Below are 72,089 nucleotides of genomic sequence, written 5' to 3'. Positions count from 1 at the left end.
TGTCCCTGTTTTAATTTCTGGGACACACAAGGTCCAAGTTCACTAGCCAGCTCAGGATACAGGGTAATATTTCTCATTTGCTTTCTTCTCTTGGGAAAAAAAAAATTCAACGGATTTAAAGAGGGTAGCAGACACACACATTGCTGTCTGTATAGTAATTAGTCTTCTTGCTTGTACATTTCAAACTCCAGTAATATCTTTACACTTGAACATGATTCCTGCTGTGACATTTTCCTGCGGAGATGCAAGATAAGACACTGATGCTCATGTTGCATTTGGGAGGAAGTTGTTACCACAGAACTTGCAGGAAGATACAGGAAAATGTTCCACATTTGCATGATTTATTCCCAAAGCCCATGATAACAAAATGTTCTTGGTAATTTTGAGTTCATATTAATTCTCTGCCATTCAGAGAAAGGACAATTAAAATTTACTTAGAGGGAATATTTTTCCATTAGGATGTTTCATTATTTAAGAAGAAAATAGAAGCCCAGGCAGTTATGTATAAGGCTCAGAACAATGTGGCATTTCAGATAAATTACATTTGGACAAAGACGAACGTGTTTGGGCTTGGAAGGCCAATGGATTCTAGCTGGTACCATAGTTGCATAATTATAAGCCAAGTTGACAGGCATTGCTAAGAAGAAGGATGAACCCCAAGAAATCTGCCAAATAGCCTGGAGAAAAATTTTCCATGTTGGGCTAATTATTGTTCCTTTTGGAAATAAGGCTTTGCAGTTTCATATCAGTGGAGCAGGCCCACATGTATTGCTGGGTGGTTAAAGGATGAGGGAGGCAGTAGACGGGGTGAATAGGGATTAATGGGCACCCCAAAGAGTACAGATGCTGCCTGCAGATTATTTTTAAGGCAAAGGAAGGACAGCCTGGGCCAGACTTGGGTGACCACATACTTCATATCTCAAGCATACTGGACGTCAATGTGCAGCCATCAAACTTAAGTCCTTCTTAGGGGTTGCATTTTCCACATACAGTTTTGGTTTGATAACTTTCTTTCACACAGCCTCATGGCAACTTCTCAAGATGCCCACCTTCGGTATCAAAGCCCTTTGCCTAGACAGCATGGATGATCTTAGCTTTCCTGCCATTGCCGTCAGGGTGCCTTTAGTTAGCCCTTTTCTGCCTTGACTTCCTCCCCACATGGCAAACAGATGCCATAGTGACTGTCTCCTGACTGTCTTTCCTGCAGCTCCTGGAATCCAATATACCTCCCAAACCCTCATTTCACCCCCTTACATAGGAGGTATGTGGCTATGTTAGCCTTGCTTTTCAACTCCATCTCTTTTCCCCTTCCCAGGCTCCATGGCTGCTTCGTGCAGAGCCAGTGGAAAGAACCAGCAGAGCTCAGGTAGGGAGAGCACTATTTACTCACCAGCCTTAAGGAGTGGGTCAAGGAGGCCTATTCACTGTATCCATTTCATGGATGAAATGGGCGTAAGTAGTACTTTCCAGGAAAATTTTGAAAACAAAATGAGATGGTGTATAGGAAAACACCAAGAAAGTTGCTACTGATTGAACAAACATGAGTTAAGCAACATTCTATGTGCTGAATACTACACAGTATTTCCCGGTCCTCATTCTCATTATGCTCACAGTCCGCCATCTGGAATGTGGTTGGCAGTCAATTAATGTTAACAGAGAATGATGCCACCAAAAACCCTGCAAATATTTTCTTTATTCTGCACATTAAATTAAATGCTTGACAAATTCTTTACTCAACTGTATATAAGATCAACATTCATTTACATTTGTAAGTGGATTTCCTGCTGTGGTTTGGAACTTTTGAATGACATGAACTAAAGTAGATTCTTGTCTTAGTGAAAATATTCTTCCTCTTGCCATGCAGCATATATTAGAAGCAAATCTCGTGGATCCCATTCTTTGAGTGACGTCCAGCATGCTCAAGGTATAAAGTATGTGCTTATTCAATAGCTACCAGTACATTAAAAATTGGTATCCTTCTCCCTCATGAAATTTTACAAGTTAACTAACTGTTGGGTAGCTTGAACTTCAGAAGGAATAACTGATAAAATTTGTAAGACTTATAAGGTAAAATGAATTTTAATTGTAGATACACCACAGCTCTTTCTTTTAACTGTCCTACATTTTTTAAAAAGTCACCCTTTAGGCCATGCACGGTGACTCATGCCTGTAATCCCAGCACTCTGGAAGGTCAAAGCAGGTGGATTGTTTGAGCTCAGGAGTTGAGACCATCCTCAACAAGAGCAAGACCCTGTCTCTAAAAACAACCAGATGTTGTGGCAGGTGTCTGTCGCCCCAGCTACTTGGGAGGCTGAGGCAAGAGGATCACTTGAACCCAACAGTTTGAGGTTACTGTAACCTGCGACATCATGCCATTCTACTGAGGATAACAAAGTGACATTCTGTCTCAAAAATAAATTAATTAAATGAAAGTCAACATTTATTGGGCTTACTTGAGTAGCTCTGTGGTAGCAGGTATTATCATCTCCTCAGAGAAGCAAAATTGATAGCAAGATTGAGATATGAACTCTTCAGAAAAATAGTAAAATGAAACAGAAAGGAAGGAATAAAGACATACAATTTATCTCAAAGTATTTCTCGGAAGTCTGAAGTTCTAGGCCCCATCTTTTTAGTTGAATACTCCAGGTTTTATGCCTGCACTTGACAATTCCTCGTATTTCCATGTTGCCAGCCTGCTAAGGACCTGGCTTTGCATTCTCATGTTCTTTTGTTAGATTCTGGCTTGGGGGAAATAATGGGGAAAACACTGGACTTACCCTATAAGGTATATCAGCAGCACGTTTTTTGTGATGAACCTTAAGGCATCCTGAAACACCTGCATCTTTGGATACCTAAACCTCACTAATATATGTTTAGTTTTAGTTTTAAAGCCTTAACTTTAGAACTCAGATTGAGCTTTATTTTCACATGAGATGCTCATTAGAGTCAAATGTGACTTATTTTATTCCTGGGAAGTTGTTGTTTTTAATTCAATTCCAGAACTTGACATTCATCTTTGTTAACTTTCAACCTCGTTCATCTCATTGTGAATGCAGACAGAATAGTGAATGGAGAATTAGTAGTACAGGTGAGTGTATGTTCTTATTTATAATAAACTTTCATTTCTTTTTTCTAAGAATATGTCTTCTTCTATATGACAGCAAGATAGCTAGATGCAGGGTTAGAAAAGAAAATGCAGATTTGGATATTTTTCTGCACAGAACTACAGAGAAAGCAAAACTGGTATAATCTAGCAGTGGCCAAGTTAAACAGTGTTGTTCCCAAACCAACACTCATGATTTAACTTGATTTAAATAAAAAGAAGCAAATTTAGTTGTTTATAGAAGTCACAAATGTAGAAAGAACATCACATTACCATTTATTTTAAAAAAGATTAATACTTTTAAAAATGCATGAGACCCGGTGGTCTAGTACAAAACTGAAAGAGAATGAACCTAACACAATCTAAAAAGTAGGCCTCACTAGGAATAAAATTATTTGTTGGTATTTTAGCTGCTAACCAGGACAAAAGTCAACACTCTTTAGAGCAGTGGTTCTCAACCTGTGGGTCGCAACACACAAGAACTGTATTAAAGGGTTGCGGCATTAGAAAGGTTGAAAACCACTGCTTTAGAGGAAGATAACATAATGTAGAGTCTTATCCACAATGCTCAGCATACAATTAAAAAGGTCAGATTCTACATGACAAGAAGCAAAAAATGTATCCAGTAATCCCTAAGACAGTCAATAGAAACAGACCTACAGATGATTCAGAGTTGGCAGGCAAGAGCTTCAGAAAACTAGATAGAAGAAATGAACATTTTTAAAGAAGATAAAGTGAATATAAAATGGACTATTTCAACATAGAAATGTGATCTATAATCAAGTGAATGTTCTAAAATCAAAAAATATAGTATTTGAAATAAGGCACCTGTTGAATGGGTTTAACTGAAAAAAAAATGCACGCAACAGACAACAGATTAGTGAGTCTGTGGTGAATTCAAAGAAAAGGTCAATGTACATGAAGAGCAAAGAATCAAACAAATAAACAACAACAAAATAAGCAAAAAGGAAACGTCAGACGTTGTCAATAGGTCTAATGTATATGCAATTGGAAAGCAAGGAATAATGGAATAAAGACATACAGAAATAAGATTTGAAGAAATAAGAACCAAGATTTTTTGCAAATATAATGACAGATATTACCCATAAATTAAGAACCTCAATTAAGACCAAGCCAAATAACTACAAAAACCACCACATCCAGGTATATTATAATCAAACTCATGAACTTCAAAGACAAAGAGAAAATATAAATAGTTCAAGAAATAAAGAAGTACTTCTTTCAATGTGACAATAAAAATAATGGATAACAGCTAAAAAAGAAACAGAAACATTAAATAAAATATTTAAGGTGATAAAAGGAAAAAAATTCTATAAACTCGGCATGTTATTTCAGAAAAGTTATCCCCAAAAGCAATCTTCAAAAATTATCAAATAAAGATACTTTCAGTCATGGATAATGAGAATTTATCACTAGGGGATCTGCCTGTGTATAAAAAATACTGAAGGAAAATAACCCAGAGGGAAGCAGAGATATGCAGGAATAACTAAAAAGCTCTTTAAGTAGTAAAGAGAAAATACTGAGTTTCGTAGCAAATGTTAGAGTAAAATTTAAAATAAAAACAACACCATCAAGCAAAAAAAAAAAAAGCCACAAAGGGAAGTGGTATTAAACCTCTGATAGCTTTAATCATAAATTCAGAATAGGGTAGAAGTAATACACTGTAATAAATATGTCTTGTAATTTCAAAGATAACCACCAAAGTTAATAAAAGGTAGAACAAAAAGCAAAGGGTTATAAAAATAAGCAAAAAATAAAAATTAAAAAAAAAAAGAATACACAATAAAGTCAGAAGGTATGATGAAAGAGGACTAAAGGAACGAAGGATGAATTTCCCCGTGTTCTCTATTCTCATGAGATTCTTACTACAGGTAATGTGATGTGATGTCCCGCAACTCTTTGATACCTTCCTTCTTATGGTCATATTTTTCATGAAGCCTCTCGTAGTCATCCCATTCCTCTTGCATAGGGACTGGTCTACAAATGAATATGGGGAAAAAAATAGACCCTGGAGGGGTATGTGTGTATTTGGTGAGATCTAATGAGTGGTCTACTCGTTAACTTTTCTTTGCACTGTAAAAGCTACTCCTCTTTTTTCCCTGGGTTTTGTTGGATCTTTATATAACATCTGGGACTGTAGTGGCCAGTCTATGTCCAACAGACAATGAAGAATGAAAAAAATCTAGCTCCTTGATGATCTTTTCAAGGCACTGAAGTACAAATAACAAAATAATCCAAATAATCTAAATAATCCAAAGATAACTTAAAAGCACATGCCATATTCTAATTTAATCCTAATTAATAATTATCTTAGTTACTTTAACTAGTAATACAAAAATATATTCACAGGGCAATATATATCTATAATACAAAAGTACACCCATTTAAACATGGACCATTCTCTTCTCCTCAATATTTTTCACTGGGGTGCCTTCTCACTCCTCTTTTCAGGGTAACCACTAGCCATTGTTGAACACGTAACCTTCTCGTCCCTTAACTTTGCATTTAACTACTAATATATCTTTACATTCACTTATATAATTTTCTTTTTACTAAATGGAATAATACATATACATGTCTTCAAAGTGACTCTTTCACTTGATTTTAAGGCCTTTGGATATTTCCAAGTCAATATGTACAAGTATGTATTTAAGTACATATACAAGCAATTGAGTAAGATAGACTCCTAGAAGATGACTTTTGCGCACCTGTTAAATTTTTAACCAATACTACCCAATCGCTATCTACATCGGCTTTAACAAGCACACGGTCACCCAAAGTGTATGAGAGAAAGAAATGTTATGTTTTCTGGAAAACATTTTTGGGACCGTGAAACCAAACAATTAAATAGTTTTGCAATAGGCGTCAGATGTTACATGTGCATGCCCTTTGACGTAGCAATTCCACTCTGAGAAATTAATCCTACAGAAATAATGACACAGATGGACAGGGATATATAATAAGGATGGCAGTTACAGCATTACTTACAATCTTCAGAAATTGGAGACCACTAAATGTCTGGCAAAAGGCAATTGGTCAAATGAATTATGATACCCGGAGACTATGTGCTGGGGAAAGAGATCTTTAATATGTCAAATAACCACCGAGCTCAGAAAATAAATGTTCAAAGATCATAAACCCTAAAATCTAATGCTCTTAGTTTGAGTTGCCTCTGGGCAGCTTCACAAACACCACTTTGGTAAGGGGTTCAGATCTAGCAAGGAGGCAATAACATGTATGATTTCAAGTTCATATTCTCGAATGTTTTATGGCAATTTTTATAAAAGACAAAAAATACGCAGTCTGTTTTTCTTCAGAACTTAAAAAATCAGTACCACAAGACACAGAAATTGGGAATAAAAATTAATTCGGATGAAGACTGAAAGTGATGGAAATTTAAAGTAGAAGCAAAAGCAAAAATATTTGATAGGACACATGAAATTGCGGCAGACACTTCTAGATCCACTCACTATATAGCCTCCTCTCATTTAGTGAAAGAACTTTGATTTTTTTTTTTTTTTTTTTTTTTTTTTTTACATGGGAAGCTTTTCTTTTTTTCTTTTTTTTTTTTTCTTTGTGGTTTTTGGCCGGGGCCAGGTTTGAACCCGCCACCTCTGGCATATGGGACCGGCGCCCTACTCCTTGAGCCACAGGCACCGCCCAACATGGGAAGCTTTTCAATCTATATTCCCAGTTCTGTCATGCCTCATGTTCTGGCTATATGACTGTGTTCTAGAAGACGATATATAAATAAAAAGTACAGTGTAGAAACTGGGCAGAGTAATAAAGAAGGCTGAACTATGTATGAGGTGATCCTTTCATCTTTTCCTCACCCACCTGCTACTGAACAGGAATACAAATTCTAAGAGTGGCTTGTCAACAGTCATCTTGGGTGATAAGGATTGTTAAGGATGAAAGGCAGGCTTCTGGAATCAAGGCATGGGGCTGAGTCTGGGTCTCTGACCATGCCAGGGTTCTGCCACCCCAGTCTCCGACTGCCCACCTAGATTGCTTTTAACTAGGGAAGAAATAAGCTTTTATCTTATGTAAGATAAAGGATGGCGGACACTATGACTTAATTTTTGGTAAAATGCCACATGTTCTATGCTATTATAAAACAAAATGTAAGTTTTGTTCTTTGATAAGAGCATAATAAAAAGTAAAACCCTGGAAAACCTAAATGAGAGAAAGAAATGTGCAGTGAAGCAATATTAATAATGAGTTATAATCTTCAAATAGAGAAAAGCTTAAAGCTTTATATAAAAGCATATTGCACAAATCAATAACAATGTTTGGAAAATCTTGGAGAAATGGGTAACCTGTTAGCAAAATGTAAAATACCCCATTTTACCCAAAATGAGAGAAAATTTGAGAACAATAACCACAGCCGAATTTGGTGGCAGGTTCAAGTGGTTTTACTGCTGAATTTAATTTAAATCAAACATCATGTAACTCTTCTGCTATTTCAGTAATTCTAGTCCACAGCGAAAGATGAAAGATCCCTACTGCACTAAAGTGTCGTGAAGATAGCGCCAAGAGACAATTAGATGCATTCCAATTATAAATACAGAAGCAAATATTTCAAATAAACTATTAGACGTCTGAACCCAGATATCCATTTATAAGATTATATAAATAATGAACTAATGAGATTCATTCCAGCAATACAAGGATTTCAGAAATAGGAACTTTATCAAGACATTGTAGTATATCGACTAACTAAAGAATATCGATAGATGTTGAAAGCTATTCAATAAAGTGTTGAACTATTGGGAAAAACAAAAAGGATAGTAGCAACAGAAAGAAGTTAAAACAAACAGATGCTACTTAGTAAAAATTGTAAATGGTATTTTAAAGGGTAAAATATTAAGGTCATTTCATATTAAAAACTGGAATCAGCTTCTATCATTACTCTTTTGGTCTTTTTGTTTTTTAAGTAGCAGCTAATGTCACATAAACTAAAAATGAAATATTCACAATAAATATTGGAGAAAAGAGACATGTTGATGACATCATTGTAAAGTTAAAAACTCTAAACTATGAAAATTAAGAGGATAATTTGATAAAGCCATCAACCAAAGATATAAAACCACTTTTCTTTATATTTACAATACTAAAAATGGAAATTAGAAAATAAATCCCATTCGGAATAGCAACAGAGACATAAATTCCTGAGAATTAATATAACTAGAACGTCTATGCAATGAAACCATAAAAATCTTGATAGGAGGACTTAAAAGAAGGCCCGAACAAAAAGAAAGAGGGAAGAATTTAATCAAGCAAAAATATTAATTCATGCCAAGTTGAGAATATAAACCATCAGTTTTCTCAGAATCCTAATACATTTTTTAGAAATTGGGGCCTGTCCAAAACCAATTAACAAAGATATACAGTTCCAATTGAACAAGGTAAATTAAATGCTAAGTGAAAAATTGCAGTTTCATCTCAGTTATTATACTACTATATGAATTTATTTTCTTAAAGTACTAAGGAAAGAGGACACTTCCTTTCCCCAGGGGGAAACTGATACCACTTCTTATAACAAATGTATCCGTGGTTGGATTAGCAAACCGGAGTCCCCTGTCAGCTAAGAAGGTGCACTGGGGCCTTGGAAGGTTTATTCACACATCAGAAATTATTGAGATCCTGGTTAAATCTGTATTCAGGGATCTCCTGTTCTAGCAAGGGGTATAGACAGTCAGCAAACATTCCAAGAGTGTCTGGCAAACCATCAACACAAAAGCAAGTTGCAGAATTAGTGCAGAGCAAGACTGGAGGGTCAGGTGATGGTTGATGAGTGAGATTTTTCTTCAGGACTACCCAGGTGTTTTCCAGTAAACAGACTGGAAAGAGGGGGGAAGGCAGAGTTCATCACAAGAACAAAAGCCAAGAAAGCAAGAGACAACAGGGTTTGGGGCCCATGAGTAAGGATGGTGCGAGGTTGAGCGGCAGGCAATGGTGGGAAGAGGCGCAGAGCAGACTGTAGCTGGAGGCAGAAAAAGACAAAGTGATCATCTTACTAATTTAGCTCAATTTCATACTAAATCTGGTGTAATCAAACAAAACCAAGGGCATGACCTGAAGTTTTTTCTTTTAAATAAAACATAATTTCTCTCCTTCATCCTGGGCTGTAGTTGTGTTCTTTCTTTCATAAGAAAGTGTGAGTAAATCTAAGTGGATTTCATAGAAGTATGGAGGTTTCATAGCGGGAGGGTAAAAGGCGGGACCACACCTATGGAGTGTATTGCAAGGGTACAAGTCAAATCTGTCAAGTGTAGAATATAAGTGTCTTAACACAATAACCAAGTAAATGAGGTGAAAGCTATGTTGATTGGTTTGATGTAACCATGTCAGATTGTATTAAAAAAAAATCAACACATTGTACTCCACATTTGCATAAATGTATTCATGATCTATGTGTATATGACTTAATAAAAAAAAATCATAAAAATAAATAAAACTTAAAATGGAGAATCAAGAACCCAGAAGGGACCCTATAGCATAGGAGGTTAGTGAGCATTTAATTGTTAACAAGTTCAGTTAAGTAACTTGACTGAGGTGTGAACTCTGTAACAGTTAATAGGCGGTGGAAGATGGGGGGAGGGATTTGAGTTTAGGACAGTCTGACCCAAGAAACGCTGCCCTCTTTCTACAGCCGTTTTTACTATTCTTCACCAGGCTCATTTCTACTTACCCATCAAAGACAAAACTCAGCCTAAGTATCCCTTCTAGAAGCTTCCTGGACCCCAGATCCTGATTTAGACAACCCCTGTGTCCTACCTCCTAATTTCAACTTAATTTTTTTGGTTACCACAATGCACTGTCCTACTCTATCCTACAGTATCTTTCCCTTCTTCTCCCTTCCTCACCCAATTCTTTCCTGTCCTGTCCCTTACTATGTGTACCGTGTTGTACTGATAACAACTAACTGCTGATTTACTCTTTGTGTCCCCTCATAGATTGTAAATGCCTTGATGGATGGAGCCCTGTGCTTTTAGACCTTATATCTTCAGCCTCAAGAATAATGTTTGGAACATCAGAACAGGTGGTCAGAGGGTATTTTGATGTACTGACAGATTGATGATGAACAAACAATGGGAGGCAGCCCTTTGTCAGCCGATGCATGAGTTGGTTCGGGGAAGGAACTGTAGATGTGGGAGTGATTTCAGGTAAAAACCATTTTAATGGTATTGAAGGGGTTCTGAAGACTTGAATTAATTTTTACTGTTTTCTTCTTAATGATTTTATTTTATATCTGTATAAAAACTATATAGTGTTTGAACAAGTGATTTGTGGATATAGAAGAAAAAAATACTATTTGGAAGTATTTTTGACGTTGACTACACATCAAATGTTTAGCACAGTACCAAAGTAGGACTAGGGGAGAGGAGTCAACCTCAACAATGTCTAAAGTGGCCACGTCAGAGCACACCACCATGAGATGGGCTCGAGATTCCTGGTCAAATGCACTTGACTTGAACCCTGACACCATGTAACCATGGCTGATAAATCATCTTCCTTCTCAATGATGGGAATTTTTTTCTTTTCTGGACACAGAATCTCACTCTGTCACCCTGGGTAGAGTGCTATGACATCATAGCTCACAGCAACCTCAAATTCTTGGGCTTGAGCAATTTCCTTGCCTCAGCCTCTCAAGTAGCTGGGACTACAGGCATGCACCATTACATCCAGCTAATTTTTCTATTTTTAGTAGAGACAGGGTCTCGCTCTTGCTTAGGCTCGTCTCAAACTCCTGAGCTCAAGCTATCCACCTGTCTCGGCCTCCCAGACTGCTGGGATTGCAGGTGTGAGCCACCACACTGGCTGTAATGAGAGTCCTAGTACTTGTTTCACAAAATTATTGTTAGTTATGACAAGATACCCTGGAGGTAGAGGGTATTCTTCCACAAAGTAGCCTCTCAATAGGGATAAGTGCTGCTCTCAGCCCCCACTTCAAATCTCAATGAAGAATACAGGTTCCCTGTGTCTTGTCAGTGACTATGCTTTACCCACTGGAAAGAGCTGGGATTTGGAGTTAGAGAAGCAGCCAGGATTTGAAACTCAGTCCCAAATTCTTAGAATAAACTCTCATTCTTTGCTTGGCTTAGCAACGGCCTTTCTCTCCAGTCCCATTTCTTACCAGACAATAATTCATAATACTTTCAAAATGCCCCACTGGGTCCAGTCCAAGCTCAGCAAAGCAGACAAAAGTTAAGATGAATCAACAGCTGGACCTCAGTGACTAATCAGAGCTGGTGCCACAGAATTGACATGCACGTGGGCAGAGTGGTCTGAACATGGAGCAGGGCAGGTCTGACTACACAGGGCAGGACGGTCCCCAAGCCCACATGGAGATGAGGGGCACATGGTGTTGATGGTCTGAGCTCAGGGGAGTCAGGGCCCACTCTGCCTGTTCTGCTGAATTTCACTGTGAAAGACGGAGCTTTTGTTTTTGGAAGGTGGCTCCCTGGAAGAGAGTGAGATTCAGGGTCTAGACCCAGAGACTAGGCCTTAACTGACATATTAATGGTAAAACAGACTTGGAACGAATGCTTGGCTTTGCATAGACCACACAGTAACAGGTCCTTGTTAAATATCATGCCTGCCATTAACTCAAACTTTGAGATACCCCTAGTCCTTGGAGCATGGGATACAAGGAGGAGGAAGACTTTGACAAAGTCAAGATCACACAACTGTTTTGGGGGGGGATGGTTGGAAAACACTGGCTGGAGTCAGAGAACGGAGCTGGTGTGCTCAGTCACAAAGGAACATCCTTCCCTGCTTCCTGCCATTTTTCTGAGTCTGGTGATCTAGTTGAAGAGCCACAGCAAAGGAAGAGCCTTCTTAGAGGAAGCCGAATCAGCTCTGAATCATTTGCTGTCATGGCCGGGAAATGGGAATGGGTCTTTTTATAAACCTCAGATTAATCCAAACTGCGGGGGAGGAACGGGACCCTTTACCAGGACCTGCTGGTTTGGGGTATGTTGAAAACATTCTTTAACTACAAGAGAAATAGAGAATTCCTGCAGCCCAAGTCCACCAGGGACAAACCTTTACTCCAACAAAGCAGGTTTATTGGCTTATTGCAATAAGGGAGGGCATACTGGGTGAACTGTTAAGTGCCTCCTGGTAAGATGGGCAGAGAGAGATTGTTTTTCAGAGGCTTGTGCTGTGTTAAATGATTCTTACAGGAAGCAGAATCAGCTCTGAATTGTTTGCTGTCACGAAGCATAACCTTTGCTGGAGAGGTGGGAGTTGCAGATCTGAGCTGGGGACATCTTTTGTAAGAAACCAGTAGTCTTCAAAGAAGAGGGTCATTATGCTATGCTGTCGCTGCAGTGTGACCTTTGGAGAAATTCTCTTCACTGTTCACTCTGCAGTTGGTTTTATCTGTATCTGTTATCACAGTCTGGTTAATGGCAGGCATGATATTTAATACTTCAGAGAAAAAGTGTAAAACGTCTCTGACATTTTTAGGAAATCAGGGCTGTAATCAATAGTGTTTTTAGCCCCATTGTGCTTGAGGTACATACAGAATAAACACAGAGGACAGCTGCCGGCCGGCTTGTGTTAGCTTGAATATCTTCCATCCAAGCAAGTCTGGCCCTAGTTATGGCCAGGAAATGGGAGTTAGAGCCTGGGCTGGAATGGCTTATTTTGCTAAACAGAGCTGAATCCAGATACTGATTTTTTTAAATTAAACCGGGAAAAAATTGCCAAAATTATTACTCCCAGCAAAACAATCTAACAAACAAGTTCAAGTGAAAAATTTAACGAATCTACTTTTTAGAACATCCAAATGCTCTCCTGCTTGATTTAGTCAAGCACATGGATTCTGCAAAAAAAGCTATACAGTTGGAAATGTCTAGAAGTGAATGACAGAAAGTGTACCAACGTACTTGTGGAACTCAAGAAACAGCCTGTATGCTCGGTCCCTCCCTTTCTCACGCTTCTATCTATACCTATTACGGACAAATATTTTCATATATCCTGCCAGGTACTAGAGAATGACACTGTCTGTGGCCCTGATTTTACAGAGTTACTGAGGTTCAGAAAATGTAAAGAAATTGACCAAGAAATACATCTGGTAACTGACTAAGCTGGGATTTCAAATCATGCCTGTCCAAATACAGTTGTACAAAGAAACTCATTGTAGGAAAGGAATCAAGACTTTGGACAATTCTCCACAACCATTAAAGGTGTCTCTTAAAGGCCTTTCCCCTCACACAGTCCCCTTTAAAATTTGTTCTTTCTCACCTCTGCACATCTACCTAAAGGCCCATTGTCCTTTTGTCATCCATATTCACTTGGAAGTCCAACGAAGACTTGTGAGAAGGAAGGACATTCTTTTTGCTCCAAGAAAAGAGCCATCCTCAGCTTTCTCTGGGTTCAAAGGGAAAATTAGGCTTCAGCTGAGAACTGGAAATTGACTGAGCTAAAATACGGTTTTCAGTAGTCACCTCTATATTTTCCTGGCTCTGAGCTGCTTTTCTTCTACTTACAAATGAGGGTTAGGGAAACTCACCTCCCAGGAGGAGCCTCAACCCTCGAGATTGATAAAAACTCAGTGCAGGTGGCACAGATTCTTCAAAGAGCGGCATCGTCAGACAACCCCATGGTTTTTTCAATTAGGTTACTTCAAATGCAGGTATCAATGTAGGGACGAAAAAACCATAACTTTGTGCTTAAGAGAACAGGTGGCTGCTGGCCTAGGAGACAAAGTGGGCTATCAGGTGGTTATTATTGGAAGGCACGCAATGTCTTATTTTCCTGTCCTAATAAGAGGTTTGAACACATCCATGAAATGAGAAACGGACTCAAAGTACTGCTTTTCAAGGCCTCCAGCCAAGGAAAGGACAATCTGGCATTTGCATCCGAGCTGAAGAAAACAGCGAGACAGTAATAGACGGCAGGTATGTTTCTTCCTTGTGACTTTCTGGGTTGGCTCTGAGGGAAAACCTGATGAAGAAATAAAATACAGGGGAGTGACTAAATACATGACTGATATTTTTCTTCGGGGTGTTCCATCTTCCTTCCTCTCATCCTGTAAGTGGCTGCTCAGATAGCCAGAGAGAGAACTTAATGACCTATGGAAACAGACATCTGCTTTCTTAGGCGATTCTTTAGCGGATCAAGTCACAGCAAACCTGAGAATTGAATAGCATTTTTCTGTAATCTAGAATTAAGGCTACTTAAAGCTAAAATTCTCTGGACAGGGATAGATGGGCAACAGATTTTTAAAAAAATTTTCTTAAATAGATGGAATAGATAATATCAGAGACACGTGAAGAATTTTGTTATTTATTTTTTGAGTATTTTTTATTTTTTAAATGAATACAAGTATTTTTGAGTATTTCATATTTTCAAATGAATATTAATAACATTTTTAGGTTACATGGTTCTCCCTTCCAGGATGTGAAGAATTTTAACAGTATGTATTTCTTGTATTTCTCAGGGTGGTCAGTATTCCTACACTTAAGCTAATTAATATATAAATCCCATTGTTATGCCACATTCTAGTCAAAATATCTCCAAGTTCTGTTAAAAAAAAAAAAAAGACTTCTTTTCTCAATATCTTGGGGAGATTTCAATTTTTAGTAGATGGTTGTCCGCTTAGCTTGCATGTAACTGGGAATTAGTTCTATTTGCGAGATCTAAACACTTAAAATTTTAACTCCTGCATAAAGCTCCCTACTTAAAATGTGAAGCAACACGTATGTGCCATATTTTCAATTCAAAAATAAAGGGCTCTTGGTTCACCTTTACATGACAATTGCACTCTGACGAATGTCATTTCATTTCTTAAACATGAGAAATGCTGCTTGTCTGACTTTTTCCCTCGTGCTTTCATCATTCAGGTGTAAAGGGGTAGAAACAGTTAATGCCACAAACACCATGAAACTTAAATTCATCAAAAATTTAGGGTAAACTTTAGAAGATGCTCACTTCCTTGTGTTACCAGAATTTCTTTCTTGAGTAGGTCTTTGGTCTCAGAGATTTGAACAATGAACCCATGAACCACAGATCAGTGGTAAGACGGGATTTAATAGACAGAAAGGAATACGGAAGGAGTAAAAAAACACCAGAGCTTCTGGGCAGAAGGACTAAAAAGCACGAGAGCATCTGGCAGACCCAAGTCGGAAGTCTCCCTGTGGGTCCTTTGTCTAGGGATGCAAGGTCTTAAGAATTACATTTGGCCAGGATTGCTAGATAGAAACACATTTTCAATGTTAATGAGTGTTATTGACAAATAAATGAATGCCATCCCTCCAGCTCAGGGCAAAAGATCAGCGCGTTCCCTTAATGAAATTGTCCAGGCCTAAGAAAAGTGGGTTCTCCTGTCCAGCCTTGAATGAGGGAACCCTGTACCCTCTGATCTTAGAATGATTATCCTGAAATAGAAAGCACTTCTCTGGTTACACTTTCTACTCTATTTTAAAACAAATCTGCTACTAAAACACTGTAGTTTTAACTGTGTAAGTCTTTCACCTCCTTGGGTTAAGTGTATTCCTAATATATTTTGGTGGTGTTTTTTATGCCATGGTAAATGGGATTGTTTTCTTAATTTCTTTCTTGGATAGTTCTTCGTGTGTAGAAATGCAACTGATTTTTGCATGTTGATTCTATATTCTGCAACTTTACTAAACTTGGTTACTAGTTCTAGTTTTGTTGTGAAGTAACTAGGGTGTTCTATATGTAAGGTCATGTCATCTGCAGAGAGAGATAATTTCACTCCTTCCTTTCCTATTTGGATGCCCTTTATTTCTTTTTCTTGCTTAATTGCTCTGGCTAGAACTTCCAACACTATGTTGAGTAGAAGGGGTGAGAGTGGACATTCTCGTCTGAGTATGAAGTTAGTTATGGGATTTTTTTATTATGTTCAAGTAATTTCTTTCTATTCCTACTTTTTAAAAAATTTTGTGCCTCAGATCAGGGGTGTTCAACCTGTGGCCCGCAGGCCACATGCTAATTTTGTAAGGACCCTTTTTTGCTTATCTGTGGTGTCAGATATCATGAAAAGCATGCATGGGCCTTTTATTTTTTATTTTTGCTAATCACCTTTCCTTAGTATTTGATTATTTAATATGTGGCCCAAAACAATTCTTCCAATGTGTGGCAGAGAAAAAAAGGTTGGAAATCTGCTTACATTCTACCCAAAGGATAGAATACTTTGCACAGTAATACCTTGTCTGCTGTGAATTATACCAGCCTCAATTAATAATAGCTATGAACTGGGCGGCACCTGTGGCTCAAGGAGTAGGGCGCCGGTCCCATATGCCAGAGGTGGCGGGTTCAAACCCAGCCCCGGCCAAAAAAATAAAAATAAAAATAATAGCTATGAACTGTAAACTAGCCAAACATCCCATTGGTTGATGAATGAATGAAAAAAATGTAGGGTAGGCATATAATACAGTCCCACTCACTAATCAAAAGCCAAAAAATACTGATGAATGCAACAGAGGACAGATTTCCACAACATTATGCTTAGTGAAGGCAGACACAGAAGATTACACACTGCCTGCTTCCATTCATGTGAAATTTCTAGAAAAGGCAAAACTCTATAGAGATATGAAACAGAACAGTCGTTGCTAGGCATTGATTAAAAATGGCCACGGGAAACTTTTTGGGGTGATAGATACACTCTATAAATTTGCACACAACCATACAAATTTACTAAAGCGCATCAAACTATATACTGAAAAGTGTGGGAGGGCGAATCCCAGTTGTCCTTCATAAGATGATATTTGCTGTTTCTCTTAATGTTAATCACTGATTGTGAAGAAATATGTAATCACTACAAATTCTCATCATGCTTCACCTTGTACCTATTTGCTTGCTATGTGACTGGGATAAAGTAACAACATACAACGAGCTGTCAAGTGTATGTGTGGGAAACGCATAGCAAAGGCATCTCAAGATAGGCATAGGGAACAGGATGTCCAGGGCAGTGGCAAAGGTTACTGACCCAGAGCCAGGCATGGGACTGTAACAAAGTTGCAGTCACACGCCCAGGAATGAGTAAGGGGCATATGCACTGGCTGCAAAACCACAGGCACAACTAAGTAATCACTTAGCTGGGCAGAAATAGCTAAGGCAGATGCCGCTCAGACCAGTAAGCAGCAAGTGTCCAGGCACCTGTTTCCCACACTAGACACATCCACACAGGAAACAGTCACATTTGCACAGCCTGCTACTTGGTTTCACATGTTTTATAACTTTTTCCCTGTAACATTTTCTATACACTTCTTTGTTTGAATACCAACAAATACTTGTTGGAACCTGGACAGAGCTTCACTGTTATACTCTCAACAGTGTCTCCCTCCCCCCACCCCCACCCTTGGTAGTACGATTGTTTTACACTGAGTATTTCACTTCTCTCTGCAGCATTCCCAGAAACCTAGAGGCTCCACCTCACAGGGGTTGCCTTAGAAAAGGGTCAGTTTTATAGTATAGAAATTATACCTTAATAAAGCTTGGTTAGAATTTGCTAACCTGAAGACCTGAAGTTACACTTCAAAGAGGCATACACAGAGACATTCGGTCATGGTGGTGGGTAGTTCTGATAGCCTTGCCTTCAGAGAGCAGCTGTCTCTATGAAGTCAAGCTTCTTTACCTTATATTACTCTTAACAGTATTTGTATTGTTGTCAACTTAATGGATTGGAAGTAGCTATTGGAAGTTGCACTCTTTCAAAAGATCTCTTTTGTCTATACTTCCTTGGTTATGGAATTGAGGGATATGTCCTAATATGTGAGACTCTTATTCTTCTAAGGATGGATTCTGGGCAGGTCAATACCCTGCCAAAGGAAACCACATAGGAGGACAAGAAAACACTCTGTGTGCTGTGATGTTTTTCCACTGGACTGTAACCAGATACATTATTTCAGATCATGAAAAAAAAATGTAATTCACAGAACAGAATAGATATGCTGTTGATAAGCATTGCACCTGTTTTGAAATGGTAGCTTTATTTCTTCTTGCCTAGCCATGTATTTTTAGGTGAGGACTTTCAGCAAGAAGGCTCAGGGGTTCCTTCTCAGAGGAGAGAGCAATGAATGAAGCTCTCAGGATCAGTATGGAGCTGCAGAGAGACTTCATCAGGGCTTTGTCAGAAAATATTTCACCACAATGAAAAAATAAACTGAATTCCCTGGGAAAAAGACTACACAGTGACAGTTCCAGAATTTATACATTATAATTACATGTTTCAGGAAAAGAAATCACTTCCGTCTTCAATCCCAGAGCTGCCAACGTGTCCCCAAATGTGAGGATGTCACCTGAGGATCCTATCAAAAGGCATATTACATCCAGCATGTTTGGGGGTGGGAGGATCCTAGACCACACTTTGAATAGCATAGAGGGGTTTGTAATTTTTTTTTTGCAGTTTTTGGCCAGGGCTGGGTTTGAACCTGCCACCTCCGGCATATGGGGCCGGTGCCCTACTCCTTTGAGCCACAGGCGCCGCCCAGGGGGTTGTAAATTTTGAAAGAAGAGCATAGACTTCATTTTAAAAGTAGTTCAGAAAGAATAATTTCCTTTTTCAGTAATATCTTTCTCATTTCTGATAAAGGTAGAGAATTTTGTAAAACTCAAGGAGCTGAAGAATAATTTGATTATTGTTTCTGAAGACTTTAGAAAGCAACAGCTGCTTTTTCTTAGCCGATGGACTAACCAAGGTCAAGTGATATTTCAGAGGCTTACACCAAATCATTGAACCATGGTGTCAGAGAAAGTAGTTGTGAGAAAAATTTCTACTGGAGAAACACTGTTTCTAAGATGATCAGATTTCTTTATCTTCTCTATTCTTTATTCTGTTTAACACTATTTGTATTGCTAAACAACAGGAAATTACTTATCCCTGAATCAATGGCTAATATTCATCCCTTAGTCAATACCTAATATTCCTAAAAGATAAGTTATCATAATTTAAAATTCTGTGTCATCACGTCAAAGAATTTTCTAAGCAGTGTGCTGCATCTCGTTAAATCCATTTAACCATTGCAACAATCCTATAAAGCAGGAATAATTATTATCTTTATTTCATAGATAAGGAGAATAATGCTGAAAGTAGCTTTTTTGGGTCATATTGCCTGTATACCTGACTTCTTCCACATTGCTTTTTTCTGAGCCACTAGACTCTAGCATAGGGCAGAGATTTTAAAACCTGTTTGTACATTAGTCAGCACAGTTTAAACCACCTAGTCTATGGTATGAAATTTACTTTTTTCATAATACTAGAGGCTGGGAAGTCCAAGATCAAGGTGCTAAGAGATTCAGTTCCTGGTGAGGGCTCTTTTCCTGGTTTGTGGATGGCCACCTTCTTGCTGCCTCCTCACAGAGCCAAGTGAACTCTTATGTCTCATATCTCTTCTTGTAAGGGCAACTAATCTCATTCTTGACACTACTCTTATGAAAGGATCACTTTCCCAAAGCCCCATACCTCCAAATACCATCGCATTGGGAATTTAGGCTTCAGAATGAACTTGGGGGATATAAACATTCAGTCCATAGCAATCACTTAAGGGGTTATGCAAGGTATTGGTATTTGGACCCAACAATACTACTGGATCTCTTATTGGTGTATAGGCAGAGATCTTTTTTAAATACTCCAGATGATTATTACGAACAGTGAAGATTGAAAGTGCCATAGATTAGGCGGCGCCTGTGGCTCAAGGAGTAGGGCGCTGGTCCCATATGCCGGAGGTAGCGGGTTCAAACCTAGCCCCGGCCAAAAACCACAAAAAAAAAAAAAAAAAAAAAAAAAAAAGAGTGCCATAGATCACTCTTTACAGAAATGGACAATGGCCTAAATTCAGTTAAGCAAGTCTTCTTGGATAAGGCCCAGGGCTAGGATTGGGTATACCATGAAGAATATGAGGAATAAAGACAGTGACCAGTTGAAACAGTCCTGCGCCTAGGAATACCTCCACACACACACTTAGTGGGCAGATAAATGCTCATTCTCAAGATCGAGCTTCACTTCAACTGTTTCTTCATCCACAGCATCTTCTGTGGGTCTTCTGACCCAAAGCACAGCTGGCTGAACCCTTCCCCATATCCAGTATTCCCACTATCCCTAACCCATTTCTGCTCTGGTTCCCACTCACTTTACAGCATCCCTTGTCAATAAGGAGCTACCGGAGGGCCCACAAACAACCTCCTCTCTTTCACCTCTTTTAGAATGCAGCTCCTACACACATGAACAGGACCTCAATTAATGTTTATGGAAAGAAGGAAAGGATTTAGGGTAGTAATACACATAAATGTTTTACCTCTTTTTCTACCTCTTTTATTTTACCTCATTTTACCTCATACAAGATTTCAAACAAAATAATCTATATAAAAGCACTTAGAAAACTGATATAGGCAATATATGTATAGTAACACCAGTAGCATTAATTAGCTTACATGAATGCTTCCCCTTCCCTCTCAAATCTAAATATACCATACAGGAATTAAATCTGAAAATGCACTAAATTATGGGGTGACTTCATGTTGTCAGAATGTCTATAAGGATCCCTAATTTTGGCCCTTGAGGAACTGGGTGAGAAGACTTTGTCATTAAGAAGTATATAAAGGGGTTCCCTTTATAGTTTATACCCATTTGGGTACCAGGAACAACAAAAAGCATCCCCTTTAATAGTAAGGCAAAAAAAAGAATACACTTATTTTAATTTAAAAGGACACTGTGGATTAGAGTGGCTTACACCTGTGATGCCAGGGAGGCTGAGGCAGAAAGAACATTTGTGGCCAGGAGTTCAAGACCAGCCTAGGCAATATAGTGAGCAAGACTTTGTCATCACAAAAAATTTCATAAAAAATTAGCCTAATATGGTCAGGCAGGCCTATAGCTCCAGCTACTCAGAAGGAGAAGGCAAGAAGATCTCTTAGCCTAGGAGTTTGAGGTTGCAGTGAGATATGATAAGATCATTGTATTCTAGCCTGGGTTATAGACTGAGACCTCATCTCCAAAAAAATTAAAAACAAACAAATAAATTAAAGGGACATTGTGACCAGTTGATTCCAGGTGTTTTCAAAATATCTCATTGACTCCTAAATGTACAAGACCTCTGATCTTACTTGGCACAGTGGCCCTGGAACAGCTCTTCACCAAAGCTGGAGGAGCTAGGCTCTCTTTCTCTCACTGGTGAATGGAAGACTCCAGACTGCAATGAAGCTGAGTGTGCACTTCCGTGCACCATGACATGTGATAGGAAATTGCAGATTTCACAACTCTTGTCCCTTTGGCTGGACCATGACAACAGCGGTGGATAACCCTGAGCAATGCTGACCACAGCCTTTTTTCCAGGAAGACCTACCTTGGCAAACAGTGACCATAGCAGAACCTTAGAGTTTTCTCCCCTTCAGTCAGGCCTGGCTAATAAGGGGTGAAACCTCCAGGATCACCCTGCTGATTTTCAAACAAGCAGTGTTTATAGTACAAAATTCCTCATCTTAAAAACTATAGGACAGATACTTGTACACCAATGTTCAGAACAGCACTATTCACAACTGCTGAAAGGTCACAACAACTCACATGTTCATCTATACTGAATGGACAGACAAAATGTAATGTCTACATACAATGGAATGTTGGAATACAGTTCTACTGCATGCTACAACATACACGAAACTTGATCACTTAGCATTTCTTGCTAAGCAAAATAAGCCAGGTCTAAGAGGACAAATGAGATACTTAGAGTAGCCACGCTCATAGACACAAAAAAAAATGGTGGTTGCCAAGGGTTGAAAGGAGGGAGGAATGGGGAGTTATTGTTTAATAGGGACCAAGTTTCCATTTGAGAAGATAAACAAATTCTGGAGATGGATGATGATGTTTACACAACAATATGAATGTACTTAATGACACTGAAATGTATACTTATGAATGATTAAAATGGTAACTTGTATGCTATGTTTATTTTAACACAATAAAAAAAATTCTACTTAGCACTTGGAGAGGCCGAGGAGGGTAGATTTCTTGAGCTCAGGAGTTTGAGACCCATTTGAGCAAGAGGGAGACCCAGTTCTCTACTAAAAATAAAAAAATTAGCTGGGCATCGTGGTACTCCCCAGCTACTCAGGAGGCTGAGACAAAAGGATCTCTTGAGCCCCAGGAGTTTGAGGTTGCTGTGAGCTATGACTAAGGTATTCTACCAAAGATGACAAAGCAAGGCTCTGCCTTAAAAAAATAAAAATCTAAAATGAGAAGGCAATCCTTTTTCCTGCCATAATAAATTGTATCAAAACCCCCAAACCCCGCAAAACCAAAAAGGCAACCATGAGGAGTTACTTGGTTATGCTAGTATATTATGGACAGATGATTCTACTAGGGTCGTTAGAGATAAAAAGTGGCCAAATAATTTTGAGGGATTTGGAAATGATTTTTTGCATGTGGCATTGACAAAAACAAGGAAAAATTTGTAGGGATGAAGCAAAAATACATGAATGCTATAAATACTAAAAGACTTTTCCTTCCTCATCAACATGGGCTAGTCAAGTACCTATTAGCTTCCCTAGGTCTGCACCGGGCCCACCTTCAGCAAGAACATGTGAAGAGCTTTCCTGGATCCATTTGCAATCCAAGAAAAACCAGGAAACTAACAGAAGTATTTGTGGAATAAATACAATAAAATAGTGTGACGTCTAATTTCACAGCTTCATCCCAGACACTCCACATTTTTCTCTTACATTTTTGCAGTATGTATATAGTGGAAAGAATACAGACTTGGGAACTATACTGTTGACCTTCTCCGTGTTGTAACTTTGAACTTCTCCATCTCAGGTTTCTCATTTGAAAATTGGGGAAAATGACACATGATGGAGTTTCTTTGAAGAATAAATGAGATAAGAGGAATGTCATGCAGAAGAGGCTGACACAGAGCACACGTTCGGTATATTCCATCTTGTCTTCTTTGCCTTCACAGTGAAGAGATCAGAGGTGCAGATATGAGATCAGAAGCCATAATATAGGGGAGTAGGTAAGAACGTGACTAATGACAAACGTCAGCTTTCGAGAATGAAACCCCAGCTCAGTAATCAGTCAGGTGTTTATCCGTGGGTGTATTTACCTAGTCTCTCACATTTTTTTCCTGCAAGGATATAATGTAGCACAGGAAATTATAAATGCACTTTTGTATGCATTTTTGATGAAAATTGTGAATTTGAATTTATCAGAATTTATATGTGTGTAAGGCATACTTCTGCAGTAAACTGCAAGCAGGAGGTACATCTGTGCCTGAACTCATGTGTTTTATGAACACCAACCATCAAACTCGAAAAAAACCCTGCAATTCAATCAAACTGCTAGTAGAAAATAGAAATTACCATTCTGTTCTTTCTAGGGAAAGTGGAAAACCATTGCTTCAGAAAGCAATCAAAGAGTATATAGGTTTACCAAAAAAAAAAAAAAAAAACAGAAAAATATTTTCTGGAGGTATGTTAGGAACCTAATTAATAAAAAGATGTGTGTTTAGATGTTGTAATAACGGTATATTATAGCTTTTATAGATAATTTTTATGATTTCTCATTCTAAGCAAATACACACATCTCTACATAATTCTGTATCTGTCATTTTATATTCTTTCTCTTAAATTGGGCACCACAACTGATTGCTGGAATTGCCTTGTAGCAGATTCTTGTTCAAGGAAATTAGGGGGAAAGAGCAGTCTAAGGAGGGAGATGGTTCAGGGATATGAGGCAGTCTAAGGAGGGAGATGGTTCAGGGATCAGAGACAGAAATTCTACCTATAGAATCATATCATTTTGTGGAACTCTCCTAAAAACCTTGAGCGATAAAAATAAATGCCAGAAAAAAAAAAAATCTTGTTTTTTGAGTATCTATTGTGAATTTCACATTTTGATATATTTTTATGTCAGGCAGTGCTGGCCACTTCACATTCATGATCTCACTTGATAACCATGACTTTTGGGGGCACAGACTATTATCTCAGTTGAACCAGTAAGGAAACTGAAGTTGGGAAAGGTAAAATCCTTGCCTACAGTGTCTAGGCTGGAGACCACATTATCAGGTGTTTGAAAGCCTGACATGAACCCAGATTTGGAGACCTGGGAAACTAGTGGGAATGGCATTCGAAGGCAAATGTGGGTCCATCACAGGGTGAGTTACTTTATACTAATTTTCTATTTATACTTCTGCCTTGGGTTGATGAATAAAGATACTTGGAGCATCTATCGAGAATTTGTAAGCTGAATATTTTCAAGTTGTTAGCTTCTATTTATCACAACTGAAGAGGGCTAGTTGGTGGAAGGGGCCAGGATTTTTAAAAACTATTTACAATATGATAAGATGCTTTCTAAATCTAGCATATTTTGTCAAGATTAAAAAGATCTATTTCATTTTTTAATGCTCTAAATTTGAAGGTTCAACTCCTTTGACATTGCCTATTTGATTAAAATGATTTACAAATCAAAGAATTAATCATGCTACCTGCAATAATATTATCATTTTGTGACCCAGATTGAGGGCAGTATATGCAAATGATTCAAAATAAAAAGGAAGGGGCTCACTTTTTCTTTGGAAAATGAAAAATGATGTCACAAGTCAGGTACTATATTTTCCAAATTACTTTTACATTACTTATCCACCGCATAATTTATATAAATAGAAACACATTTTATGACTTATAGTAAACAGGCACTTTTGTATAAGCTAAATGGCTTATATTAAAAACAAAAGCATGTATGTATAAAAAGATTTGATTGTATAAATAGTTTGGAAAAGAGCGTAAGAGCATGACTTACAAGGGAAGCCTGTTTGGTCTTCTTGGAGGAGGTTAGACATGAAGTTATGGAGGATTCAATGAAAGTGGCAATTGTGGGAAGAAAAGGGGTAAAATCTTCAAATTTTAGTAAATACATACTTTTCAGATTAGGAAAGTAAAGCAATCGATCAATTTTAATAATAGTAATTTTGGAAAATAGAAAATACAAAAAAGAAAAGCCACACATTTTCATTGACCAGACATGATGACTATTAATAACTGTTTTTCTTCTAGTGTTTTTATGTGCTTGTACATTTTATAATGTTGACATCAGGTTTATAGAGTTTTTCAACTTGTCTTTTCACCTTATGTTAAAAACTCTTCAAAATGTAATTTTTCAGGATGTATTACAGTCTTTTAAAAAATAAATCTACTCCAAACGTGAAAACCTATATTAGACTTTCTGATTTTGCCATAATAAATAAAAAACAATGGAACTTAAAGGTTTCAAGTGATTTAAAGAAATTTCTGCCCAATTATTAGCTGACCAGGATGCTAACTGGACAGTCACTTCAGGGACCACATATGACAAAGAACATAGAATGCACAGAACTATTCTGGAAAATAAAAAAGCAAGTAGCCACATCAACAAACTCTGGGAAAGAGGGAAGTTTGATTTTCAGAATTAACCTATATTATATAAAAAGTATGGTTTTCAATAAAAAATTTATGAATATATAAAAATACATTAAAGTATGGCCTATATAAAAAGGGGGAAAAGGAAAGGAATATTTCAGAGGAAGTTCCTATGTTGAATATACTGGACAAAGATTTTAAATCAATAATTATAAACATGATCATATAACTGAATAGCTAAGGGGAAATATGAGAATGACGCCTCAACAAATAGAGAGTATAAATAAAGATCAAGAAATCATAGAATGCAAACAAATAGAAACTGTAGAGTTGAAAAGTATAGGAATTGAAATGAAAAATTTACTACTTACTCAATAGTTGATTTCAGCAGCCAGAAGAATCAGTGAACATGAAAATTGGTTCAACGAAATTATCCAGTCCAATAAACTAAAGGAAAAAAAAAGAAAAGAATGAGTATTAAAAACAGAGACTCAAAGACTGTGCGTCAGTTATCAGTAGTACCAAAATATGTATAATGGGAATCCAGAAAGAGAAGAGAGAAATAGGTAAGAGAAAATTTAAAGAAACCATGGTGAAAAATCCTCCAAATTTGATAAAAATATAAATTTGCAAATCCAAGTACCTTAATAAACTCCAGAGAAGATCATCTCAGAGATCCATGCTGAGACACATCATAGCAAAACTGTGAAAAGCCAAAGAAAAAGAATCATGAAGGCAGGAGAAACCTAAGGTATTTTCTTTTCCTTGCAGACAGAAAAATAAATACATACTGGGAATGCTCGATAATTTCAACATTTACCACAAAATAATGAAGTATCACTGTTAACATGTTGTATGAATAAAAAAACTTTGCCTAAATTTGCTCAGAAATAAATCATTAGGGCAGTGTTTTCAGCTTTTTAGGATGTAATGGATTGAAATCACAGGAATCCAAATTGTAGGGATTTAAAACACAAAATAAAACAAGAAGATGGGAGGCCACTGTTAACAGGGTTCTTTAATGGGTCAGTGGCATCGTTGGGGCCCGTGGTTCTCTCCACCCTATTTTGTAAGGGGCTTTCCTGCTTCAATGTTTGCTGATTTAGGCCACAAGATGGCTACAAAGCTACTCATACAGCTGTATTCCTGACAGGGAGTAAGGGTCAGAATTAGACAGCATCTTACTTCCCAACTGACTTCTCCTTATGTCTGTTGGCCAAGACAGGATCACATGATGACCTTCAACTGCAGGGGAGTCTAGAAAATGTGTATCTGGGAAAGGGTATGGAAGCCACACGAGTAGCATAAGCCAATCGTAATTCATCTCCTGTAGACTGGTGTATTGCTATCTGGCAAAGAAGCAAGGAGAATCCTCAAAGATCTCAAATTAGATCTCCCATTTGACCCTGCAAATCCCCTTACTGGGTATCTACTCAGAAGAAAAAAAAAATCATTTTGACCTAAGGACATTTGCACTAGATTGTTTATCGCAGCTCAATTTACAATCGCCAAGACATGGAAACAACCTAAATGCCCATCTACTCAGGAATGGATTAACAAGTTGTGGTATGTGCACACCAGGGAATACTACTCAGCCATGAAAAAGATGGTGACTTCACATCTTTTGGAATATCCTGGGTGACGTGGAAACACATTCTTCTTAGTAAAGTATCACAAGAATGGAAAAGCAAGTATCCAATGTAATCAATACTAATATGAAGCCAGTGGATAATCTGATGCATGACCACATAGCAGAAAAACTCATTTCAATTCAACTAGGGGAATAAATAATGAGGGAGGGGGATGAGGTTGGGGTGCTCTTTCTGAAAGGGCACAGGGTGGGGGTGTTTGGCACACCTTTTGTGTGTGGGACATAACCACAAGAGGGACTCTAACAAAATTAAATATTTGACCTTGTTCTTTGCCCCCTCACATTAACCTGAAATAAATTTCCTTTTCCAAAAAATAAAAAGAAGAAGAAGAGAAGAAGAAAATAGGAGGCAGGGATGATAGCTGGTTCAGGAAAGATAGAAAACCATCTCCTTGGACATTAGTTGAGGGTAAGAACTATCCATTCTTTATCTTCTAACTTCATATTTCTTGACTGCTCAGTAGAATGCTTGTTGAATGTATTATTTAGCTTATTAGCTATGGGTTGGATAAAGACAAGACGGAATAAAATGCTTGGTCTTGGTAACTTGTATTTTGGGCTGAAAATTAGCTCAAATCCATTGATAGAGATAGAAAATCAGGAAGAAAAGTGTCAGGATCTTACAATGTTGAGCCCAGAGAACATTTCGGTCATGACTTAAGAGAATCTGAAGTAGCATATTACCTAGTTTTCGAGCTTTCAAGTACATAGCAAAGTTCTGAAAGTGTTGAAGATTTAGTATCCCTCAGCAGCGCTTCAGCCTCATGGGTGGATGCATATGGGCTCTTTGCCATCTTTCCACTTAACCACCAAGCACTGAGCAAGGACATGTTTTCAGCCATTTTTCTCTAAATGCTGCCATAGCAAGACAAAGCCTTCAAGAGTGCAAAGGCTGAGCAGTGAGTGATGTGCAAGATTCCTCCTGGGTGCTGTGTTCTACAGCAGAGCTTTACAGTAATGGTCTCCTGGTGCAGGTGGGAGTGGGCATTCAATTGTATAATTCTCCTTCCTCTGGGCATGAATCTGAGGTGGGCCCTGACAGTTGGTTTTGCATGACACGTCTAGATAACATACAAAGAATTTTTTCTATTGCACATAATTTGGGATCTTAACAGACAAGAATTTGAAATTAAATTCTGCAGCAACTTCAGGGGAATACATTTGCACTCTCAGTGTATGATGTAGGTAATAAATGTCAGCATAAAACCCTCATAATCCTGGAATCGAGACTCTTGCAGCTCACATATGGGTGAATTTCCTTACTAGACTTAATTTAACATCATTTGGAAGTATCAAATTAATGTACATTCATTGTAAGAAAGAAAGGTGGTACAGAAGGTAGAAATCAGCTTGTTTCCTTGAACACCAAGGACCACTCTCCACAGTTAATTCCTGCTAATAGCTCATACCCTATCTTTTCAGGCATTATAGCACGCTTATTTTTAAAGCTCAGGAAGTATTCACCACCTGTCACCTTATTCCATGAGAAGTAGAAGAGTTAGATTTTGCTTAATGTAAAGAGACTATGCTGAGTGTCCTGACAGATAATGCATTCAACTTAGATATGAAAATCTTTTCTTTTCAGCTTAGCCTGAGACCTACTTCTGAAAGTCTCTTAAACTCTCTGTGCTATTTATCCATTTACAAAGTGATGAATGCATAATTCAATTATTTCATGAATATTTATAGCACAACCACAATGCACCTGGCATAGTACTGGGTCTATGAAAAAAGGTACTGAGCCAACTTTAGTGTGTTCAGTGCCAAGGAAAGAGCAAAACTTTCGTGATTCTGGCTATTCTAGTTATCTATTGTTATGTAACAGATGCCCTGGATACTTAATGACTTAAAACAACCATAATAATCAGCTCAAAAACATACGATTTGGGTGGGGCTCAGCAAGGAAGGCTTCTTTCTGCTTCTTACACCACCAGTGAAGACAACTTGACTTGGGGCTGGAAGGTAGGTTCAGAATTCTTTTTTTTTTTTTTTTTGTAGAGACAGAGTCTCACTTTTATGGCCCTTGGTACAGTGCGGTGGCCTCACACAGCTCACAGCAACCTCCAAATCCTGGGCCTAAGCGATTCTCTTGCCTCAGCCTCCCAAGCAGCTGGGACTACAGGCACCCGCCACAACGGCCGGCTATTTTTTTGTTGTTGTTGCAGTTTGGCCGGGGCCGGGCTTGAACCCACCACCCTCGGTACATGGGGCCGGCGCCCTACCCACTGAGCCACAGGTGCCGCCCAGGTTCAGAATTCTTACACTCACATGGCTCACAGCTCAGGTGGGGACGGGGCCTGGGACCTTGTCTCCTCTCTGCCTAGGTTTCTCCACCCACTTTCATGCAGTATTGTGGTTGGGTTCCAGGAGTGAGCCCAGAGATAGAATAGCTGCCAGTTTCTTAATTCTTTTCAGTGGAAACCGGACAGCAGTATTTGTACCATATTCTATTGGTCACACAGAGCCCTCAACCAGATTCCATTCAGGGGGATTTAGACCCACTTCTCAGTGGGAGGCATGTTAAAATAATCTGAAGTTTTATTTATAAGTGGATGTGGATGTGTTTGTGCGTTTGATGTTTATTTAAGGTAGCACCTTTATCTGCTAATAAGATCAGCCTTCCTTTTAGGGGGAACTCCTTCACCTATCCCACCCATTCCATAGAACACCAGAGTTTTCTGCCCAATTGTACAAGTTGAGTATATGATTGACATCAGTCCAGCCAATAGAAATGCCATGTGCACATAGCAACAGTGATTGACACTTGGTCTTGGGTGGGCACATGCCTCATTTGGCCAATCATATTTGTTCACTAGTATTATTACTGACAGAACCAAAGGTAAAACATTCCTGAGTATTCTGGTATTGCTTTTTGGTGAAGGTAAAAGCGCACAGCATGTCTTACTTTTTACCTCATTAAAAAAATTTAAAAAAAGGTTGTCTGAAGTGGGTTTTTTTTTTTTTTTTTATTAAACCATAGCTGTGTACATCAGTATGATCGTGGGGCACCATACACTTGGTTCATAGATCGTTTGACACATTTTCATCACATTAGTTAACATAGCTTTTGCAGCATTTTCTTAGTTATTTTGCTAAGACCTTTACATTCCACATTTACTAGGATTCACATATACCCTTGTAAGATGCACCGCAGGTGTAATCCCATTAATCCCCCTCCTTCCCCCTCCCTCCCCTTCCTTTCCCCTTTCTCCCTATTCTTAGGTTATAACTGGGATATACCTTTCATGTGAAGGTCCTACATTAGTTTCGTAATAAGGGTGAGTACATTGGGTACTTTTTCTTCCATTCTTGAGACACTTTACTAAGAAGAATATGTTCCAGCTCCATCCATGTAAACATGAAAGAGGTAAAGTCTCCATCTTTCTTTAAGGCTGCATAATATTCCATGGTGTACATATACCACAATTTATTGATCCATTCGTGGATCGATGGGCACTTGGGCTCTTTCCATGACTTAGCAATTATGAATAGGGCTGCAATAAATATTCTGATACAAATATCTTTGTTATGGTGTGATTTTTGGTCTTCTGGGTATATGCCCAGTAAGGGGATTGCAGGATTGAATGGCAGATCTATTTTTAGATCTCTAAGTGTTCTCCATATCTCTTTCCAAAAGGAATGTATTAATTTGCATTCCCACCAGCAGTGCAAAAGTGTTCCCTTTTCTCCACATCCACGCCAACATCTCTGGTCTTGGGATTTTGTGATATAGGCTAGTCTCACTGGAGTTAGATGATATCTCAAAGTAGTTTTGATTTGCATTTCTTTGATGATTAAAGATGATGAGCATTTTTTCATATGTCTGAAGGCCATGCGCCTGTCTTCTTCAGAGAAGTTTCTCTTCAAGTCCCTTGCCCAGCCTGCGATGGGATCCCTTGTTCTTTTCTTGCTAATGCGTTTGAGTTCTCTGTGGATTCTGGTTATTAAACCTTTGTCGGAGACATAACCTGCAAATATCTTCTTCCATTCTGAGGGCTGTTTGCTTGCTTTACTTACTGTGTTCTTGGCTGTGCAGAAGCTTTTTAGTTTTAGATCAAGTCCCAATAGTGTATTTTTGAAGCTGCTTCAATTGCCTGGGGGGTCCTTCTCATAAAAAACTTGCCCAACCCAATTTCTTCAAGGGTTTTCCCTACACTCTCTTCTAGTATTTTTATAGTTTCATGTCTTAGGTTTAAATCTTTAATCCAGTGAGAGTCTATCTTGGTTAATGGTGAGAGGTGTGGGTCCAGTTTCAGTCTTCTACAGGTTGCCAGCCAGTTCACCCAGCACCATTTGTTAAATAGGGAATCTTTTCCCCACTGAATGTTTTTAATTGGCTTGTCAAAGATTAAATAACAGTAAGTAGCTGGATTCATCTCTTGGTTCTCTATTCTGTTCCAGACATCTACTTCTCTGTTTTTGTGCCAGTACCATGCTGTTTTGATCACTATCGATTTGTAGTATAGTCTGAGGTCTGGTAGCGTGATTCCTCCTGCTTTGTTTTTATTTTTGAGTAATGTCTTGGCTATTCGAGGTTTTTTCTGATTCCATATAAAACGAAGAATTATTTTTTCAAGATCTTTAAAGTGTGACAGTGGAGCTTTAATGGGTATTGCGTTGAAATTATATATTGCTTTGGGTAGTATGGACATTTTAACAATGTTGATTCTTCCCAACCATGAGCATGGTATATTTTTCCATTTGTTAACATTCTCGGCTATCTCTTTTCTTAGAGTTTCATAGTTCTCCTTATATAGATCTTTCACGTCCTTTGTTAGATAAACTCCCAAGTATTTCATCTTCTTTGGCACTATTGTGAATGGGATAGAGTCCTTAATTGTTTTTTCAACTTGACTATTGTTGGTATATATAAAGGCTACCGATTTATGAATGTTGATTTTGTAACCGGAGACACTGCTGTATTCCTTGATCACTTCTAAGAGTTTTGTAGTAGAGTCCCTAGTATTTTCCAGATATACAATCATATCATCTGCGAAGAGCCAAAGTTTGATCTCTTCTGACCCTATGTGGATACCCTTGATCGCCTTTTCTTCCCTAATTGTGGTGGCTAAAACTTCCATTACAATGTTAAAGAGCAATGGAGACAATGGGCAGCCTTGTCTGGTTCCAGATCTAAGTGGAAATGATTCCAATTTAACTCCATTCAATATGATATTGGCTGTGGGTTTGCTGTAGATGGCCTCTATCAATTTAAGAAATGTCCCTTCTATACCAATTTTCTTAAGTGTTCTAATCATGAATGGATGTTGGATGTTATCAAAAGCTTTTTCTGCATCGATTGAATCATATGGTCTTTGTTTTTTAATTTGTTTATGTGCTGTATTACATTTATAGATTTACGTATATTGAACCAGCCTTGAGACCCTGGGATAAAACCGACTTGGTCAGAAATCCAAAAAATCCTTAATGAATATTACAAGAAACTTTACTCTCAGAACTACGAAAATCTGAAGGAAATCGACCGTTACTTGGAAACACGTCACCTTCCAAGACTTAATCAAAAACAAGTGGAAATGTTGAACAGGCCCATATCAAGTTCAGAAATATCATCAACCATACAAAATGTCCCCAAAAAGAAAAGCCCGGGACCGGATGGTTTCACGTCAGAATTCTACCAAACCTTTAAAGAGGAATTAGTACCTATACTACTCAACCTGTTCCAAAAGGTAGAAAAAGAAGGAAAACTACCCAACACATTCTATGAAGCAAACATCACCCTGATCCCCAAACCAGGAAAAGATCCAACAAGAAAAGAAAATTATAGACCAATATCACTAATGAATATAGATGCAAAAATATTCAACAAGATTCTAACAAACAGAATCCAGCAACATATCAAACAAATCATACATCATGAAGTGGGTTTGAATTTCATACGCCATGTTACTACCTATAAATGTTAAGTAACTTCCCTGAATGTCAATTTACTTCCTTAGTGATATTTACCTTGTAGTCACTAAACTGTAAAATATCATAGCATTACGGATTAACGTAGGTATAAATGAGTCCAAATCTTAAAGTTTTATAAAACAGAAGTTTCCAAATGTTTGATGTTACACAGCTCTTACTTTTGGTGGAGACATAAAAACTCAATCAAAGGAAGAGATGTGAATGATGAAAGTTAGTGAAAGTGAAATATACTTAAAACGTATATTGGATTTCATCCAGAGCTCCATGCTATGAGGCCTCAAATAATAACAGTTCCTAGAACAATTAGACATTATAGATGTAATTACAATAGTTCATTATGTGCTTTTTATAGTCTATAATATGATGAAGCAAGTAAACATTATGTGGACAAGGGGCACTTTCTGCAGGTGGCATCCCTTCAAATACACCTAGAAGAAATGTCCTGTTACATGATGTCCTGATGTACCTTTAAACTGGAAGCAATTTGGAAGCCCACTGGAGAGGAAGTTCATTATCAATATGAGGGCAAAAGTTTGGCTTCAGAAATACCCCCGCCCAAACTCAAAAATACAAACACTTCACAAAAACGGGAATGTACCTATAACTACAAATACATTCACGATTAAATTACAACTTTTCTGAATTCTGAATTTCATAAGTGAAACCTTAAAGTCTCCCTGATGATTGGATGAACACACATCTCACCTGTGATGCTCTATTTTTAGTTTTGAAACCATGTGTGGCTTCATTGTGTATCCCCTTCTTCCTCAAAATTGCTTGAGTGTACTTTCTTTAAAACAATGTCATATGAAGTCATCCCTGGATGAAATATTGTTCAATGGCCACGGTATATACAATATTCACGGTATATACAAAGCATGGGCTTAGGAGGTAGTTGATACAATTGTTTTTACTGGGTTATTTGCTTACTGAGAAGCATAGATGCAAATGCCAACAATAGCACATGAAATATGCCTGCAGGAGGAATTAAAAGCAGCAGCGTAGACAGAGGGGAATGGTACATACTCCCTGGAAACTTTATGTAGCAGTAAAAAGTACCATGGTCCATTGAATGTGTTCATTATGTTCTGTATCAATGAATCCTCATGCAGGAAAGTTACAGCTCTAGTGTAAGAGAAGAGGAAACATCCCAGCTGGACGGACGGATGGAGACCATCTAGTCCCTGGGATGCTCTAATCCTTAGGAATGGCCTGTTTTAAGACACACAGATCCATGATGTCCTGATGTACCTTTAAACTGGAAGCAATTTGGAAGCCCACTGGAGAGAGATCCAAGTCCGTGGTCCACGGCAATCCGGCTACTATGGCCTGTCGTTTTTAGCCTTCATCATTACCCGTGTTGCTGTGCCTGATGTTCCTATTAGGTAAAGACTTACTGTCCAAAGCATTTTAAGAGAACACATAAGCCATATAGGTTATAAGCCTGAAGGAATGGGGGTAAGAGAGACTCAAGATAACCAAGGAAATAGCTCTTCCTGTATTCAGGGCCTGGTGCTTCTGACTTACGTCCCAGAGTGCCTGGATCTCCTATGGGTCAACTTGCTAATTGCAGGAGGGAAAGCCTGTCTGATCAAGGAACCAAAATCGGGGAAGTTGATATCCTCACTCTAAGTTAATTGTCTTGAACTTTTCAGCCTCATAAGCCAATAATGGCTCTTTTTAGCTTATGCCGACTTTCCATCACTTTCAATGTTGAAGATACTTGAACTTATAATAGCCATAACAAAAATTTAGTAGCCATAACAAAAATTTAGGAAAGATTATGAAATGGCTGGCTTGGGGGTATTTATGAGAGGAACCGTCATCACTAGCATCAGGCCAGGCTAAACCTATTTCACTTTGTGATCAGGGTATAAGATGGAGACACCAGGTAAATGCAACCTCCAGTGGTTCCCCAAGGAGAAATAGCAATTGGTTAAAAAACTGTATAGGGATACGTAGCCATCCAGGTTGAACTGATTCTTTTTTTTGTGGTTTTTGGCTGGGGCTGGGTTTGAACCCGCCACCTACGGCATATGGGACCAGCACCCTACTCCTTGAGCCACAGGCGCCGCCCTGAACTGATTCTTAATTAAAATTAAATAATTTGTTCTCTCTTTAGAGCAGTGGTTCTTAACCTTCCTAATGCCTCCTAATGCCATGACCATTTAATACACTTCCTCATGTTGTGGTGACCCACAACATAAGGAACCCCCCAAAATTATTTTCGTTGCTACTTCATAACTGTAATTTTGCTACTGTTATGAATTGTAATGTAAATATCTGATATGCAGGATGTATTTTCATTGTTAGAAAGGGATCACGACCCATAGGTTGAGAACCGCTGCTTGAGGGGTTTTGATATGCTGAGAATATTCACAAATAGATTATACTCAGTTTCTCAGGACAAATCATCAGTGGAGCACACAAAACAAAACATTTGACAAAGTCCCGAATATGTGTCGATATGAGATGAAAAAATTTGGGCAGGGTAACAATACTATTAAGTGGTTTTGTAATCAGTTGAGAGCTAATATTTGCTGGGATGGGGAGCGTTCCAGGCTCATTTGCTCTCATTGGTGTGTTCATCAACATTCGGATACAGAGAAAACACGGATGATGTTTTTACAATTGGTTTTTGGTGAAAGTGATCTTGAAAGCTGGCACAGTTTGCTGAGTTGCATATGATAATAATACAAGAACAGGGAAATGTATGATAATATCCTTCCCTTGGGTCTTTACGCTAATTATGCTATGTGCAAAAACAAAAAAGCAGTATCAGTATGTATAGCATGAGGAAAAAACAAGAACAATCACCCTAGCGTGCGTATGTGTATCTGGGTCCATTTCTAGAAGGATATGCAAATATGCTAACACTGTTTATGGTAGACAAAGCCTGAGGAAAGAGAGATCTGGACCACCAGTTATACTTCGTATCACACACATTTTTCTATCATTCAGATTTTCTTACTTATTTTTTTATGTCCCTGTATTACTCACTGGTGAGCAAACAGGTGGGAGGCAGAATGGGGGACAATGGGAATATGGCTCACTGGCCGGAGGGTTGTCTAACCAGCCATGGGTAGGTCTGTCATATCTGTCTGCCTGAAGCTCTTCCCAGCCAAGGGTGAGTGGGCGTGTGTGGATGGTCAGCCAGGGGTCTGTCAGGGGTCCATCTCTCTGTTGGCCTGCTATGTTCTGAACGATTGAGTCCCCAGGACTTAAGAGACCAGCTGGATACTTCTTTCTTGCCTTAGAGCATGACTGAGGGGGCTGTTTGGCTGAATCGGGTGCCTTTCTGTTCTATCAGTCCTGGCTCCACCTCTCCCCGGCCCTACCCATGCTCTGTGCTGTGTGTCTAACCTACCTGATCCCTTGACCTTCCCACCATATCTCTACACATGTCCAACTCCCCCAGATTGTCCTTACCTTGGTTTGGGTACCCATAGAGTGACTGTGTGGACTCGGGACAGGTGTGCACGTGTGTTCGGGGGAGGGCAGCCTGTGCTCCTCTGGTCATTCCTGATCCATCTCTACCCACCCCTGGCCCACTCCCTCCCTCCCCCAGAGGACCACAAGCTGGTGTTCCTACAGCAGGGCCAACTGCTACTGGTGGCCGTGTCACGGACAACCCAGTCAGCAGCCCAGCAGCCCAGCTGCGAGGGGAGCTGCTAGCTGTGCACGCACAGATTGTGAGCACGCTGACACGTGTCCCTGTATTACTCTTTCTAAAAATGTATTTAGATTAATCAGAAAGAACGAGAATGTACAGGATTAAGGAAGATGTGGATTAACAGGGGCGAAACTGAATTAAAGAAAGGCCTGAGGGATTATGATTGTGAATTCAAACGTGAGTCAGCTCTCTCAGGCAGTTCACAACAAAGTAACATGATTGGATTTCAGTTGTTCATCTTCCCTGTTAAGTCATAATTTTTGGTGGAACACAGAAGACACAAGAAGGGCTGAGGTTAATGGCACGTTGGTTAAAGGACTTATATCTTTTGAGAGTTGTGCGTTATTTTGTCTGGCCAGAGATACCCATCACCCTATTCAGTTTACCTGCTTGAAAGAGCAGGAGTTATGTCTAAATTCGTTTTTTTAAAAAAGCCTTAAATGGCTCCTCCCATTATCTGAATGCATTGTCCAATGTCACTCCCTAGACCTCTAATTTTTCTCCTACATTATAAGATTGTCATACAAAATCTTTAAATTTGAGCCAAGATGGAAAATAAGAGAAAACACACCCAAAATGAAAAATGAATTTTACGTTTGTAGCAAAGTGTATTTTCAGTAAAGGATTCACAACCTAAATTATAAAAGATGATGGTAAAATCACCTTTCTCGAAATCTATCCAGGATACACAAACTAGTATGATAGAGGATCTTATTGCCAAAGATCTTTTTCATTTTGAGACTATATTCAATGCTTATCCTTATAGGTAAACTATGTTATTGCCCATTTTGTTACACTGAACACTGTCTTTTGCAGAATTTTCTTTTCATTTTTGCTATTCCTACTGGCATATACTTTTGCTTTTGCCTGATGTTCAGTAATATCAATGTCACTTTGAAAGATACCAATATGGCAGTGTCTGCTGATGCAAAGGAATAAAATATACTGACTTTACACAAGCATAAAGACAGAAGTCGTGCATAGAACAGATGATGTTATGTTCTAGGCTAACCACATGTCCTTTGGTGATACTCCCTGAGTCATCTATTGCACCACAGTATATTAAAACAACATTCGTTCAAGCGGGGGTAAATACCATACACTTCCATCATTCCAACAGAAGCTGTGTTCTTAAAAAATAGCTTTAAGTCATTGAACGTTAAATTGTAAAATTAGTTCCAATTCAATATTGAGTACATGTGACGGTTGTTTTTGCATTCTTGCAATACTTCATTTAAGAGGATGGTCTCAAATTCCATCCAGGTTGTTTCAAAAGAGACTAGATCTCCGTCTGTTTTGATGGCTGGAGAATCTCCCATGGTAGACGTAAACCACAATGTATTGGAGCCATTCGTGTATTGAAGGGCACTGGGTCATTTTCACATCTTTGCAACTGTGAATTGTGCCCCTACAGATATTCCAGTGTGAGTGTTTTTATGATAAACATCTTTCTTTCCTTTAGTAAATACCTAGTATGTTAACCAGTTTGATGAAAATATTTAAAATTGTATATAAAACCAGAACATGGTACCCCATGATTGCATTAATGTACACAGCCGTGATTTAATAAAAAAAAAAAAAATACCTAGTAATGGGATTGCAGGATCAAGTGGTAGTTGGTCAACACCTCCGTGCTCATATGGAAGCGAAAGTCAATGATATTCAAGTAGGGGGAGAGAGGAGACGGAGATGGGTAAATTCCAACCCGACAGGTGCATTGCGCAGTTTCTGGGTGAAGGACACACCTATGACATTAACTTCACAAAAGCAAACTATGTAACCAAAACACATGTACCCCCATAATAATCTGAAATTTACAAAAATAAATATTGTGAAAAAATATTGTGAAATTGATGATAAAGCTGGAAGATCTCTAATTGTATCCAGGGCTATGTACTGCCCCCTCCTCCACGTGAAATATACAGCGTGGGGGTGAGGGGGGAGCCTATACAACCCATTTTCTGGAGAAACTGAAGCCAGCTTGGCATTAAACAAATAGCCACAGACAGTCTCGTTACCTTGCCACTTTCTCCCAAAGCTAAAGCTGAGCCAACAGTGTTCCCAAACAAATACATCATAACCACAGTTTAAAGTGAGTTTTAAAAGAAACAATCTTTCTCACAGGTGTAAATCATTCGTGCTTAATCTCTACCTTCCACAGAGCAGGTTTGCAGAATGGTTTCTGTTGCTCAGAGCACTGCTGGAGGAGATGGAAGGGACAGAGGATTATGAAACACCTGCTGTAGAGGAACGCTGAAGCGTCCCCACACCTGCCAGAACAGCTGGCTCCCTCCTCGGGGACAAAGACACAAAGAGCCCACTTTAATGAGTTACTTCCTTTGATTTGAGTCTGAAGAAAATTTAGTATATTGGAAAAAAAAATCCCACCAAGACCTTAAGCAAAACTGTAGTATCTGTAGATGAAATATAGCTTGGTAGATACCAGCAATGGCTATCTTTGAATGGTGACATAATGATTATTTTAATCTTTCTATTTTCATAGCCTTTTCAGATTTTCTCCAACAAATAGATACATTTTATATTCCAAGAAAAAAGCTATTTTAAGATTTTATGCTTTACCCAAGCATCTCTGATTAGAAAGGATTATAGACTGGCCACGTAGTAAGATATTTCAGGATTGAAGTATTTGGTGATGATTTATTTCTTTGAGTCTTCTGTTTTGGAGATAGAAGAAATAAAATAAAAAGAATTTCCAAAGCATTTTCCTGTCCTGGTAACTATTCTCACCCCAAATAAGAGACAGATTGTACTAAAGCATCCCTCTTGTAGTCCCAGATCATTCCTGGGTGTGTGGTGCTGTTGCTGATTGTTCCCAGGGAAGACAAGTTTCCGAGCTCTGTATGGAAACAGGCGAGTCACCTGGAGCCACAGGCCTGATGGAAGAAACTGAAACCCTTGCAGGAAGTATGTTCACTAAAGGCAGATAATAAATCACTCAACTTGTAAAAACTGACTCAACTGGCTCTAAGAGCCATTGGTTACTTTGATCTATTCCTCCGCTGCTTAATTTACTTTTGCGGGCAGTTCTGGCTCTGTAGGTCTTGGAATTGAAGAAATGGACTTCTTGATAGATAAATCCTTTTGAAAGATTAGGTGGACAGCCACTGGCTACGGTTCACAGCAAAGCGATTCAGATTTCTGAAAAGACACAGGGAAGCTGGCAACAGTCATTCCCTCTAAGAGGGGCCTTGGGATTCTGGGCTGGGGGAGGGGACCTACTTTTCCTCAGGGACACTTTTATACTGTTTGTAATTAAAGTTACATGGCTCAAACTTTATTTTCTGATTTTGACTTGTCTCTATTTTTCCAGGGATGGCATCACCAATAATAGGTAGTTTTTTTTTTTTTTTTTAAAGGAAAGAGAAGTTTAGAAACCAGTTCCTAAAATAAATATTTATGAAATATTCTTGGATATACTAGCTCCCACCCACTTTTTTTGTTGTTTTTTGGTCTCATGTAAAGCCTCTTGAATAGATCAATGAATATAACTTATGTATTTTTTTTTGTACTTTTAGGAGGAGGAGGAGTCCCATCCTATCCTCTCTCAATAGTTTGATGTCACCATCTCCAGCCTCATTAACTATCTAGCTTTCTGGATTTCGTCTGAAAGTCAGACAGAAAACTTACACTGCACTTTTTTCCCTTGCTTATTCATCCACGTCAGAAGGCTGGATTCATTCCTAATTGTCTCTACACTTTAATTACTTTGCACCTCCCCACCTTTCGTAGCAACTGAGGTCCTGAGGCTGCATTAAGGTCATCTCAGCTCTCTGCTCTCCCAACTGCTCTCGGCCATTTTCCCAAGTCACTCTGGTCTGGCCTCCATCCTTCACTTGCTGCTGGGTGGTTTTTCCTAAATGCATGTGTCACCTTGCTGCTATTTTTTTTTAAATGAATAATTATATATATTTATGGATAAAAGGTGATGCTTTGATAGAACGTATGGATTGTGAAATGATTAAATTAAGCTCATTAACATATCTATCATCTCATGTACTTACCAATTTTTTATGATGAGATCATTTAAAATTTACCAGTTTGTTGTCACTTTCTATTTAAAATCCTTAAATACCACACCTGTCTTTTTAGGATATTGTAAGTCGAGGTGGTTTGGGACTGACTCTGGATGGAGACTTCCATCCTCTTTTCTGAGAACTCCATACGTAGGCGTACTTGATCTCGCTTAAAAATTTCCTCTCTGGGATGGGCTCTGTTACCCACAAACAACATCTCTTCCTCACCACCCCTCAGATCCACTTCACAACATGGTTCTCATCTCGCCTTCCCCAGTCCTACGTATATTTTCCTTTCATCTGCCCCCTGTATTTATACCTATATATATATTTACTTTTATTGTTTCTCTGGAATTATAGATAATGGCTTACTTATTGCTTCCTATATCAGATTCTAAATTCCAGCTTACAATTTGTGGGGGGAGAGCAAGAATTTTGAAAGGGAACAAGAAGGGATTATATAGTTATTTTAAATTCCCAATTCTTTATGTAGCGTTTGACTTTTTTTTTTTTGAAATAGGGTCTCACTTTGTTGCCCAGTGCAATGGCCTCATCATAGCTCACTGCAACCTTGAACTCTGGAGGTCAAGCAATCCTCCTGCCTCAGCCTGCCAGGTAGCTGAGACTACAGGTGCATTGCTACCAGGCCTGGCTAATTTTTCTGCTTTTTCTTTGTAGAGGTGGGGGTCTCACTATGTTGCTTAGGCTGGTCTTGAATTCCCAGCCTCAAGCAATCCTAATCCTTCTTCCAAAGTGCTAGAATTATAGCCATGAGCCGCTGCACCCAACCTTTCAATTCCATTGTTAACATTTAACTGCCAGTATCTTGTACTTTTCATCACTTCCCTTTTCCCCTTCTACCTTCTACCTGGGAAGGTGATAAGTGAGCTGGGCTTCTTTCTCCTGTGGCACTGGCGGGATGCTCAAACAATGCAAGCCCTGACCCATGCAGAGGAACCCTCTCCCCAGTCCCACCTGTAACAACATCAAATCCCAAGCCAGCCCCCTGTCCCTGCTCACTCAAGGAATTCTTAGCTCTCCTCAGAGAACTTCATGATGTGAGTTATTAATCTGTCTATATCCTGTTGGTGAGTGTCTTGACTTTGAAAACAAATTTTGGTTAAGAACATCCACCTGCTTCTGAGGAGTGGCCACAACACTTCCCAAAGCATGAGCCTCCAGACCCAATGAATATATTTTATGCCCATGCTATTCAGATAGTATTTACTGCATAGACGGAAGTAAGGAAAACAGATCTCCAAATACCCATCCCAGAGGCTACTCAATTCAGACTGATGACAAGCTTGGTTTAACTTTTTATCTGAAACATGAGAGGGGGTGAGTGAGAGAATATAAACCTTTACATACCCTTGAGGAAACTTACAAACACAAACTATCGTTAAGTGCTCACATACACTGGCTTCTCACAGAATATGCTGTGTTCTGGATGCCTATGGTGGGTGTTTACACATCTCACAGAGTATAAATATGTTTTGGAGGCATCCCTTTAGCTACAAAATGCCATTTGACCAATAGAATATTTTCCATTAAGCTGATTTTATTAAGGTTATAGCATTGCCCACTTATTTCCTGGTACTTGCCAACTTCCATGAGTAAGCGGGCAAGACTTCCATTCTAGCGAGTTCACACTCATAACCAAGTGGCATAAAAACATATCAACCCATTTTAAGTTCTGTGCCCCATGAAAAGAACAGGCTCTTGGGGCTGGTAATGACTCCAAGACCCCTTGTTTGAAAGGTGGTATCATCCAAATGTCTAGGTCTTCCCCTTGGGGATTTTCAAGGTCATGGGGGCCCAGGCTGCAAAGGACACAGCATAGTAATGAATTCTGTATTTTAGGCCACATAAAACTGTGGTAGTGACTAAAGGAACAATAAGACCCTTACTGACTAATCCCAATTCAAGTACTTTGAAAATAGCTCTAATGAAAATCACACCAGGAGGAGGACATCAGGAGCCTGTTAGCAAAACAAAGCATAATGAGACCCTTTCCTTTCCTGTATTACAAGTCCCTAAATCACAGGCTAGGGAAGAGAATTTTTTTTTTTTTTTTGTAGAGACAGAGTCTCACTTTATGGTCCTCGGTAGAGTGCCGTGGCCTCACACAGCTCACAGCAACCTCCAACTCCTGGGCTTAAGCGATTCTCCTGCCTCAGCCTCCCAAGTAGCTGGGACTACAGGTGCCCGCCACAACGCCCGGCTATTTTTTGGTTGCAGTTTGGCCGGGGCCGGGTTTGAACCCGCGACCCTCAGCATATGGGGCCGGCGCCCTACCGACTGAGCCATAGGCGCCGCCCGGGAAGAGAATCTTTGACCATCATTTCATTCTTCCTTTCTTCCTTTGAAAATGTTATTGATGCAGCAATATAAAGGGAATGTCAAATAGAAAATCTGTCCTTTTCAATATACATCTGTACTGTTCGTGTCTTATTCTACTGATTACACAAGGTGGCCATAAAGTTTGTGTGCAATTTAAAATTGTACACAAACTTTATGGTCACCCTGTCTATTATTAAGTAGGCATAAATCTTTTATGTTCTATTTCATTTTAATAAATCATGTATTTTTCTCCTTGAAAGCACAGTTTACAAAAATAGTAATTTTAAAATAACTCCATGACAAGGCAAGTAATTAACAAATTCCCTTTTCCCCACACTATATCCCTTTAGTTGGGCGTTGAAAAGTTTTCCCAATGTTTTCTATCATGACATATAATAACATTTTTAAGGGTTGAGATCTGTATGTTGAATCTCTTATAGAAACACTGTGAGTATCTCTTAATTGTATCTTTATATCCGTGTCTTTATAAACAGGAATAGGAAACTGCTAATCGATCTTATAAACAGCAGCATTCACATAGTTGAAATGCCTCTGGACCAGATGATAAAGCTGGACTTAGTTATAAGAGTGATGTTTCTAACTCTCCACAAGTATGCCGGGTCAGCAAAAGGCCGTTAGTGCCTGAGCACAGTGACTCTAAACTATATGCAAACTAGATCATTACACAGGGTAACCAACAGCTCATTTTCAAAACAAAGACATTCTTGGAAAAGAAATATCATTAGCATCTTCAGTTCCCCATGTTATTGTTCTTGAGGAGAAAAACATCCTGATGGCTTTACCTGATGCCAATATTACCATAAAAACAACAAAAAAAGCAATTTATTAGAATAAGAATTAATATTTAAGACAAAGACAAATTTGGTTTCTTTCTTTGGGATGTGACATTCTAATGCAGGCGATGGGCAAGTAGAGGCAATTAAAATGTAATGAGCTTCTAGGCCAATCCTAATGAGACTTGCCTTTTTGTGTGTGATCAAGAATAGTCTCAACTTGATTAAGGCCAGGGGAGGAAGGCTGGTGGTAAAAAATGTGAACAATCTTGAAATGAACAAAAATGATGAATAGATGTCCTTTCTGGTGTCACCCTTCCAGGCCAGCTGCGCCTGTCAGTGGCTTTCAGCTGTTTTCCAACTCTAAGTTGTAGAACACGGATGATTATTTCCCATAAAAATGTAAATACATTTTGTCTGGCACCGTATAATTGATTGTTGTTTTCTAGCTATTCACCAGTTTTGCATCTATTTGCAAATTCACTTCAGTGTTCCTGATTGCCTGAACACATGTGTCATTTCAGAATTCTTTTTGTTGTTGTTGAGTTTGGCCAGGGCCGGATTTGAACCTGCCACCCTCGGTATATGGGGCCGGTGCCCTACTCGCTGAGCCACAGGCGCCGCCCCCATTTTAGAATTCTTTAAACAAATTTAACTTCTTACTGGTTCCCTCATTAATAAATGAGTTAAAAAATCTTTCATAACTATTCATTTTACATCTGTATGGCAGTCATGATTTTAACTTTTCGGGGGGAGAAATATGTTTTAACACGAGGGTACAATAGCTGCTTAGTAATTCTCTCATACAACCTTTAGTAAAGGCCACACTTGGCATTTCACAGCCTCTATAACAAGGCTGACTCGCAATGACATAATTTTGCAATTATCTAGCCTAATTCAAATCTACAAAGATTTATGGAGCTCCTGTTCTATGCGCACAAGTCAGATCAATAAGATCCACCTGGGCCCCATATAGTTCACATGGGTACAATTACAACCCCAAGCTTGATGATACTATGTGTTATGTGTAATAATAGAATCTCACACAAAATGTCTTGGGAGACTGATGAAGGAGCAATGAATTCCAATGAGACAGAACGTGCTGTGCTGAGCTTTACAAAGAAGGGAGTATTTGAGTTGAGTCTTGTAGGAGAAGTAGGGTTTTTTACTGAAGGAAAGAGAGAAGGACAAATATTTGGAAAGGCATTGGACCACTGAAGGGCATTTTAGCCAGAAAATCATCTCTCAGGTAGATAGGTGTAGGTATGGGTGGGGTGAGGACATCCCGGCAGGTAAATGGGGAGATATGAAATTTGGGACGGAACTGAACTATGGATGCCCTGAATGTCAAGCTTTGGAATCAGGCCAAAGGAGGTTAGATCTGTCACGGGTTTTTAAGTGATAATGATGTCATCAGATTTTAATAGAAGGGAGAGAGTTGGCATTGTGGTAACTCCAAATATCCCAGTTGTTGAATTACTAGAAGATATTTGGGATATAATCAGTATATTTGTTTTTTTTTTTACATTAAATAACATAGCAGAGCACACTAGAAAAATGTCCTATTATCATTTTTGCTCATTTTAAACTTTTCCACATATATTCCTGACAAAATGAGCTTAATGTTCTCCAGATTATTACTGACCACACATGCATACAAAATATTGGTCTCTGTCACTATCATAATTGCCTTCCTATCAGAGAGTGTTAGAAAGGTCATGGGCATTTTGGAAATCCAGCTAAAGGAAAATTAACTCAGATACATCTGGTAAGTGTTAATATTATATGTTATATGGTTTTATCATGCAAATATATACATCAAGAGAGCTATAAAATAGGTACAAAGTGTAGAGAAATGAGAAGCTGAGAAACAAGAGTTAAGGGGAAGTCATCAAAATGGAGAGGAAATTTGGGGCCAGGCACGGTGGCCCATGCTAGTAATCTGAACACTCTGGGAAGTTGAAGCAGGTAGAGCGAGACCCCGTCTCTAAAAATAGCCAGATGTTGTGGGGGGCACCTGTAATCCCAGTTACTTGGGAGGCTGAGGAAAGAGAATCACTTAAGCCCAAGAGTTTCAGGTTGCTGTGAGCTGTGATGTTATAGCACTGTACCACGGGCAACAAAGTGAGACTGTCCAAAACTGTTAAGAATAGAGTATAATTGTCTTACCACAACAAATAAGTAAGCGAGGAGATGGTTATGTTAATCAGTTAGAAGTAAGCATTCCACGTTGTATATCAAATCAGCACACTGTACCCCATAAATGCATTAAGGTACACAGTTATGGTTTAATAAAGAATTTAAAAAATGGAGAGGAAATTTGCAGAGAAACACAGCCTGTGTGTTCAAATAGGTCTGGAAGAAAGTGAGGGGTAAGGGGGAGACACCATGAGATATGTCCCAGATACTTAAATACCAGCCTGCCTCATGGACTCAAAGACTGTTTTCAAAGGTCTTTGCATGATTTTGTGTACCTGGTCCAGGACAACATCCCGACAATACGCGGGAGGTTTTGCAAAGCAATGGGGACCTTGACAACAGTGGCCCTTGGCCATGTGTGGCTTTACTGGGAGGGCGTGCTTGCTATAGGAGCCCTACCCAAGCTCAGATACTACTCTCTGGCTTGGAATGATCACGAGTTACCCATTGTAGCCTTATAGAAATAATTGCAAAGAAATGACTGACCAAGGAAAAGCCAAGTCTCTTCAGTGTGAACTGAATCAGTGCGCATTTAAGGGACAAGATGAGCAGCTATGTTTCATGGCTCTCGAACCTTGGCTGTTCATTAAAATGACCTGGACAACTTTTAAAAATCCTGCCCAGACTAATTAAATCATAATCTTTGAGGGCTGAACCGAGCATCAGTATTTTTAAAGTTCCCCAAGTGATTTTAAGATATGGCAAAGGCTAATGGAATTAGCAGTTACGAGCAGTGAACGTTCATTACTCACAAAGAATTATAGATTATGGATGTTGCCAGTAAGGTTCAGTTCTGGAATATGCCCTCAAGTTACATAGCATTTAGGAAAGATGTTTTACTGTCCCATCTCCATCACTAGCAAATAAGTTAATACGTTTATCTTCAGGCACTAAATCTATGGTATATATTTATGAACGAAATAAACTCCATTGCAAATTGCAAATGGAATAACTAATCCCTGTGAGCAGAGATTCATAGAATGTGCTTTACCTTGGTTCATTTTTTTGGACTTGATAGTTCCTTACAATGTCATGGAGATGAAAGCATTAGCATTTCACATAAGGTGTTCTTGTATCTCAGTATAATTTATCATCCAAGGTGGGGAACTGCCTTATAGTTGCCTGCAATTATTTCTTGTAATTACGCTGCCCCCTCATGTAAAGCTCTCCCCATGAGATCCTGGAGAATACATTTAAGGGCAAGGATTATTTCACTCTTCCCTGGTGAACTGATCCATCACCCCAGTGTTTCAATTTGTATTGAAAAATGCTGCATGGGGTCAGTCCCTGGATAAATGTATCTTGTTCTGTCATTTTGCCATGAAAAATTCTTATTAAAAATTTTCTTTTAGTCAAACCTATCAAGCATTGAACACAAATGTCTTAACATGGTAAGTAAATGAGGTGAAAGCTATGTTAATTAGTAAGATGTAAGCAGTCCAATTTGTACAAATAATCAACATATTGAATCCCACAAAGGCATAAATGTATTCAGGATCTATGTATATATGACTTAATAAAAAAATAAAATATTTCTTTTAAGAAAGATGGACTCTGTGAAAGTTAAAAAAATGAGAATACACCTAAATTCTTTTCCCTTCGAAGCAAATTTTACCAAATTTTTCACTTAATATTTAACTTTTATTGTTAGATTATGTGCCTACCCTGTGTTTTTTCATTTTCATACCAAAGACTTGTAAATTTTCTGCACTTTTATATTTTCCCTTCTTTTCCTGATTTGCTTATATTTAAAAAGCTCTTTCTAGACTTTCAGAAATATTTGGATTTTCTAAATTTAAAAAATCCTTCTAAAAAATTCTCATTTACTCACTGAGATTTGTCTTCATGTTCAACCGCTGAACAGAAGGTGTTGATTTTCTAAAAGTCAAAACTTAGGAAATTTAGAAGTTTTTTTTTTTTTTCTTTTTTGAGACAGAGTCTCAAGCTGTTACCCTGGATAGAGTGCTGTGGCGTCACTGCTCACAGCAACCTCAAACTCTTGGGCTTAAGAGATCCTCTTGCCTCAGCCTCCCAAGTAGCTGGGACTACAAGCACCCACCACAATGCCGGGCTATTATTTGGCTATAGTTGTCTTTGTCGTTTGGTGGGCCTGGGCTGGATTTGAACTACCAGCCTTGGTACATGTGGTTGTTGCCTTAGCTGCTTGAACTACAGGCACTGAGCCAGGAAATTTAGAGTTCTTTCTTTCTTTTTTTTTTTTTGTAGAGACAGAGTCCCACTTTATGGCCCTCGGTAGAGTGCCGGGGCCTCACACAGCTCACAGCAACCTCCAACTCCTGGGCTTATGCGATTCTCTTGCCTCAGCCTCCCCAGTAGCTGGGACTACAGGCGCCCGCCACAACGCCAGGCTATTTTTTTTTTTTGGTTGCAGTTTGGCCGGGGCCGGGTTTGAACCCACCACCCTCAGTATATGGGGCCGGCGCCTCACTGACTGAGCCACAGGGGCCGCTTTATGGGGGCAAGACATGATTGCAAGAGGGACTTTACCTAACAATTGCAATCAGTGTAACCTGGCTTATTGTACCCTCAATGAATCCCCAACAATAAAAAAATAAAAAAATAAAACATTTTATAAAAAAAAAAAAAATTTAGAGTTCTTAAAGATCTATTGGTGAGATAGTTTCCAGTATTTGGAAACACCCTTTACAGAAAACTTTCCCTAAATCTGCACTGATGATATCAGCACATTTGGTTCTTTTTTTCTGTAATCACAAAGTTAAAATGGAAGGTTTATTCTACCAGTCTAATTTTGTTTTGTTTTGTTTTTTTATTTTTGGCCGGAGCTGGGTATGAACCCACCACTTCTGGTATATGGGGCTGGTGCCCTACTCCTTTGAGCCACAGGCGCAGCCCTGTTTTGTTTTGTTTTTTAAGAGAGGGAAGGCTGACAGGAGATGGTGGTGAGGAGCAAACTCAGAACAAACGGGAGAGGTCACATAGATGGAACATATGTGTATGTGGGGGTAACACCCCTCACGTGGTGGTATTAATAATGCGATTGAACCGTCTGCTGGTCTGTTAAATGAAGTGTGTCCTGCTCATAACAACACCTCCTGGACACAATCTGTTTTCATGTTCTTAATTTCCCCCCAACCTAATCCCCTTGAGGGTTCAAGTTTAGACCTCTCCCTTCCACGTCAATTTCCTTCGTATTTCCTGAGATATCTGGGGAAGAGTTTCCCAAGCAATCACTATATTAAACAGTGCCCTAAACCCCAGTTCCCATGAGTCACACTCCACCATTGTTTCCCAATAATCACCACTTGGAAGATGGCTTGGCCTTCTGTCTATCCATAAGCAAGAGGTGTCTGGCATTGCTTAACTTTTACTGGCTCATTTCTTTGACTTTCATGTTGATAAACATTTTGTGCATTTGGTGACAAACCTTTAAGTTGCCTGGAAATTTGCAGAAGAAAGCTACTTATTTTAATCTCTAGAGTAGTTACTTAGACCCATGACAGAATTAGGCTGCTGGGAGTTTTTCGATTGATATTGGTTATTTGATGTGAATTGGACTTCAGGACTGTCTGTATGTGCATAAAAGATGATTTCTTCTTACATAACGGATGATTTCCTCAAACACTTCATCCCCATTACAGAGCAACTGCTCTCTCAATTCCAGGCTAAGAAGTTTCTTTAATTCTGAAAACACCTTTCAAGCGGAAGCTGATGGCCAATGTCCCTCTGCCTCTTATTCACATCTATGTGTGTGTGTGTGTATATAACTGTACATAAATGAAAGCTTCATAAAATATTAATACTTCGATTATCTGATGCATTCTGATATTTCTTTAATTTTAAAATGCTGGTTAACGTTATAATTACCAAGTTGATTTGATGACCTGCTGCCATCATGAGTTACAATCTAAAGAAATACATGCGTTCCATCACGTGTGTGTTAATATCACTGTGCTCTTCTCCTTTCCCCAAGGTTAAAATTCCTAGCATTAGATAGTCTATCTTAAAGTTAATTTAAGGTCATAAGCCTTCCCTGTACCCTTGAAATAATAGCAATGTGATCAACCATCCCTGTACTTACACATAAGTTTACATGGTTAATCCAACACAATCTAACGGTTAAACGTGACTCAAGACAATTAGCACGTGGTGGAAAGGCCTGGGCCTAGGGCTGGCTATTGTCCCTTTCCTGAACCTCAGTTTCTTTCAGTTCTCCATCTGCTCCCCATATTTTAGTCTTAATGGCAGCTTGGATTTTTATGTTTTAAAACCAGTCTCTTAACCACTATGACTTTGGAACACTTGTCCCTCCGACCAGCTGGGTTAAATTCCAGCCATCATCCAAGGCTCAGAGCAAAACATGAGCAGTCATTAATAATTATTTGAGGCGGTGCCCATTGTTCAGCGGGTAGGTGTATATGGTGCTGGCCACATACACCAACGCTGGCAGGTTCGAGCCTGGCCCAGGCCAGCTAAAACAACAATGACATCTGCAACAACAACAACAAATAGCCAGGCATTGTGGTGGGCACCTGTAGTCCCCGCTACTTGGGAGGCTAAGGGAAGAAAATCACTTGAGCCCAAGTTACAAGAGTTGAGCCCAAGAGTTGGAGGTTGCTGTGAGCTGTGATGCCAAGGCACTATACACAGGGCAACAGCTTGAGACTCTGTCTCAAAAAAAAAAAAAAAAAAATTATTATTTGAATTAGTAGATGGCGGAATGAGTAAACGGATCCTAACATATTTCAGAACTTTGCATCTCTGTATAGTCTGACAGTGTGGGCAAATCTGTGGGGCAACAGAATTCATTTTGGAAATCCCATCTCTTCATCTGTAAAATGGTAAACCCAACATCTCAAGGTTGCCATGGGGATGAAATGAAATACTAAATGTGAAGTATTTCACACTGAATGATTAAATTTGACCAAAAAAGTGTCTATCATAGATTGGAGACAGTGAGGGGCTAGATTTGCTCACTTGTGAGAAATTATGAATAAATTTTCAGGAATGTTGTCAGCTGGTTGATCACCCTCAGGAATGAGATATCAGCCACAGCATGGTGTGTTTCTACCATGGAAACACAGTAAATGCTGCTGCTCAGGGCTTTGCCACCAGTCCACTGGCTAAAGATGTCAGCGGGATGAATAACTGGGTGGTTCCAGAGGGTCCTTTGGGAATCAGACCTGGGACAAAGTTTAGAAAGCTGGATGCTTAATAAGGAGGAATCTAGGGATCAACACATGCTGAAGGGATGAAAAAATTAGGAGTTGGAGAAATTCAGCCTCAACTTGAGATTTCCGGCCATTCAGCACTGTCCTGAGTTATGCCTAGTAGACCAGGACTTTAAAGTCCTGTCTCCTCAGCCATTTGGGCTATCCCAGGAAGGGGTGTGACCCGGGTGAGACAGCCCTACTGATGAGGTCATCCCTTAGGCTGACTGTGCTTACACCTGCTGGGGCAATGAGTCTGCCCTTGCAGGGTAACAGGGACAGCAAATCACAAGGGGCCATCACAAGGGTGAAAAAGATCTGCTCCTTGAAACTCTTGCATCCTCAGATATATTCCACAGGTCAGTGCTGGGGCTGAGGAGCAGACAGGCTGCAGGGGACAGTGCAGGATTTGTGCGGATGTGCACACACAGAGGGAGGGGGGAGGACACAGAGGGTCAAGCTGGCAGCCAAAGTTGCCCCAACAGAGACGTTAAGTCATTTTCCACTCTGATGGACAGGGAAAAGTTATAACAAAGAACAGAATAGCAGGTTAGAATTGTGTCTGACACCTATTTGGGGGTTCATCAAAATATGTACCGATTGGTCAACTTTAGACAGTTACAACAAAGGTACAAGCCAAATAATCCCTTTAAGTGAACATGCATCTTGCTAGACGGATGGGGCAAATTTGTCACAATTTTTCTTTTCTTCCATGTTCCCTAATGGAAAACATCATCTTCTGCAACGTACCACATTGTGATCAGGCACAAGTACCCCCAACCTCCCCCCCAATTTCCCTGCCTTACCTTGAGCACCAGTGATGAGGGCACAGCTGCCATGGAGAATTTGCAACCCACTGGTAACGCCTGTCAATATAAAAGCCCAAATCATTTTCCTGCTCACACATTCCCCACTTTCCCCTCTCCTTCAGCTAGGAGGGGCGGATGAGAAACCTGACCATGGGGCACCTACTGATTTATACTTCTTTTCTGGACCAGGAAATTCATATTGATTAGTTGGATGAATGAGTCTGTCCCTATGTTTTAAAGGATTAGAGTGAGTGCCTGCCCTTGGAATATATCACAGCTCTACTGTGACATAACAAATAAGAACCACTGTGTTTTTTGTAAATCTCAATGCCTTTGCCATACTTATGAAATACACCTGCCGATGGTACTTAACCGGTATGGACAAATAGGTCTTTAGAACGTTCTGAAGAACGTACCAGTGCAGATATCAAAATGCGTTTTCATATTCTTTCTTTGGACTCTTTTAAGTTACTTAATATAATTATACTAAATTTGTCAAAGTGATGGCAGCCTATTTGTTACTCATCTGAGTTCCGTTTTCCTCTTGTTATTCTGTTGTGGAATCTCATAATTGATCAATGTTTATACAAATAACTTTCGGCTGAGCTTTTCTTCTGTAAGATTCACTTGCTTATTGGAGGGAGGAAGAGAGGAGGAAGGCTTGGGGTGATCACTGTGGGGTATACTTCTATATTTTAATGGGATATTTGTCCTTAGCACTTATGATTTACATGTTTACAAAAAGACACTCAATACTTTATATCATTCAGGAATTATCCAAGTGAGGTAAAGTGACTGTTTATACAGAGAATGCACCTTTTATATGAGGCTCTTTGCTGTACACTGATTTAGGGGGAGAAAGGGCTGAATTTAACAACGTTTTCTTTAATTTTAAATTATTGGAAGTGAGTTTCTCTCTTGAGACCCCTTTTGCCTCCTCAATTGCATCCTTGGTTTTTCTGGAGGGCCTTAAAACTAAGATTCATCCTCATCAGCTTGGTAACCCTTCAAGTGTTGAGGATAATTCTGATGTTTTCCATTGATTTTTTTCTTCCCCAAATAGACTATAGAGAGTTTCTTCAACTATTCATAAATTAGTGTTTCTAGGTCCTAAAGGTCCACCTTGCGGCGTTCCCCCTGGGGAGGTCCAGGCTCAGGGAAGGGGCCTGGAGTCCCCCAATTCCACCAGCTGGAGTTCATCTCTGCTTTATCTGTGCTCCTGAGAGGTGTGAGCTTTGGCTATGCATTGATCTTGTTTCCTGGGTGATTTGTGATGATCTTAGTTCCCCTTCCAGCAGTAGTCTGATCCCCTCTTTGTTTCCCGACTGACCTGGAGACACATCTAATCAATCTGACATTCCCAGCTCAGTAAATTCATACACGGACACGGGAGAGAACAGGGCGGTGGTGACAGATGTGTAAACAGTAGAGGAATAAATTTTGGAAAGGGATCATTTTTTTTTTTTTTTGCAGTGCTGAGACCTGCTGTCTCACATCATCTTTTGTGAGTGCAAAAATATATTTCTCCAGATATGATAACTGTTAGTAGCAATTGAACTACTATTTCTTCCCCACAATACTCATGATGTGAGATTTAAGATCTGTGCTTGGTAATTTCCTAGAAGCATATGGAAAACTCATAGATAGCCACAAAGTGTTCCCAACTCAGACACAAATAATCACACTGACATTTGATCGTTGTGACTACACAATGTATTTTTATAATTCGGGGACCTCCATTTATCATAACCTCGAATTTCTCCACTTGATGAGTGGATCCTGGCTCCTCCCACCACCATGTCAAGCTCAGAGCACCATTTACAAAAATCTTCCTCCTATTATTCTTAATTCTCATTATGCAACTCCGTCCCACCTCTGCTTTTAAGTGATCTTTTTAAGCAAATGTGAAAAGTTCATGCAATGAAAGCACATTGTTTGATTTCTAAATATGGTATTTTTAAGACAGCATCCTTTTAAAGAACAGGGATGCTGTAAATTTATAGATCCCTGCAGCTACCATCAGATCCATTTCTCAAAAGGTGTGATGATGAAGCTCCCTAGCCTCTTCCCCCTCTGACATTCCTGCTAGATCATTCTACCTGATGATATCTGCGGTATCATATTCAGTCACTAGATGGTAACTAGTAGTGTGAGGCAGTCACTAGTGCCACACAGTGCCTGGTGGGTAAAATAAAACAAATAGGATTGAGAGCAGGTGAAGCCATGAACCAAACACAGATGAACACTAAGAAGAAAAAATGAGAAGACACAGAAAGCAAAAATGATACGGGGCTGTCTCTGTCTTACCACGTGCTCTAGAACTTTTGAAATGAAAGTTCTACCCAGAGCTAGTGTCACAGTCCCTAAGGGTCCCCACTGGGCCTCCCAGATGTCCTGATGTTCAAAGGCTGTTTCTGCCCCAATTGCAACAATTGACTCTCAGATTTTCTTTGCCCACTTATCTTTCTTCCCCCAACCTGCTTGTGTTCTTAAAACCTAGGGGAGCCCCACGTGGCCTGCTCTGGAAGGTAATTCTTATTTCAGATAGCTCCTAGAATGATTATGCCAACTAATCACTGGAGTTGTCAATCTTACCATTACCTTCTGCTATGGCTTTTTTAGTGGGGTTTTATTGTTGTTATTTGTTTGAAACAGAGTCTTACTTTGTCATCCTTGGTAGTGTGCTGTGACATCATAGCTCACAGCAACTTCAAACTCTTGGGCGCAAGTGATTCCCTTGCCTCAGCCTCCCAAGTAGCTGGAACTACAGGTGCATGCCACAACGCCCAGCTATTTTTAGAGATGTGGTCTCACTCTTGCTCAGGCTATCCACCTGCCTCAGCCTTTTAGAGTGCTGGGATTACTAGCCTGGATTATTTGATTTTAATGCTGCTCTGGGCCATAAAGGGAATCCAATCCAGTCTCTGCAATGTGGTTTTATAATGGTGCCAGGTATCCTGGTTTATGCAGACACAGGACTGGAATTTGGGCAACCCAGGTTTCCTCACCCTGAGTAAGGCAACAATGCATCTTGGTCCACTCAGAAGTGAGCTATTGTAGGCGTATGACACGTGAACCTGAGTACTCTCATGAAAAATCGCAAGGAACCCTGGTTTTACACCACTACTACCATATGAGTGAGAAGAGTAAAAATATAAATTAAACCTAAGTGTAGGGGAAGCCTGTAAAGGGCCAGATACTGTCAGGAAAGCATCTGGGGGAGTGTGAGTCATGGTCCTCAGTCACCACTGTGCTTTTAACCTAGACTAGGAGAGAAGCCATGAGTGAGAAAACCAATAGCAATAGATCAGAACAGCAGTACTGGGAAGGTACGAAGGAGGGAGAGATATGTGGAAGAGTTATGAACCATCCTTACCAGTCTTATTTAACCCTGATTTATGAAAAACTGTTTATCTGTAGGAGTGAACTTTTTGCAGTCGGGCCGATGAAGGACTGGGCTTTGTGATGTTACAAATGTGCACTTTCTCAGGAAAGGATCATTAAGAGATTACCTTAATGTGAAGCACATTTTCCTATGGAAACAGATACTAAAAATGGCCTCCAGAAGGCACTTTAACTCAAAATATAACTGGAGTGTGGTGCTGTTGTATTATAGGATTTCATACCGTCTTTAAAAGACTCAGCATCCCATACTCCAAGTCAGCTGGCTGTGGTCTTGTCAGGAGCCCATCTCTCCTCCCTGGCCCCAGCCTTGGGGGTTTCTGTTCTTGTTTAACAACCATGCAACAGTATTATTGCTTTCCCTCTTACCTCCTACACTTGGTGACACACACACACAGTCTGTGAAGGTAGTGGTTGAAATGGTGTTGGTGTAAACACTAGAAGTAGTATTGTTTGGTTGTTAAAGGGCTGAGAAGGACATTTCGGAAGGAAGGTTCCAGGTAACACGATGTTAACTTCAACAGCAACACAGGCTTGGTTGAACTGAGAGCTAAAAAGGCAGGCTGCACATGATGCTCACGTATTTCAATGACGAACACTTATAAGACGTGGCTGCCTCTGTTTCACCATGTCTCCAAAAGTCAACACTTCTGTGGACTTATACTCGTGTTTTTCAACCTTTTTTATCTCACAGCACACTTGAACCTATAGTTAAACTTCCATGGCACACTTAAATTATGTTGATAAAAAAAAAAAGAGTAAAAAGAATATATTTACTGTGCTTTGAACGTCTTTTGAAAATAATTTAACAATCTTCAAAAATTTTCATGTCACACCTAAGGTCCTCATGGTACACTAGTGTGCCGTGGCACCCCGGTTGAAAAACCAATCTATACGATTCTACCTTTTTAAAAATGTAGCTTTATGTAGTAACTATTTTATTAACTCTTACAGTTGCATGGGTTGATTGGCTCAGCTGGGTGATCTTGACAGCTCTGGCTCGGGATATCTCACGTAGTTGTGGTCACATGGCAACTGAGGCCAGATTCATTCACCTGGAGGGCTGATGGAGATGCTGGGACAGTTAGGACCCTCACCAACTGTAGGAAGTATCTGAGCTTTTCCTCCTCACGTACCATCTTTACGTGGTTCCTCCACGTGTGCTGCCCCACAGAATATATTGGCTTCATAACGCTGTTTCTGGGCTCCATAAAACACCAAACGGAAAGCTGAAAGAGCTCTTGAGGGCTCTGGGCAGCTCCAAAGTCACTGATCTTGTCTCTGTGAAGTATCTAATCTGCTGGTAAACACTCTGAACTATTCATTTCAGATCTTGCAAGGTTTCATCTCTAGAAGTCCTACTCATTTCTTTACGTATTTTCATTATTTCTATGTTTTTCTTTCCATTCACAATGTATTTATAAAACATTTTAAAATTATTTTTAACAAGTTCTATCATCTCAGTTAATTTATACTCTTTCATTGACAGATTTTTTTCCCCCCTCAATATGGGTCACATATTCCTGTTTCTTTCATGGCTGGCAAGTTTTATGAGCCATTGGATGTTGAGAGATTTTTATATATTTTAGTGCTTAATTTTTACCTTCCTTTTTAAAAAAATTGTTGGACTTTGTTGGAGTTGGGCAGTCAAACTACTTGAAATCAATTTGGTTCTTTTAAGCTTTGCTTAAAATGAATTCTTGCATGGTTTAGTCTACAACAGGGTGATTGTGGTCCTGCTTTGTCTGAGACTAAGAGTTTTCCAGGGATGTCCTAAAGCTGGAAAAGTTGTAGGCAGACCTAGACAAGTGGGTCATTGTTAAACTCTGGAGAAGATTTTAATAGACTTCTGAAAAAGATATTTAGACAGTAAAAGTTTGAGACCATAGAAACTGAAAATCTCTTTATCCTACTTGTAAAAGTAATTAGTTGTAAGCTCACCACAAAACTTGGATTTTATTTTCTTTGATAATTTTGAAGTTTATTCTTTTGTTGCTGTTGGTTCCAGTGTTGTTAATAACCAGTTTGAGGTCATTCAAATTCTTGAAACTTCTCATATGACCAATTTTTTTTTATTTCTTTTTTTGCCTTTCTTGGACCCTATAGGGTCTTCCCTTCCACCCACCCCAAAGGGCTCTAAAGTTTTTTTTGTTTGTTTTTTTCCCCCGCAGTTTTTGGCCAGGGCCAGGTTCAAACCTGCCACCCCGGGCACATGGGGCCAGTGCCCTACTCCTTGAGCCACAGGCGCCACCCAGGGCTCTAAAGTTTTCTAATAATATCTGTCTCAGTCTGGATCTGTATTCTCACATTATTCGTCTGACAACACAGATCCTTCAGTTCTAGGAAATGTTTTTATGTTTATGCACAAGTTCTTTATCTCCAGCACTCTTGTTTATGTTAGGCCTCTTCAATTCCTCTGTTAGTTTTTTTTTTTTTTTATGGTTTTTAAAGTTTTCTTATTGAATTGTTCTAATTTCTAAATGACGTCCTCCACTAAGTTTCTAAATTTTCTATTGAGTTTTCCATAAGTCTTTTTATTTGAGGTGGGGGGAGCTTCCACATGTAAATATTTTCTGTTTTATACCATCCTTGCTTCCTGGTTCTACTGTTGTTTTTTCCTTGACTCTCTCAGGATAAGGATGGCTATTTTGATTTAAAATTTTTTCTCTCCCTTTATAATCTCCCACTCTTCTCAGAGAACATCAAGTGTCCTTCTTGTAGTGTGTGGTGAGATCCGGGCATCCATCTTTCACCACTTTCAGAGTTTCAAATCCTATTCCTACTTTTACCCACATACTCGCATGGTCATGTCCTGGCAATCTGGGGATTCCAGGTATAAATCTCATTCTGATTTTTTCCACTGCTGATGTAAGATTCAGCTTTCTCAAGCTTCCCAATTCCAGGGACACTTGTTCTATTTCCCAGCATCCAAAATATGGCTGTTGATCTTTCTCCTCCTATTCTCTTAGTTCTTGTAACTCAAAGTCTAGAAATATCTTTATTTTCATTTTAATGGAACTTGGGAAGGGATGCAAATCTTGGGGTGTGCAAACCACCATCTTTATTCCGTTTGTTTTTAATATTATGGTTCATAATTTTTTGTTAGGCAAATATTTATAACATTATGTTTAAGGGCAGGTGTCCTCAAACTTTTTAAACAGGGGTCCGATTCACTGTCCCTCTGACCGTTGGAGGGCTGGACTATAGTTTAAAAAAAAAAACAAAACTATGAACAAATTCCTATACACACTGCATATATCTTATTTTAAAGTAAAAAAAACAAAATGAGAAGAAATACAATCACACCGCCTCATGTGGCCCGTGGGCCGCTATTTGAGGATCTCTGTTTAAGGAAGTCAACTTAAAAGATATTTTATTTAAACACTGTTTGGGCTTACGCTGGATGGAAAAACAAAAGATTTCTAAGGGTCTTAAATACATGTTTAAAATTTCTATAGAAAGCTGAAAGTAATGATTATTTTTAACTTCTTTGAATTTATAATTGCATTATAATTTAAAATTATGAATCAATATTTAATTGAGAATGGAGAGTATTACGTATATTGCTGAAAAATACTACGATTTTGGTCATAAGTCAAAATATTAAATATCAAATACAATTTTTAGTCCTAATAGTTACACCTGGATTACAGGTATTTGTGCATTTTTAAGTTACTTTTCTTACTAAGAATCAAAACTCATTGCATATTTTCAAGTGTTAAATTCTTGGATAAAGTTAAACTGTTATAGTTGTGTAAATTAAACTAATCTGCTATCAGGAAGTATGCAAAGAAGCCTAAATGCATTTTCCAATTTGTTCTTTCCCCACTGTGGACACTGCCAGTAACACATTCATTTAGAAAGGGAAGCATTGCAATGTGATTTTTTTAGTGATTAAAATCAAAGAAGCAGGAGACAAAGTTGAAAGCTGGAGCAGGATGCATTTTGAGATGGCCAGACTGCTGAGTAAAATAGCTTATTGCTTTTTAAATTGCCTTATATTTTCTCCAAATTCTTAAACAGGCCCCAGAGAACAATTCATTCTATGTCTTTCAAAACTAGCCACTTTACAAAATGCTGATTTAGTTTTTTTCTTAAACATTGCAATGGTTGGAGAAGACGATGTAAGATTTGGGTCTTATTGTAAGCTACCAGACAGTGGGTGCCCCTGGACTGTTATGTGTGATGCCAGGACGCTCTGAACAGGCACACGGAAAACAATTCTGAGTTGATCATTCTTTTCTTGTAACTTTCTAGGTTCAATTTATTTGGTTCTTTTTCTGAGTGCCTCCTCCTTTTTTTAACGTTCTGACTTATTCTTTTTATTTCATTGGGGTCAATGTCCCTCTCCGATCCAAACCAATCCATTCTAATCTAATCCAATTGAGTTTTATAAGTAAGAGTCCATGGTGTCAGCCTGACCTCCACTTCCCTTCATGGAGAAAATCAGAGTGGGCGCTCAGACCCATCTGGATCCCAAGTGCTAAAACTTACTTTAATTTGCACTTCTGTCCTCTGCCTCTCCTGGGCGGTTACAGGAGCCACCTGTCTGCCCACTCCTCCCGTGGCTGGGGTATTTTGATCTCCGTGTTCTCCTTGCCTTTGTTTGTGTGTTCATTCTCTCCCATTCACCTGGATCCTTCCCACCAGCTTCTACCCGTGCCCGGATTTTTCGTGTGATTTAAACACAAACAGAACAAATACTCTTCCTCAACGCCACTCTTTTGATAGAGCTTTGCCCTATTGTCTTGAGGGAGTCATGTGGGGTTTCCCCTTCCTCTCCACTACTCAGTCCTCAGTCCAGTTCAACATGTCCTCTCTGCCCAGGGAACTCCACCGGAGCACCTTCACTGAGGCTACCAGCACCCCCAGTGGCAGACGCACACTCTCTGCCTGAAGCTCTGTTTTGCCTTGGTCGCCCTCTGCCCTGTTGCCCTTCTCTGTATCCTTCAGACACTCGTGCCCATGGATATGCCTGGAAACGTCCCCCCTGGCTCTCACTAGAACCCTTTCCTTCTTCTTAGCACACTGTTTCTGAGGGGTCTCACTTGTGCACATGGCCTTAGCTCTACACTGCACGCAAGATACTCCCACCTCCACCTAAAACCTAGGCTTTCTGTGCACAGCAGAGCCACTCACTCGGCTGCCTGTTTATGTCATGGGGAAAGTGATTCAGCATGCTTACAAAGGAACACTTCTCATCTTCACCGATTAAGTGAAATTCCTTCTTTCTATTGACCCATCTTAGTAAAAAGCCGCTCCTCTTCCCAGCTGCATGAATTTAGAGTCCTAGGCGTTGTTCTCTATACCTCCTTCCCCTGTACCTTCAAATGCAATCACCCAGGGCTCTAAGTATTTAATTGAAAAGCACACACACTTCTTTCCATCTTTGCTGTCACCTTCTCTTCCCCTACCATGCCACCTCATTGAAGCAAACATGGTCTCTTTTGTCTGGAAGGCAGCATTAGCCTTCTCCCTGTTTCCCACATCATCCCCAATCTCTTGTTCATGCCCAATCCTTGACTCAGAACAATCTTTTGAAATACAGATTTTATCATTGCTATCCGTGCATTTAAAATGGTTCAGGAGTTTCCCATTGTTCTTTGGATAAAGGTTTCGTGCTTACCTTTGCATGAAAGCTCTGGGTGACCGGTTGCAGCCTACACCAAACATCCACTTGGTTTTCTGCCTCAGCCGCACTGGCTTTTCAATTCCTCAAATACAACCTGTTAATCAGTTCAAGAATTATTTACAAGTGTGTCCTCCTCTCCCTAGAAAGCTTCATCACTCTTCCCTGGTGAAATCCTCCCCTCTTTTAGAGAGCCCATGTGTCCTTCTCATGAAACACCCTTCCTTCATCACTTTGATTTGGTAAATTTCCCCACATATGGCCCCACAGGCAGATGATGAAGGGGGGCACTGCTGTGATCACCCCTTTACCAACAGATTGGTTACTTCCAGCTGCTGGGAATATTGGCTGCTAATGGCTCCCAGGTGTCCCTTGTCAAGCATTGCCTTCAACCAAAGGTGGCTGCATCACTCAAGATTATATCCCACCCCTGCAGACAACCACACCCAATTACAGGTCGATGGAGGAGGGGGGTTATAAACTCTGGCTCCTTTCCCTCCATTCGGGACATCTTCATAGCGCCACCCTAGCTCATGCTCCCCAGTGCAGTCATTGGCCTTAGCTGCTGGGACTGCGTTGCTATTCTACTTTCTTGTTCTCGGCTTGGTCTCTCATAGCATTGTCATGACAGCATTCGCCAAAACCCCCCCCGCATTCACACTGTCACAGCAGTGTCCAACATTCATCACGTCTGTAAACACATTCAGGCAGCCTCCCTCTGAATCTCGGCTGTGCCACTCAACAGTTGTGTGACTTCTTACACTGCATGTATTTCAGTTTCCTGAAATGTGTGAGAATTCAATCCCTTGGACCAGTGTCTCAGTCAGTTAGGGCCTCTGTAACAAATAACCACAGGCTGGACAGCTTAAATAATGTTTGTGTCTTAGGGTTTTCTGGAGGCTGGAAGTGAGAGGTCAGAATACCCTCTTCCTGGCTGTGACTTTCCTTGATGAAGTGAGAGAGAAAAATCCCATAGTTCCCCCTCTTTTCCTAAGGAAATTAATAACATCATGAGGGGCCCACCCTCGTGACCTCATCTGACCCTAATTTTCTCCCAAAGGCCCCTCCTTGAAGGTTAATGGTCCAGTATATAAATTTGGGGGTGTGGAGAAGACAACTATTCCCTTTATAGCAAACAGTATCCACCATAATAGATTCTCAATGATAGCTATTGTTGTTATTATTATTCCAAAAGAGTTGTGCCCCTTTGGCCCTTTTATCTAGAGACAATCTAAATTGTAAGTGCCTCCAGGAGCTGCCACCTTAAACCAACATTTCACAAGTGTATTATTTGCAAGAACCACTGAACCCATGAGAACATACATAAATGAAGGAGATCTTTTGTTTAGACACATGTGAAAAAAATGCTCAAAAATCTCACACTCCGAGCTTCAGGCCATTAAGACCTCTGAGACGTTCAGAAAAATAATCTGCTTCACTGTAATCATATCACTTTAATATCGAGACTACAGAGACATGTCTTCAAGTCACCTCAATCAATCTTTTGGGGATCAATTAGAAACTCCTCATCAGGGATGATTTTGCAAAGAATAAGGCAGCTTTAATGTGATTGTAGGGCCAGGGTGGAGGAAGGAGGACAAAGGGCTGAGAGGCAGTAATTTGATTTCCTTGAGCTGCCCTGCCCTCGCCTGGCATTGCCAATGTCCCGGTGACCCACCTAAACGTGAGTGCACAGGCCACTACTAACAAAGCCTGCAACTAACGTTAGGTAGCTGCCCAAAGCAGGGAAAATTACTAGATGAATATTTGGTCTTCTAAAATCACAAATTGGCTGTGATCTTCTTTTCTCAGTATAAGCAGAAGCCCCCAACAGGGCGGCTTGCTGTGTCCTGCTGCAGTGGGCAGTGTGAGGTACCTGTTCTTGGCTTGTTAACACGATTTCCTGATCTCAGTGACTGATGAGGTGCTCAGTAGGAGTCTGGTCTGTGCTCCTGGGAATCCTACACCCAACTGACAAAGCTTTCTTGTGAAACAATTACTTTTAATGCATGCTACTGACTTAGAAACACAAAAACAGAACTTTCACTCGGATAAGCAAATCTCCTTTTTACTGAATAAGACAAAATACATTAGTAGTAATTTGTGTCTGTGTGTGTGTGTGTGTGTGTAATAGAGATGAAAGAAAATGGAAGAAAAGGAAGGAAATGTAAGGAAATACTAAAATACCATGAGTGGATAGGTCAGTTGCTAAGCAGCCTCAATTTTCCAAAAAGGCAGAGAGGCTCCTTTGTCCCAAAACAAGAAATAAGAATCACACACACACACACACCCCCCAATGAAGGAAATGTGTGTCTCTCCCCATCCATTCGTATGTTGAAACTCTAATCCCAGTGTAATGACATTTGGAGATGGGGTCATTGGGAAGTACTTAGGCCATGAGGATGGCACTTACATGAGTGGGATTAATGCCCTTGGGTGATCTAATACAAGGTGGGGGGAAGGGAATGAGGGATTCCAGGGAGGGGAGGTGGGCAGGGGATGGGAGGGTCACGGAGTACGGCACACTTCTTGGACATTCCAAGAAGGGACTTTACCTAACAACCACAGTCAGTGTAACCTAATTCTTTGTACCCTCAATGAATCCTAAACAACAATAACAACAACAACAACAAAAAAAAAAAAATCAAAAGCTACAAATGATTAAGCCTTGCAAGGAAGGCATGGCAGAAGTCACGATAGGCCAAAAGCTAGGACTCTTGTGGCAAACAGGCAGCCGAGTTGTGAAGGCCAAGGAGAAGTTCTTCAAGGGCTCCTCTTGTGACTACACCAATGACAAGAAAGTAAAGCAGCCTTATTGCTGATATGGAGAATGTTGGAGTGGTCTGGGTCAAAGATCAAACCAGCCACAATATTCTCTGAAGCCAAAGCCTAATTCAGAGAAAGGGCCTAATTCTCTTTAATTCTATGAAGGCTGAGAGAGATGAGGAAGATGTAGATAAAAAGTTGAAAGCTAGCAGATTCATGAGATTTAAAGAAAGAAGCCATCTTTATAATGTAAAAGGGCAAGGTGAAGCAGCAAGTTCAGATGGAGAGGTTGGAGCAAGTTATCCAGAAGACCTAGCTAAGACCACTGATGAAGGTGGCTGCACAAAACAACTTTCTGATGGAAGAAGATGCCATCAAGGACTTTCATACCTACAGAGAAAAAGTGAATGTCTGGCTTCAAAGAGGCTGATTCTCTCATCAGGAGCTAATTCAGCTGAGACATCATTTTGAACCCAATGCTCATTTCCCATTCCAAAAATCCTAGGACACTTACGAATTATGCTAAATCTACTCTGCCTGTGCTCTGGAAGAGGAGCAACAAAGCCTGGGTCACAACACATCTGTTTACAGCATTGTTTACAGAACATTTTCATCCTGCTGTTGAGATGTGTAAGATGATTGCTCTTCTGAGAAGACCGCAGCTTTTAAACTAAGCAGGAAACCAAACTGATATATGAGAACTCCAGTTCCCCACCCCGTTCTCCCCCAACCTGGGCTCAGATGACTGTTAGTATTTTTTGCAATAAATCATTTTTCAATTAAGATATGTGCATTTGGAGGGCTTAATGCTATTGCACACTAAACAGAGAACAGTATAGTGTAAATACAGCTTTCTTATGACTGGGAAAGCAGAAAGTGGTCTGGAACGAAATGTGTAATATCTTTCTGATGTATGCTTGGATATAGGCTTTTGTTGATGCCAGGCATTATATCATTTTATTGTTGGCACAATAGAGTTCTGGCTGAGCTCCCTCTTGTTTTCAGCCATAGATTCTCCTCTTTACCTTTCAAGAACCCAATTAATCCACATCCTTACAAAAGTCATTGTCCATCATGAAGAGCATTCTTCCTCCATTCTCTGGGATTTTATTGATAATTTTCTATAGGACACTGACTCTTGGTCTTGGTGGCACTTTGTGCCAAAAATGGACAAATTGTAGACCTATATCCCATTTTTTTCAGTTAGATTGATTTCTTTTCAAATACACTGCAAAAACAATTTGATTTTCCTTACAATAGGGCTAATTTCCTAACAGTTTCATAACTTTTTCTCTTCTTTATTCTTCTAGGGATAAAGAGTGATAGTCTTATGAATATCTGGAGATCAAAGAAATTGAAGTTTATAAGATTTCTTCCCTGATCCCAGGGAAACATAAGCAAATAAGTATGGGCCTTAAGGAAAGGGAAGTTTAGCACAGGCTGGTGGTATGCATCAAGATGAAAGAAGTTTCCAACTTATACCTCTTGGGGAATAAGGAACAGAAAAGTGTGAGGTGGGGAACTGGAGTTCTCATACACCAATAGCTTTCCCACTTAATTTATAAGCTGGGATCTTCCCAGAAGAGCAATCAAACCTATCTTATCCATCTATCCATCCATTTGTGGTCCCATCTGTCCACCTATCCCTTCATCTACTCACTCATTCCTTCTAATCAACATGGATTAAGGTCAAAAGCAAATAAAAACACACTTTACCCGGTCACCACTTTCAACTATGAAAGACTCATCTTCTACTTTTCCCCTGTTAAGTACCTGGTAGTTAAGAATGGTTAGCTGATAACTACAGCTCATTCCAAGAAAAGGGAAGATCTGCGAATAGTCTTTAGAAAATATTAGTCTTGGAACAATTGATCACCCACCTGCTGCCTTCAGGAGGGGGCTGAAAACTTTGGCATGATAGAATGGTAATGAAAATAATGTTTTGGGAAATATCAGGCATGGCTAAATGGTAATCCAAGCACAGAATTATTATATAACTTGACATGTTAGAGACAGGCAGGGATTAAGATGAAAACCAAAATAGAGTAAAAGATACGTCTTCCTAGGAAATTCTCCAACTTTCTTGACTATTATCAAATTTTTTTCTAATAACAGCAGAAATAATTGACCTTTCCAAGACTTACTGGCACTTCCAGGTGCTAAAATAATCGCACCAAGGAAGCTACAGGTTTCTTTCCATATCAAAGTTAGCTTGTAGTTTCATGAAATGTAGTTTTGCCATTTCAAGGCACAATTCTCAAAGTGTAAAGTCTCTTCAGGAAGGATACACGCACATAGTCCCCTCACCCCCACCCTAAAATCTCTAGATAGGATTAAGAAGCAGTGAAAATAAAGCCTTTGGAAAACTTTCCATTTTGAGAATACATGCTTGTCTTCCAGATCTTGTTAATTATGAACTTAAATACAGTAGAATCAACACAGTCAAGTACAGGGAAATAAACCATAAAAGATTAAAAGGGAAGAAAAGGAGGCCAAAGAGAGGACAGTTTTGAAAGCAATGTTATTTTTGATTATTTGGTGCAGAAAACTGTGAAGCCCATAAAACAATCTACAGGAAGTGAGAAAGATTTCTTCTCATTACCGGCCTTGAGGCAATTTTTTAAGCTGCCATAAACTGACAAACAGGCATGATAGATATCATTATAAAATACACTGAGTTGGAAAATGGAGCACAGAATGAAATGGTCCACATCAAAGGGGGGAAAAAATCAGTCCCATGGAGTTCTTCTCCGGGTGAACACCTCTAGGTCTGTTAAAGACTGACATCACAAAATTAGCCCCAACCTTGCATCATTTTTTTTTTTTTCTGGAAGATCACATGATCATTCTATTCTTTATTACTCAGATCTTGTGATTCCAAAATTCACATCAAGACCTGCCAAATAGAATTAAGGCTAGTAGCTCCAATCTTGTACTTTAATAGACCATTACTATAACAAATCTGCTTAATATTTAAAGAAAGCCTTTCAGGGGAAAAAATCATTATGCCAATTATCCCTGGGTTCAAACTCATTGAGGGTGTGGATGGGGTGTGTGTGAATTGATGCTTTTATGCCCACCAGGACCATTGCATTTGTGTGAATATCAAATTATTCCAAAAGAATGAACAGCAATTCTAACAACTCTGTGTGCCCCTTATTATTTTCTTAATTTTATTTTATTTTATTATTTTTTTAATTAAGTCATATACACATAGATCATGAATACATTTATGCATATGTGGGGTACAATGTGTTAATTTTTTTATACAATCTGACATGCTTACTGTTCTGAGGCCTCCTGGTAGTTGGTCAGGCAAGGGCCTGTCCTACAAAACTCACCCCTGACTGAGTTCCTGCTCAGACCTAGTTGGGACACGGCAGTTATAGCAAAATCAGGATATGATTTGAAGACAAATCTACCTTCAAACTCCAGCCCTGCCCCAGGCTAAACACTGTGGTCTCTGGCTGTGTCACTAAGGATACAGGCACCTGTATTTCCTCATCTTTAAAATGGGTATAACGAAGTCTACCTCACATGACCACTGCAAGCAAGAGTGAAAATAAGTTACATATATCAAGAACATAATTAATGATTACCATATCTGCATCTATTTTTTTTCTTTTAAGACAGAGTGTCAAGTTGTTGCCCTAGGTAAAGTGCTGTGGCATCACAGCTCACAGCAATCTCAAATTCTTGGGCTTAAGCGATTCTCTTGCCTCAGCCTCACAAATAGCTGGGATTACAGGTGCCCTCCCCAATGCCTAGGTATTTTTGTTATTGCTGTTGTTGCAGTTATCATTGTTGTTTAGCAGGCCTGGGCTAGGTTCGAACCCACCAGCCTTAGTGTATGTGGCCAGTGCCTTAACCACTGAGCTATCTGCCCATATCTGCACCTATTGACTGTCTTCCATAGGATGTCCCCGGTTAGGGATTGCATACAGTAAACAGTCCCAGAATTTTGGGATTTATGAAGTGTGGCTGCCTGCAAATTATTGGGCAGTCAAGGCTATAAAGTAGAGTTGCATCATAAGTGAAGGTTCCCTCCCGCATGTCAGAATGTCCCACTCCCCTCAGAGACTTCATCTTTTCCAGCCATAGAAAGAATGGCCCAAGGGAGAAGGAAGGACCTGGGGCTGGGGTGCCTTTCCTCTGTATCCCATCCTGTCTTTGTTTTCTTGAAACTCCTGCTTTTTCAGTCTTTGAAACGATCAGCAAAGCTCCACAATAGGTAAAACCTCCAGGTCTTGTTTTCCACTGATTCAAAAAGAGACTAATCACACCTCCCTTCTCTCTCGTAGTTCTTTTGTGATAGAAATAGCACCAGGAGTAAAAGTAGTTTAAGGAAGGTATGAGTTTTGCCAACACAGTCTTATTCAAAATAGCATTCACAGAACAGTATAAACACTGAGTTCCTAGATAGCTGATCATCCTGGACTTCCCGATCTCAAGACCTCCTGCGTCCTCAGTTGATAGAACGATCCCAAACAGATTTTAAACTCTTATTTTAGCTTTTCCCTTCTGGATTTGTATTAAGGCAAGTCCAAGAAATGTGCCCTTTTCATGGATCATCTTCCCGGAGCCTACAAAAATGCCCCATTCACACTAGACCTCCATAGATGCTTTGCAAATTGAATTATTCCCATTGGTGTGTTTTCTATGGAAATGTGAAACCCTCTTCATACTTCACAGAAAGCCTCTGGTCTGGAATATTGTTTCAAGGAGATTGTAATAGGTTCCAAGAGTGATAGCTACAGAATCATAGACGTTTTCAAGCTAGAGAAGAACTTAACTCCCATAAATTCTGCACTATTATTTTTTTAATGGGTCATTGAAGGACCCAGTGAAAAGGAGGGGGTCACTCAGTGTTATCCAACTTTATGGGGACAGAGCCAACACTGGGAAATAGCTCTCTCCACTGTCCTTACGGCCCTTTTCTTGTTACTGTCTCAGCTAAGCATTTAGAAATGTGACAGAGAAACTGTGAGACAGCTCTCAAGTATTTCTAGAAGAGAGTTATAGACAGTGAAAATGAAGCAAAAATGAGTGCAACCTAGTATATAAAATATTTTACTTTCAGAAAATATTACATCGTGATTAGAGAATACATCCGCGATTTTCCTATGGGCATACTTCATTGTCTGTGTTTGTTGGGCATTTTATCAGTTTTATGATTCATGACAATTTCCCTTGAAAGTACCCTTTGAAAATAGGGAAAATAAAGTCTCTGCTGCTTTCTTTAAAGCACACATGCATGCAAAGCACACACTTTTAAATATTTTTGTATCCGGCAGCATACAAACGGTCATTAAGAACAAATCTACAGATTAATCAGTTTTGGTTATTGTAATTCCATTTTAGGAGTTTCAATATTTCCAGTGTCTAATACCATTTGTTGAAGAGTCTACTGTTATCCCTCCTTTGAAATGCCCAGTGCACCTGTGTCTAAAATGGCTCTGTTTGTCTGCGTGGGTCTATTTCTGAACCCTTGATCCTGTTCACTTGATCTGTGTGTCTGTACTTTTCAGCAAGACCACACTCTCAAGATTCTCAAAGCAACATAGTAAGTCTTAAAAATGGAGGAATGTGAGTTGTCTAACTTAACTCTCCTTCTGAGAAAGTACTGGGGTTATTCTCATTTGTTTGCCTTTTCATAAAAATTTTATAATCAGCTTGCCTGTTTTGGAATCTATAGGATTAACTGAGATTTTCTTGGTGGGCCAGGCCTTCTTTTCCATAAGCGTAGAAGGCCTGTTTATTAAAATCTTTGCTGATTTATTTAATCATCGGTTTATGGTTTTCAGCATATAGATCCTGTACATGTTTTATTAGTTTTATGGCTATTTTATTCTATTTGGAGCTATAGAAAATGTTGTTTTTATGTGTTTTTGTTGTTGTTGTTGCTGTTGCAGTTTGGCCAGGGCTGGGTTCGATCTCGCCACCCTCAGTATATGGGGCCGGTGCCTTACTCACTGAGTCACAGGTGCTGCAAAAAATGTTGTTTTTAAATCGTGTTTATAGCTAGAATGTAGGTGTGCAATTGAGTTCTGAATGTATATTGCCATTGTATCAAACTTAAGTTTGTATCAAACTTTAAGTTTGCTAAGCTCACTTATTATAGCTAGAAGATTTTTGGAGTAGACTGTTTAGAATTGTCTGCACAGGCAATCATGTTGTCTATAGAGGAAGCCAATTTTATCTCTTTCTTTTCAATTTGAAGGCCTTTTATGTTTTATGACTTAGCACTTGGGTTAAAACTTCCAGTACAATATTGAATAGGAATGATGAGAATAGTAGATTTCTTGCGGTGTTTCTGATGTTGAGAACACATTCCGTCTTTTCCCATTAAATATGATTCTAGCCCTAAGTTTTTCTTAGATATTCTTCACTGGGCTCGAGGAAGGTCCCTTCTTTTCCAAGTTAGCGTAACCTCCTCCATAAGCAAGAAAACTTTTTGCTAAATATATTTTTGTTAATAGTTCTCTTATGCTTCAAGTTCCAAGCCAGTAAGATCTGCTGACCAGAACTTTGTAACTTTCTCCTGCATGGATGCATTTGCTTTTGAGTTTCTTTCCCAGAAAAGGCAGAACCTCCTTGTAAACACTGGCTAAATTTTCCTAATGGGATTCTTGCTGAAGACAGGCCAGGGTCATCAGACTTCACTGGATGACAGCAAAGAGGAGGGATCTGATTGGATGTCAAGGGTAAGGAATTTTTTTTTTTTTTTTTTTGAGACAGAGTCTCATTTCGTCGCCCTTGGTAGAGTGCCCTGGTGTCATAGCTCACAGCGACCTCAAACTCTTAGGCTCAAGTGATTCTCTTGCCTCAGCCTCCCGAGTAGCTGGGACTACACAGGTGCCCAGCACAATGTCTGGCTATTTTTAGAGACAGTATCTCGCTCTTGCTCAGGCTGGTCTCCAAACGGTGAGCTCAGGCAATCTACCTGCCCCAGCCTCCCAGAGTGCTGGGATTACAGGCATGAACCACTGCCCTGGGCATGGGGGATTCTTGCTCACTGACTCAGCAGGGTTTTTTGCTAAAATGGGATCATCCAAGGAAGTGTAGAGATGGGTTTTTGGGTGCCGGACTAAAGTTTGGTAATGCAAAGAATCTTTATAAGGGACAACTGCTTGCTACCTCTTTTGCTTTCTGGAGCAGATGCATTTGGCTTTTCCAGATCTGTGACTCATGGACACATCAACCCCAGAATCTCTCCTTGCTCCAGTGTCCTGAGTCTCTTTCCCACCACCCCAGGCTCCTGTCAGCCACATTGTCCTGCTGCAGCCTCTCGGCCTCAGTTGGCAGCTCCTTCCAGGAGGCCTGGTTATTGCTGGCAGTGTTAGCTTCTTTTCCAGAAGTTGCATCACATTTGCCAAATTAAAGTTATTGCCATGATACAAATTCAAGGTCTCTGGAGACAAAGCTTACATATTTTACTGGCACCAAAATGGTTAATAATATGTCCAAAATATACCCCAGTACTCCAAGCTGGTTATTGCTTTATAATCATAGTAGATATTTCTCTAGCATACTGACAGGCTGAGTGCTATGCACATGACATGATTTTTTTTTAATTTAATACTAAACTAACCCCATGAGGTAGGTACTATTGTACCCATTTTGCAGATGAGGCGGTACTTGAGGACTGCATGTAAAGACAATACAGTCTGAAAGTGATGAACTTAGGATTCACAACTATTTGTTCCACGAGAAGGTGGGGCAATCATAGTGTTTATTTTCTGATTCTTGATCTGTTATTTAAAGGATGATGAATGTTTCCTGGTGGGAGTCGTCTTGTCTTCCTTGGGGCAGAAGGGGTCTGGCCTGGCTAGGCAGGTGCTAATTATGGTGTCACAAACAGTAAGATGCTGACAGGCCCATGACCTGGAGGAACTCTGGGGAGCCCTGGAGTAAAGGTGGATCTCTCTTACTTAGGCTCCAAAGAGGGCATGGAAGCCCAGAAGGACATCAGGACTCCTGGGCATCATGTGGTCATTCTATTTTTCTCTTCAGAGAAGGTCATTAGTCGTGTGCTCTGCACCTGGCAGCCAGGGAGGCAGGATATTTTGCAAGCTCAGCTTTGTTTTGAAGCTTGGAGAAAACTTCTCTCGATTCTCTTCATCAGGATGTTTGTGGCCCTATAGATATTATTTTCCCCTCCATTTTTGCAGCTCCTACTGGCTGCT

At 39.5% G+C, this 72,089-nt stretch overlaps 1 long non-coding RNA gene across 1 annotated transcript; it reads right to left on the bottom strand.

Moving 5' to 3' along the window:
• Positions 1–25,858: 25,858 nt before the first annotated feature.
• Positions 25,859–61,189, bottom strand: LOC128572272 (uncharacterized). Its single transcript, XR_008376156.1, has 3 exons — positions 61,135–61,189; positions 52,104–52,163; positions 25,859–25,933 (listed from the first exon to the last, which is right to left on the bottom strand). It is a non-coding gene; the product is annotated as an uncharacterized LOC128572272 (long non-coding RNA).
• Between the last annotated feature and the right edge of the window lie 10,900 nt (positions 61,190–72,089).

The sequence above is a fragment of the Nycticebus coucang genome, chromosome 2, assembly GCF_027406575.1.
Source record: "Nycticebus coucang isolate mNycCou1 chromosome 2, mNycCou1.pri, whole genome shotgun sequence".
Classification (NCBI taxonomy): Eukaryota; Metazoa; Chordata; class Mammalia; order Primates; family Lorisidae; genus Nycticebus; species Nycticebus coucang.
Note: the sequence above shows the minus strand (reverse complement) of the source record. Positions and strands in the feature narration are given on the sequence as shown.